This window comes from Zea mays, chromosome 1, assembly GCF_902167145.1.
Source record: "Zea mays cultivar B73 chromosome 1, Zm-B73-REFERENCE-NAM-5.0, whole genome shotgun sequence".
NCBI classification, from domain to species: domain Eukaryota; kingdom Viridiplantae; phylum Streptophyta; class Magnoliopsida; order Poales; family Poaceae; genus Zea; species Zea mays.
The window spans coordinates 285,632,268-285,703,956 of record NC_050096.1 but is presented as its reverse complement, the minus strand read 5'-3'; the positions used below and the strand labels follow the sequence as shown (position 1 = coordinate 285,703,956).

The window sequence follows — 71,689 nt, the reverse complement described above, 5'->3', positions numbered from 1 at the left end:
TCGTGGAAGCGCCGGTGACCTCGGCTGCGCCACGCCTAAGCTTGTTACTACGCGGTTGTAAGCGTGGCACCCTTAGGAGTATTCTCCTTGCGCCGTTACACCAGTGACTGCCACGGTTACAGCCACCGTGTTCTTCCCTATCTCCGGCCGCCAACACATCGCGTTCAAATTGAGAGCTACCGACCTCGGGGTCTATAAATTGAGCGCATCCTCAGCACCGTCAAGTATTCACGCAGCTACCCACCTGCATCCCAAACCCCCCACCCGAGAACTCTAATTTTGAATTCTCCCCAATTCACTTCCGAACTCCACTCGGTTTAGCCTCACCGCGGCCAGCTTATTCCAGGTCAGTCCCAGCGCTTTGATCGTTTGTTCTAGCGTTCTTAGGTCCTCCTCAATCTCTTCGACCCCTCGGATTGAATTAGACCGCCAGGAATTGCTGGGAACGCGTTCATCTGTCCGCAAGGTCCACGGTCACTGCGGCCAGAGCAAACCTAGTAGCCATTCATGAAATTGAATGAGGGGAAACCTCGGGTTAGGTCGGAATTTGGAGTCAGTCGTCGGTGAGCACCAATCCTTGCGTGCTCCGCCCAGTCCAGCTCGTCGGAGCATGGCTTCCGCGCGGTTCGCCGTCGGGGATCAGTCAGTGTAAAGAAATAGAAGTACGAGGGCATTTCTGCAAAGTGTCAGCGACTGGGTTCAATAGTGTTTGGACTTCTTCGGGTTATTCAAAAACCATGGGGGCTCTTCCGCAAGACTGCCAACGCGGGCGCGGGCGCGCCCCGTTTCTCTGAGTGGCTGGGCCGTATGGGATGCTTCTGGCCCAGTACTATTCCCCGGTTTTCCTTTTCTTTTTATTCCAGAGCCAAAACAATTATAGAAAATGGTAGAAAAATCCTAAAATTGTGAAACCAAATTTCCTAGACTTATTATTTTCCCTAGAATTTAATAAAATAGTTTCATGGTTTTTAGGTTAAATAAGGAATTTTAAGGCATTTAAAGTAGCTTAAAACATTAGTTCTGGATTTTTAGAAAATAATTGGTAATCCCAAAATTGCCCAAACTTTTTATGTGAGCTCTACACATTAGTTGGGAGCTATGAGTAGAGTTTGGTTTGATTTGGACCTTGTTTGATAACTAGAACCCAAAACCCCTACCCCTGCCCTTTGAAATCCTTTGCTGACTCCGGAAACTCTAAGTTCTCGGAGTTCCGTGAAGGAAAGTTATATTCAAGATTTAGATAATAAATCTTTATTACCTTTGCACTCTCATAAGCATTACATGGCATTCATTCTTATATATATACCTATATGGTTATATTTAGAAAACGAAGAAGAGAGTGAAGTGACTGAAGAGAAGACACCACCACCTTTGGAATCTCAGGCAGGGACTTGGCTCTACTTCAACATCTGCGGGTCCGAGCCTGACTCACCTACTAACGAAGGCAAGCCCCGGTGCATGCAACCCCTTTCCTTGCGTTTTTAAATAATTTTCGCACACTTTAAGTCTAGTGAAATGTGCATTAGGTTCATAGGAGTTGCTTGGAACCCTTTGATGCATTGCTTTCCTTGATATCCATACCTTTATAGATACTTCTGTGAAGTATCAAAATATGATTTACAAAAATGCTTAGCCTTGCTTAGATCTTGTGGATAGAGGTTGTCCTTAGCCTAGCTCGAGAAAGGATGGCTTCTACCTGCAAGAATATTTTCATTTGGAGCAATGGTGGGATCTTACTGCAAAGTTCCCTGTGATGCTCTTTTCATCCTAAGGAACAGAAACAATCCTAAGGATGGAAGTACGTAAATCGAGACTTGGGTTAGGAACAGGTGATGTTCTACCCAGGTTGATTAAGGATTGATGCGTATGTAGGCTTGATGATCGAGGACCCTTTAACTGGTCACATGCCTCGTCATGGGTAAGCCATGCCTCGGGCAGACTAAGGCCAGAATAAGATAACACGAAATGGGCGTGGAGCGGTGGCGAGAGTAGCGTGTACCCTCCGTAGCAAGAGGCTGGACGGTGGTGTATCTGTGCTCTCGGTTTGTGTGAACCTGATCTGGTCTTAAGAACCCCGGTGGCGGGTTGACATATGTAAGGGTTAAGTGCTACATATGTCGTGTGATTGGAGATCCTCAGCTGAGTATAATCGATTCGGATCGCCGTACCTTCGCGGTTATGAAGACTTGGTCACTGCCCTGCAACCTAAGTTAGGATGTGAACATTATGAATAAAAAGGATGTTGTATTGATGAGATGATGAAATTAGACTAGATGCAAACAGAGTCTATTGATATTTAATCTGGCGTTAAAATATTGAAAGTAAGGACTCACTCTAGTAAGCTATTTCTGCAAAAGTATCTAAGTTGATTCTTGCTAAAGCCTCTCCTTGATTCCTATTTATCCAGCATACCCTTGAGAGTCTTTACCTTAGTCGGGTAAGACTTGCTGAGTAATTCCATACTCAGGGTTTATCCCTCCGTTGTTTTTAGGTGAGGAAGCGACAAATTTTTGTTGCTTTTGCTCCAAGGTGGTGTCAAATGAAGAAAAACAAGAGTGAAGATGCGGGAGGACGTGGTCCTCCATAAGAACCTTTGTTTGATAGTTATCGGGAGGAGTTTTTGCCTCCCTTGGTATGTGTAATAATACTACTCAACACTCGTTTTATAGCTCTGGTCTGTAATAAACAACTTGAGCTTACTTTTTAATAAATGTAAGTTTATGTAATCACTTCCGCATTTCGATATCTCCGATGTTCTGTAATGTCTGCAAGACGGGTGAAACGTTCCTAGAAAGGTAAGAAAGAAGATACCGAACTTGTCAAGTAGTTCAGGGGCACCTACAGAGTTGTCTGAGGTCCGTGGGACAGGGACAACTGTAGGTGGGCCTAATTACTTGGGAGGTTCCGTCACACGAACGAAGTCGAAGAAGGGAGAGAGAGAGAGAGAGGGGAACGTACCTACGGCGCGGGGACGATGGCGGGGATGACGGCGTGGACGACGGCGGCGCACGGCGGAGAAGATCGTCGGGGCGAAATTTCGGCAGCCTGACGGCGAGAGTGTAAAATCTCTGCGCGCCAAAGACTTAGAGAAATTTTCGGCCCCGCGCGCGCTCCTTTATATAGGAGATATTTCTACTGGCGGTTGACAATGACATTTCTACTGGCGGTTGTCATCGAGAACCGCCAGTAGAAATGGCTTCCACAGACTGTGGAGGCCATTTCTACTTGCGGTTTTCGTTGTGAACCGCCTGTAGTAATATTTTTAGTATATTATTTTTTATGATATATACATATATTAAGTATATAAATTTGTATACATATTAAATATATAAATATATATATTTAGTATACATAATATATATATATTTATATATTACTTCTCTCTCTCCCTCCTCTCTCTCCTCTCTCTCCTCTCCTCTCTCTCCTCTCTCTCCTCTCCCTCCTCTCTCTCCCCTCTCCCTCCTCTCTCCCTCCTCTCTCTTCCCTCTCTCTCCCTCCTCTCTCTCCTCTCTCTCTCTCCTCTCTCTCTCTCCTCTCTCCCTCCTCTCTCTTCCCTCTCTCTCCCTCCTCTATCTCTCCCTCTCTCTCCTCTCTCTCCTCTCTCTCCTCTCCCTCCTCTCTCTCCCCTCTCCCTCCTCTCTCCCTCCTCTCTCTTCCCTCTCTCAACCTCCTCTCTCTCCTCTCTCTCTCCTCTCCTCTCTCTCTCCTCTCTCCCTCCTCTCTCTTCCCTCTCTCTCCCTTCTCTATCTCTCTCTCCTCTCTCTCCTCTCTCTCTCTCCTCTCTCTGTCTCCTCTCTCTCCTTTCTCTCTTCTCTCTCTCCTATCTCTCTCCTCTCTAGAAAGTCACTAGAAAGTCGTGTAAAATTACATGCTTCGGTTTGTCGCTAACAATAATCAATTACATGACATGTCCTAACAATAATCAATTACATGACAACTATATAATCTAGGGAGCTATTGTTCTGCCTTGTCCATCGTGGCGTACCCAGGGCATCGAATTGCGTGGGATGCTTCGCTCAACGTTCCTTATCTTGGTTGGATGGTCTATGAAAACAGACATGTCGTTGAACTGGTTAAAATCCTCTAAATCAGATACACCATCAACTCCTATAGCTTGTTGTTTTCCAGGAAAAACTACATGCTTCGGTTTGTCGGTGCTTTTCTTCTCATTGTTAGAAATGATCTGTTCAGCATAGAAGACCTATGCAACACGATTAGCAAGGATCCATGGGTCATCTTTGTAACCTACCTTACTTAGATCAAGAACTCTGACCCCATAGTTGTCTACCGTGACATGTTTGTCTTCAACCCATTGACATCGGAAAATCGAGATCTGAAATGTACCATAGTCTAGTTCCCATATGTCCTCAATAAAGCCAAAATATGTAATAATCTCACCAGTTTCATCATCTATGGCCTCGCATCGAACACCATTGTTTTGTGACATGCTCTTTTTGTCCTTGGACTTGGTACAAAATGTCATAGGTTTGCCATGTTGTGACCTGGCGTGATGGTCCAGATGCCAACCCCTTGATGGTTTGTTCTTCTATTGTTTCTCCAAGTGGAATGTCCTTCACCATTAGCCATGTGTTGAACCGCTGCTTATGTTGCTTCATTACCCAATCAGCAGTATGCCCAGGATTTTGCTCGTGAAGCTCATTGATGTGTTGTTGGATAAATGGCTCTATTATCGCTAGCTGATGTAGGATGCTGTGATGTGCCTCAAGTACTGTATTGTAATCTGGTGGGATGAAAGATTTCCATCCCATCCTCCCGCTTCCATACAATCTACCCTCGTGTCGTGACGGAGGCAAACCTATTGCAACCTGGTCTTTTAGGATACTATTGCAGAATGGACCTCCGGACTCAATGGCCTCTTCGGTACAGTACCCCTCTATCATGGATGCCTCGGGACGAGCACGGGTTGATACATAGCCATTCAGTATTGACATGAAACACTCGTACGTCCACATTTCATGCAAGTACATAGGACCCAATGCCTCTATTTGTGGCACCAAGTGCACCACAAGGTGCACCATAATATCAAAGAACGATGGAGGGAAACACATCTCAAACTGTGATATTGTCTCCACTGCGAATTCCTGAAGAGATGCCAACTCATCACGGTCAATTACCTTTTGTGAAATTCTGTTGAAAAAGTAGCACAACTGTGTGATTGCCATCTTTAAAAATAAAGGATTTATAGCCCTGATGGCAATAGGTAGGAATGTAGTCAGCATGACATGACAATCATGTGAGTTGTAGTTGGTGACTATCAGGTCTTTAATTGACACAATACTCCGTATGCTAGAGCAGAATCCGAATGGGACTTTCAAATTCTTAAGCCAAACACACATCACATGTTTCTCATCTACATTGAGATTGTAGCTTGCTGCTGGGAGATGGTACTTCCCATTTTCTTGAAGAACAGGATGTAGTTCCTTTTTTATGCCTAAATTTACCAAGTCCATGCGTGAATTGAACCCTTCTTTTGTTTTGCCCTTTATGTCTAGCAAGGTGCCAATTATGCTTTCAAACACGTTCTTCTGAACGTGCATACCATCGATCGCATGCCGCACATCTAACTCTTTCCAGTAAGGCAAGTACTCGAAGAAAATAGACTTTTTCTTGAATATAGCCCCCGGAGCTGGTTTGGCATCCTTCCTTGTTTTTCCGTCTTTTGTCTTCTTCCCGAAAACAAACTTGATATTCCTGACTATTTCAAAAACTCTATGACCTCTATTGTTACCCGATGGAGCAGTAGAATGTAGTTCACCATTATTGTCAAAGTACTTATCCATCTTTTGCATGCGGTACCTGTGTCCTTCCAATAAAAAGCGTTTGTGCCTCATGTACACTATCTTCTTAGATGCAGTAAGGGACACGTAAGCAATTTCATCAATGCATACTATGCAGCCAACCTTTCCCTTAAACTGGCCTGATAATGTGAAGAGTGCAGGGTAATCGTTGATCGTAACAAAAATAATTGCTCTCAGCGTGAATGAATCTTTACGATACTCATCCAACATTTGAACACCCGTTACCCACAATATTTTCATATCCTCCATTAAGGGCTCTAAAAATACATCCATATCAACTCCAGGTTGTGTAGGTCCAGAAATAAGGATGGTTAGCAAAATGTACTTCCGTTTCTGCATCAACCATGGAGGAAGGTTGTATATGGTGAGGATAACTGGCCATGTGCTATGCTTGCTGCTCCTTTCAGCAAATGGATTCATTCCATCAGTACTCAGTGCGAACCTAACATTTCTTAGTTCATCGACAAAGTCTCGGTGGTTCTCATTGAAATCTTGCCACTGCTTCCCATCGACTGGATGTCGAAGCTTCCCATCGTTTTTGTGCTCATCAGAAGCATGCCAGCTCATAAGTTTGGCATCCTCAGGGTTAGCGAACAAACACCTCAATCGATCGACGACGGGGAGGTACCACATCACCAAAGCAGGAATCTTTTTGAGAGCATAATAGTCTACTTCTTCTTTTTCTTTGCTCGTGGATTTTGAAGTCTTCTTTTTGGCTTTCTTTCGCTTCTTCCCTTTAGACACAGATGCAACACACTCTTCCTCTCGATAGTCTTTATTCGTCTTGTACCTACTTGCACCACACTTTGGGCAGCTCTCCAAGTCTTTATAATCATCACCTCGATAAAGGACACAATGATTTCTACACGCGTGGATCTTCTCCACGCCCATAGTGAGTGGACTGATTAGTTTCTTTGCATAGTACGTGTTAGCAGGCACTTTGTTCTCCTTTGGAAGCATGTCTGCGACAATACTCAAGAACGCATCGAAGCCAGCATCAAACAGACCATATCTAGCTTTTAACATCAACAGCTTTAACACAGATCGGAGCGTCGTGAACTCTTTGGTACAACCCTTAGACTCGTCGTACAAAGGCTCTTCTGCTGCCTTCTTCAGGGACTCCATACCTTTCATGAAGAACATCGATGGGTCTGTATGACGACGCAACATTGCCTCTAACAACTCTGCATCTTCCTCGTCCATAACATTTGGCAGAACATGGGTTCTTTCACGTTCATTTCCTCCAGCGTAACCATGATCAGTAACATTTGGCACTACATGTTCGCTCTGTGGAAGAGGTTGTTGTGTCTCGTGAACGAACTGAAAGCTGTCGTCGATGTTCGCAGGGTTTCCAGCTATATAAGGCGAAGAGCTACCCTCTCCATGCTTTGTCCAAATTATGTAATCCTTCACAAATCCTTGGCATACCAGATGAGATATGATTTGTTCTGTGTCATCAAATACAACAACATTTTTGCAGTCCATGCATGGACAATATATGTGCTTTGTCTTTGTTCTCCAAGCATGGTTCGTAGCGACAACAATAAACCTATGGACCTCAGATATGTATGATGGATCTAGCCTTGATAAGTTATACATCCAGGATATCCTCTCCATCATCACCTGTAAAAAAAGTAACATAAAACACACAAGAACACAAATTGGCAAGAGAAACATATACCAATATTTCCTAACAACTAAATATATCATGGATAAAGAAAACTGGCAAAAGAAACATGAACAACCTTTCTTAGCGACCTTTTTCCAAAAAATAAAGATCAAAACCTCCCCCTTGTATTTTGTGAAATCTAGCCTTCCAATGAAAGTTGGGCTGCGCGCGAGCTACACAGTTTTTGTCGGGAAGGATGAAGGGGTATTTATACAACAAAGGTCATAGGCGGTTGGATTAGGCAACCTAACTACTTTATCTCTAACACATGGTGAAACCCTAGATCCAAAATGTGGCTAAAATGGAGGAAAAATGAACAAAATTTGGCAAAAGAAACATAAGCCAAACTTTCCTAGCAACTAATAAACAAAAAATCTTAATACCCAAACCTATCTCTAACATGGTGAAAGCCTAGTTTCAAAATGTAGTTAAAATTGAGCAAAAATGAACAATAATTGGCAATTGAAACATAATTAAACCAACCTTTCATAATAATTAATAAAAACAATCTTAATTACCAAACCTATCATCCTCCCTCTCCATACAACACATTCACCATTCATTAAGCAACTAAATATGTGTCATGGATAAACTGATTTGAGAACTAAACATGAAAAAGGAGAGGGAATAGACAAAATCTAACCATCTTAAGCAACCTCATTTGAGGAAATAGAGAAAATAACCTAGCTATACTCTTCTCTCTCACATGTAAAACCCTAGATCCAAAATATGGCTAAAATTGAGCAAGAATGAACAAAAATTAACAAAGAAACATAAACCAACCTTTCTTATCCACCTTCTTCCAAAAAATGAAGACCAAAATCTCCCCCCTTGTATTTTGTGAAATCTGGACCTCCAAAATCGCCTCCAATGGAAGTTGGCTGCGAGCTACAGCTCCTGTCGGGGGAGGAAGAGTGGTATTTATAACACATAGTTCACTGGCGGTTGGCTTGAAAAACCGCCAGTGGAAATAGGACAGAACCGCCAGTGGAAATAGGTTTCCACTGGCGGTTCCCAAGCCGGGCCCACCTGGTTTTTTTTACTGGCGCGCGGTAACTGAAACCACCAGTGATAATTTATGGGTGCCGCAGGCTTTGAACTCTTTTCTACTAGTGTATATGACACCGTTAACTTTTTAAAAAAAACTTTGGCCACTCGTTTTATTCAAAAAATAGTAAGTTATCATATACTTTCTTGTGATTTGTTTTATCAGTTAAGGTAGTTTGTGCATGACTTAAAATTTTATATTTTTGAATAAATATTTTGAATAAGACGAGTGGTTAAAGTTTTTGAAAAAAATCAACGGTGTCATATATTTGTGGACGGAGATAGTATTTTCTTATAATAATATCAATCACTCACAAAAGCTAAATACGTCAAAACATCCAAACATATCCAAGGCTATGGCAATTTCCAGCTAAACCGTTAATTACCTGAGCTAGAGATGAATTATGCCAAGTAGATGTACATAGGACCTGTTTGGTTGAAAGCCTGTCAGGCACACTATCTCAACCCCACGTGATCAAAATCCAATGTCTAGGGGTGTTGCCTGATCAAAATCCAATGTCTAGGGGTGTTGCCTGATCAAAATCCAATGTCTAGGGGTGCTGCCTGGCTCACGCAGCTGTCCCGTGAAGCAAACCAAACTTACTCTATCATGTAAGACGAACTCTGAAATAGATTATGCTGCTCTGTAATAAGGTCTTGTTCGGTTATTCCTATCTCATATGGATTGGATGATATTGGAAAAAATTATGAAAGATTTTGACTTGTTTAATTTAGGATTTAAACGTATCCAATCCCACCTAATCCATATGAATTGAGAGAAAAACACGAACAAGCCCTAAAGTGTAAATTGTTTTTATAAAGTGAAGTACTTCTAAATAGGGCTTGAGCCAATGTCCTCACATGTGTTTTTTTATGGTAAGTTACTGTAGGGCGTGCCTACAATATTTTTATTGCTTTTGGGATAAGTATGTACATATTACAAGAGGGGTGGCGGACCACTATGTTACAGAGTGTTGTATCCAGCTTCTAATCCTAACACCTACCCCTGACTTAATCCTGTGACAGATAACTCTCATTTCACCCTTGAACATCTCCCTGCACGCTTCCACCATGGGCGGGATCTCATTGAATATCCAGTTATTCCTACTCCTCCAAATGCACCAGGACATGATTATGATAATTTCCATTCTCCATGGTACTTTCAGCCTCGCTCTGATTCTCAATAGAGCATGAATTAGATTCGTTGTGCTCAACGGGGTGATACCTATCATAAGCCAACATCTTCTAGCAAAGTTGCATCTAAAGAAGAGATGGAGTATCATCTCTTCATGTTGAAGTATGCAATTTTCACAAGTGTAGGAGTCCAGGTGCATTGATCGATGTCTGAGGAATGAACGAGTGTTTAATCTATTCTTAATCAGTAACCAGAAGAAAACCTTGTGTTTTGGCTGTCATTTTGTTTTCCATATCCAGGAATATATTGGGTGGGTCCACTCATTGCCAGCCATGTGAACATATGCCTTATGAGATGTAAAAAGGCTTGAGGCACCAGTGCAGAGCCATCTATCCCTTTGGTCTTCCTGGGGAAGATTTGCAATCGAGTCTTGTAGGTTATGGAGCTGCTGGAAAGCTTCCACTGATAAAGGAGTGTGAAACATCTCATGTATGCCCACCGTTCGTGCCTAGTGAATAGTGATTTCTTTGTTGGAAGCAAACGACCAAAGTTCTGGGTATCCCTCAGATTTACATATGTCGTCCCAGTTGTCATGCCAAAATAAAATTGTCCTTCCATCCCCTATCTCCACCCGAGCGAGCTCTTTGTAAGTGCTTCGGATTTTTAAAATGTCCCTCCACCAGAAAGAACCTACTGGTCTCTCTAAAGGTATTGTGTCGTTGTGGTAGTGATTGGCCCATATTATGTTGATTCAAGGAGTGTCGGCTCTGTTATAAAATTTGTGTAGGTTTTTCATCAGGAGAGCTTTGTTTTGCATTTCTAGATTAATTACTCCAATTCCACCTTGAGCTTTTGGTTTACAAACTGATTTCCATGCAACTTGTGGAGGTTTCTTTGCATTGATGTCTGCTGCTCTCCAAAGACAATACCTTCTTGTCAATATGTTTAATCACCGATTTCGGGAGTTTGAGAGTGCACATATAATACGTTGGGACGGTGGAAAAACAACATTGACCATTTGCAGTCTGCTAGCCTGAGATAGAAAAATGGAAGTTGTCGCAAGTCGTTTCTCTATCTTCTGAATGAATGGAAGGAAAGCTCCAAGGTTGGGCTTTTTTAGCCCCAAAGGTAGCCCCAAGTAGGTGAAAGGCATTGACCCAATCTTGCAATGAAACATGTTTGCTAGAATTTCCATCTTCTGGTTCGACACATTGATGGAGTAGATGTTGGATTTGTGATAGTTAACATGTAGACTAGTTGATTCAACAAAGGAGTTTAACATCGCCTTTAGGAAGAAAAGCTGTTTGGGACAAGCTTCCATTACCAGAATAGTGTCATCAGCATACTGAATTATAGGGAAGTCTTGTCCACATGTGTTCAGGAGAGGACGCTTGAGAATACCACATTCTGTAGCTTTGTTAATGATCGACTGTAGAAGATCCGCCGCAAGGACAAAAAGAAGGGGCGACAAGGGGTCCCCTTATCTGACTCCACGCTTACAGTGGAAACGTTGTCCTGGGACTCCATTTAGAAGCACCTCAAATGTTCCTGAGCTCATAATCATTGAAACCCAGCGAATCCATTTGTCACCAAACCCTTTGTGCTTTAGTATATCGATAATAGCCTCATGTTCTAGTTTATCGAAAGCTTTTTCAAAATCCAGTTTTAATATGACCATTTCTTTCCCTGATTTGTGACAAAGAGAAAGATATTCGAATGCCCAAGCTAAGCAATCCAGGATAGACCTTGCCTTAATGAAACCATATTGATTCTGGTGAACTAGGTTGGTGATACACGTTGCAGTCGGTTGGCAAGAAGTTTCGTCAGCACTTGTGTTAAGTAGGGAAATTGGCCTATAATCCCCAACTGAGGATGGCGAGCTGTTTTTGGGGATGATGGCCACGAAGGAGTCGTTGATGCTTTGCATGCAAATTGACCCCTCATAAAACTTTCCACAGAGTTCATAGTAGTCTGGTGCAATCACTGGCCAACATTTCTTGACAAAATTCGTGTTGGATCCGTCAGGGCCTCACGATTTATTTGTTGCTAGATTATTGATGATCAAATCAATTTCTTAGTGGGAGAAACGCACCTCTAAATCCGACAGGTTGTCCACCTGCTGGATCAGAGTGGATAAGTTAAAAACCATAACCGTTTGCTGGGTTGAACCTAGTCTTTCTTTGAAGGCTTTGAACAATGCAACTACTTTTTCCTCATGAGTGATGGCTGCATTGCCGTCACTATCTTTTAATATCAAAATGAGGTTATGGCGATGTTTGACAGTGGCATTTGCATGAATTTTTTTGTCCCAGCATCACCCAGGGTGGCCCATTTGATTTGTCCTCTTTGTTTCCACTAGGTTAGTTGTTTGGATAGCAGGTCTTGCAAATGCTGGATAAGGATGTCTTTGAAGTTCCATTCTTGGATCGTCAAATCTCTATGCTCCTCTATGAAGTCCATGAGTTGGATAACCATTTTCACTTTGTCAATCAACTTTGCTAGGTTTGGGAGACTTTTGTGCCAAGCTTGGATAGCTTTCCTTACGCGCTTGAGCTTGGCCATGAATCTTTTTGCTGGGTCTGGCTGAAAAAGAGGTTGAGCCCAAGTGTCTTGGAAGACTGTCTGAAATTCTTCATGCTAAAGCCAAAAATTCTTGAACCTAAAAATGGGTGGTTTTGGAACGTTAGTTTGAACATTGATAATCCATGGGACATGGTCAGAGGTGCTTCTAGCTAGAGAGTGGGCAGTGGTTGCTGGAAATTGAATAGACCAAGCCTGCGAAACAAAACACCAATCAAGCTTTTCCAGTAAAGGATGACGTTGCATATTTGACCATGTGAAAGCCTGCCCTTTAAGAGGAATTTCTTGAACACCCAGTTAACTGATTGCCAAATTGAAATTAAGCATTCTTTGAGTGTCTCCCCCTGGTTTGTTGTGGTTCTGAGGGGCTCTAATAATTTTGAAGTCACCAAGGAATATCCAAAGCTTATCTCCTATTATCTCAAGGTTAGAGAACCAAAGAAGGAAGGCTGCCCTACCATGAGGAGTACAGGGAGCATAAATATTCGTGAGCCACCAAACTTGATTTATCAATTTTGAGTGGAATGAAATCGTGTGGCCAAACTCATTTTGCTATATCATCTCAGCATCAAAATGAGAACTTTTCCAAATTTTTAAAAATCCCCTAGATGCACCAATAGAAGGTCCAAAAGCAAATTTGTCCAAGGATCTATTGCAGAACTTACGAATGTAGGAGTCCTCAAAAGAATCTTTTTTCTTTCCTGGATACACAGGATGCCACAGTTGGTCTCCATAATACTATTCCTCAAAGAATTCCATTTGTTGTCGGAATTAATTCTCCGGATATTATGCGACAGAATTTTCAAATCACGACGCGAGTTCTGATGTGAATTATCCATTAAATGCAATATTCATTATACTGAAGTTCTTGAATATGCATAACATATTCCAATAGATATCCATGAAAGAAGGATTCCATAAACAAGGGAATTCCAAAAGACCATATTAGCTCTTGTAGATGCGTGACATAATTCAACACTATATCCATAAAAGAAGGATTCCATAAAAACCATAATAATATCAAGTAGTATATTATCCAAGCATCACAAGTTTTCATTCCAATAACAAAAGGGTCATAGACTCGCCCGAAGTTCATTAGGACAAACAAAAGTTGCGCAACATGCACACCATCAAGAGCAACTATCTTGTGCTTATACTTAGGTAACATCCAAAAAATCATCGCAAAAGGGGCACAGATAAAACTGTACAGCCCATGGGGAGAGCATATTGCCTTACTCCCTAGCTGGGGTGCTAGGCGCCGCTTCATCATCATTATTAATGTCTTCCGGTTGTTCCGTTGATGACCTAGATTCATCATCTCTGTTACTGGTAGATGCACTTGGCCTCTGGATAATGTTGCTTGTAGTCTTGGAACCATTCAGAGAGCCTAAGTCAAGGGACATTGGAGCCACTTTACAAAACTCTTCGCCAAGCTTCTTAATAATTTTGTGTGAGATTGAAGGTGGGGAGATGCGTGCACAACAAGAGCATTTCCTTGTAGCCCTTGAACAGTTCTTGAAGCCCCTTGCCTTTTCCCGAAGCCTGGCGCTTCTTCTCACTTCTGTTTCTACTACAATTGGCTGCTTCTGCTTGGAGACGGCTTCTGATGCAGGGGTGACTGTTGTGTCCACATGCAGCTCTTGGCTAGGTGGTGGCAGGCACTTTGGGGGAATCAGAAGCGAAATTGTTTCCATGCTGGGCTCCACCAGAGCAGAGATGGCACCTGACGTTAATAATTTTTAGCCCATTCGAAGGAATCCAGCCTCAATAGCAGGCCCATGAAAAATGCAGCCCACACCTTAGGAACAGTGACAAGGTCTGAGTTGCATGGAAGAGTACCAGCCCAGGAGTTGAGACGCTTTCTGAAAGTTGCCTAGAGGGGGGGTGAATAGGTGAAACATGAAATTTATAACTTTAAGCAAGCACTAAGGTCGGGGGTTAGTGTTAGAATTAAATTCAAGTCGGAAAGAGAGGGAAAACAAATCAACCAAGAAATAAGGCGAGTGAACACGGTGATTTGTTTTACCGAGGTTCGGTTCCAAAGAACCTAGTCCCCGTTGAGGAGGTCACAAAGACTGGGTCTATTTCAACCCTTTCCCTCTCTCAAACGATCACTTGGACCGAGTGAGCCTTCTTCCTTAATCTCATGGGTCACTAAGACCCCGCAAGGACAACCACACACTTGGTGTCTCTTGCCTTGCTTACAAAGCACTTGAGAATAAGAGAAAGAAAAGAAAAAGGCCAAGCCAAGCAACAAGAGCAACAAAAAACACAAGAACACCCTCTCTCAAGTCTCTAATGGAATTGAGTTGATTTTGGAGACTAGGAGGGGATTCAATCTATTTGATGTGTCTTGGAGTGGAGTCTTTTGCTCTTGTATTGAATGCAATGTTTGGAATGCTTGGATGGTTATGAATGAGGTGGTTGACGGTATTTATAGCCCCTAACCACTTCCATAGTCGTTGGGGAGGCTGCTGGCGAAGGGCGCACCGGACAGTCCGATGCGCCACCGGACAGATACTGTGCGCTGTCCGGTGCGCCGCCACGTCACCCAACTGTTAGGGTTCAGAGCAAAGTGGACCGTTGGAGCTTTGTCCTCTTGCGGCACCGGACAGTCCGGTGCCACATCGGATAGTCCGGTGCCTTCTGACTTCGCGACATTGACTTCTGCCGCGCACTGTAGCTCACTGTTCCTGCTATTAGAGTCGACCGTTGCGCGCTCGATAGTCGTTGCCCGCTGGCACACCGGACAGTCCGATAAATTACAGCGGAGGGCGCGGTTGAATTCCTGAGTGTGGCTTCTTCGGAGTGTACGGTCCTTGGTGCACCGGACACTGTCCGGTGGCACATCGGATAGTCCGGTGCGCCATTTTCCAGCACACTCGATTCTTTGCTCAGTTTCAAACTGAGTCCCTAACTTGATTCTTTTATTGGTTTGTGTTGAACCTTATGCACCTGTAATACATGAATTCTAGACAAACTAGTTAGTCCATGTGTTTGTGTTGACGATCAACCACCAAAATTAATTATAAGAAATGGTTAACCCAATTTCCCTTTCACTTTCTAGCTAGGAAATCTTCATATTCTGGGTCAGGGTTGGAGTGCTCCAGGTGTTGTATAAGTCCCACATTGATACTTTCTTCAATTTGCATGTTTACATCCCCCTGGTCTTGATTTCCCTCGATTTGCAAGCCATCTGGAGGGAAGGCTGGAATGGCTAGCACTGCTTCAACTGGTTCAGGAGCTTCCACGTGAGGGAAGTGAATCCCTTGGGGGATTATGATGTCGTTGAAGAACCCATTGACTCATCTGAAGAAGGCAAATCTTCAAGGCCAGAGAGCTGATAGCTAAATTGCTCCTCAACATTATTAGCATTCACCACTGGTTCTGGAGGCTGAACCTACCGAACTGGCCAAGCATCCCACCCAGCATCATCATTATTACCAAGGTTTTCTTCATCTTCATCCCCCCATGGGAGGTGGAATATTAAGATCAAACTGAACATTAACAACAGGTTGTCCCATCCCAAAAACTCTGCTGGTAATTGCTGCCCATTATTCGGGTAAGGTGGAACAGGGTCTTCATCTTGAGGGAGAGCTCCAAGCATATATTGCTGCACAATATCACATTGAACAGTCCAAGAAACTCCTTGGAAACCCTCAGCATCTGAAAAAACTATAAATTGGGGAAATTGTTGGAGGGACGTGACTCTAGCACGAACAAGTAGCCTAGTCACATTTTAAGGGTCAGGATCCCACATGAGAACCCTTCCAAAGGAGCCGACAACATTTTGAATATGTTCATGAGTCCAGAAATCCAGAGGAAAACCAAGGAGAAGGAGCCAACATTCATGGTTAAAAGTCAGGGCACGCTGATTCCAAGCTTCATTATGTCTTATAATAGTAAAAGTAAACCCAAGAGCTTGTTGCGGACCCATTGCCACCAAATTATCTCTATCAAACGTAAATCTGAACCGCACTAAAGCTTGGCCCAAATGGGAGTGCTGAATGCTCCTGATTTGAATGTTTCTGAACCCCACTAAATATTCCCGGATGATATCATCAAATATATGAAAGTTAACCTCATGCTCCGGCAGCGGTTGCACTAGGAAGATACCCCAATCTTCATGAGTCGTAGGTTGAGGGTGGGTCACTATACGTACCATGATTTCCCGATGATGAACCTGATGCGCCACGAAGCCTTGTGGAAGAAAAGGCGTAGGATCAACTCTATGGAACGCCATTTCCGCACAAACTTCTTGGCGAGCGACCAGCTTAGTTGATGATTGCTCCGCACGCAAGCGCGGATGAGGGGGCGACATGCTCTTCCTTGGGAGCAAAATGGAAGAGGGTTTTGTGAACAGTGAGAGCTCCATGGAAGGAGAAGAGACACTTCTCGAGGAAACCGCCCGTGCAAGCTCACCAAAACTATTATACCGAGGCGAGGATGAAGGCCCACTAGTAAGAGAGAGAGAGAGAGAGAGAGAGAAGAAGAAGACTTGAACCAAATACGTGGGGAAGAAATCCATTCTACATTCTCAAACTTACTAAGGAAGGAATCAAAAGACCGTCTGCAATTCTCAAACAGAATTAGAAGGTCCCAAACTATTACATAAATCACGCATCCCTGAATTGAGGGGCATTATTTTGGGAGAGCCGGATGCCTGCCCAATACCATCCTGAGAATGTGAATGCAGGCCCAATAATTTCTTGGGCCGCCAAAAGGGCTTCCGGGGGCCCAAGGACGAGAGCGAGAATCTCGTAAGGTGGGCAGGTTAAAGTGACTCTTAATGCGCCTGTTACTGATTCTTGAATAATTTTGAATTTGAAAATAACCGGAAGCCCCCCGGTCACCCCAGCGCGGGTTCTTCGCCGTGTTCTTCGATGAACGAGAAGAATAATTAATCAGAAAACCAGTCCGAACATTGGAGGGTTGCTTCATATACGAAATCTTATTGAAAACCAATGATCTTAACCCAGAGCGGGTTTACGAACAATATCAGTATAGGAAACAAACTTTTTACGGTGCCGGGAAACTACCTTCCAAGACTTTGATTCTTCCTCGGCGAATAGTTGCCACTCTCTGACCCAGTCCGGACCGCCAAAGTTCCACAAGTGCAAATACGTTTTGAACGACGAACATTCATAAGATCTTAGCCGATAAACTACGAATCCCACATCTTTACAGGAAAGCGAGAAACGAAAGACCTGATCCGACAGAAGAGAAACTCTGAAATAATCCGCTGCTCCACCAATAAAGGATTGAAGGAGAAACCCAACTGACTCTGAATTTAGGCACAGGGTGCACCTACCGAAGCAGATAACTAGAAAAAACTCAGAGAGATCAGTGTTATCCGGGAGAAAGTTGATCGGACGATTGAACTTGTTGAAGATCCATTCCTGAAATCTAAGTCATTTGGAGAAATCCAAGGCCGAGGCACCAGACCCACCCGGGAGCCCCATCCTTTTAAATTGTTGTCCTTTTTTATGAGAAACATTACTAGATGTGGATCGCCACTTTGTTTGGCTTCTCTTCTGCGTACGTACTCGACCACTGCACAGCCAGTCACTGTGTGCAAATCTATTCTTCAGTGCCGTTGTGTCTTGCAGGTATGGGCCAGAAGGCTGGCTGAGCTGTGCGGCCCTGACATGTGCTTGAAACACGTGCTTTGAAACTAATCTGAAATACCGTATTTGTCGACAAGTTCAAGCATGTTCTGATAGACGCGGAAAATAAAGGGATTGGAAGGACGCTCAAGCTCGCCTAGATGTTTCAACGTCGCAACGGGCTTCAGCACACCACCGTTGATCCATGAGCACACAACAGTGGAAATGACCAAACATGTGCTGCCGCATAGCATGCATGTTGACACACTACTTGACTTGGAGGTCCATCGACCATAGGTCATGGCCCCGCACTCTCGTGGTTTTGTTTTACTCCCTCAGATAGCTATTGTTTAGTACAGCGACACATTATCTAAAATATAACTTAAGCTAATATTTTTATTAAAATATAAATAAATTCTTAATACATTTATAATTTTATAAAAATACTTGTTTAGACAAATCCGTGCATATAACATTAGATTTCAAAACTAAATAATAAAATAGTTATTTGTAGTCAAAATTTTATAAGTTTGACTCAAGTCTTGTGTTGACGCTTTTTGGAGCGCCAAACACTCAAGAGAACCGTGGCGGTGCCCTCTGCACAGGGGCGGACGGTCCGCGCGCAGGGGCCGGACGGTCCGCGGCCTGGTGCGAGGCGCGGTGGTATTCTCTGCGCAGGGGCGGACTGTCCGCGGCCAGGGGCCGGACGGTCCGCGGCCTGGTGCGCAGCTGAGGCTTCTCTGCCTGATGGCCGGACGGTCCGCACCCTGGGGCCGGACGGTCCGCGCGTACGCAGAGGCGGCGGAAGTCGCCGGCAGCGCCTGGATCTCGCTCCCGGGAGGGACCCCGTCGGGGAGGAGAGATCCTAGGTGGTGTCTAGGCTCGGGCCGGCCGACCTAGACTCCTCTAATCGACGTAGAGCCGAAAAGAGACGAAGAATTTGGGGATTGGGAAGCTAAACCTAAACTAGACTAGAACTACTCCTAGGATAAAATGCGAATAAAAGTTGTATCGATTCGATTGTTGATGATTACAAATCGGCCGTATACCTCTCTATTTATAGAGGAGGGGGGTTGGACCCTTTACAAACTAATTTCCGAGCTTATCCCATGATTTTAGCTAACAACCGTAGCACAAAACTCGGAACCCTAATCTGTTCTGCGCACGCGCGGACCGTCCGGCCCACAGGCGCGGACCGTCCGGACCGCGGACCGTCCGGCCTCAGGGCCGGACCGTCCGCGCTCAATTTTGGTTCGAACATATGCCCCCCTGCCTTTTGGTGGAGCTGAGCGAACCAAAAGCAACTAACTCGATGTTATCACATCGGTTTTCTTAGGCATCTTGCCACTTACTAGGATGGTACGCAGTGGCCTTGGTCTCGATGGTTGATTCAACGGACGTGATCCCTTTAGATTTGATCGAACTGTCAGTCCCAACATCGCCGAGCGTCATACTGGTCCTGACCAATTCGTCACCTTGCCTTCCTAATTCTCTAAGTGTTCTGGCGTAGCTCCGTAGTCGACCAGGTCTTCTCCTTGCAGGTCGTCTTCCTCCATGGGCGTCGGTACGTCGTCGGAGGTGTCTTGGTGTAGTGCGGATGGTTCGGCCTCAGGGGTCGGATGGTCCGCGTCCTGTGCAGATGATCCGGCCTTTATAGCCGGACAGTCTACCATACCTGCAGAGAGATGCACAGTTGTTGTTTTATTTACTATCTTTGTGGCCGTTTGACTTTTCTCAACGGCCTTTGGTCTCCATCTCTTTTGCGGTGGCGGATACTGCGGATGCGTGTCATTGAATATTCTTTCTGCCTCTTTTTCCTGATTCTCCTTTGCTCTGAGGCGCTGTAATTTTCGCTTTTGCGATCGTGTCAATCCCGATGGACACCATCGGGGCATGGAGTATTTTGGATCGGCTATTTTATTGACAGTCGCACTTTCTTTTTTGTTTGTGTTGGCCGATTCACCAAAAATCATCGGCCCTTCGTTATTTTGTTGTACGACGACATCTGTCGCTCCTATTTTAATGACCTCTCCCTTTTTCGTACTGTTGGAGGTTATAGCTGTATGTCCCCCTGCCGGATTAGTCAGCCTTTGGGGCTGAGTTGTTCGGCAATCTTGCTGGGCCTGTGCTCGTGGACCAGATTGAGGGGCTCTCAATCGGTCTTGTACTGGAGGTGTCAACCTATTGAATACAGATGTTTGGGGTGCCCCCCAAGCGGGGTACTGTGGCATCCCAAATGGATATGGTGGCATGCCCCACATTTGATTTGGGACATATGGTGGAGGTATGTATGTGTATGGATATGGCATAGGTGGATATGGTGGTGGAGGTGTCCATGCAGGTACGTTAGGTCTTAATTGAACATTATGACCTTCCGTCCTTTCCGATTGGTGTGGTGGTCCAATCGGCCTAACCTGCCGTCGCACCTGGGTGGGTAAGCGAGGTCCCTTTGGTGGCCGGTCACTGGAGCCAGCCTTCTTTTTCACATATTTAGACAATAATTGATCAAAGGTCGGGCTAGATTTTACCAACCGACCAGTTGCCTTGAATGTGTTAGTTTTCCACGTACCTATTTCTGATCGTCGTGGTTTGAAGGTACGTGGTTGCCGCGGCTCTTTGATGTTGCCGGACCGTCCGTCGGAACGCTTCGGACCGTCCGGTGATGTTACGGACCGTTCGCGCCTAGACACCGGACCGTCCGCGATGCGTAGTATGGGTTCTCGCGCATATCCCCTTGTCTGTGCTTGCCCCCCAGCGCTGGAGTTTGTGATGGTTACCTTCAGTGTCTCCCCTCCATCAGGAGTCTTCTCGGCCATCACTTTCCTGCAAGAAATTTTGTTGTTTCCATCGGCCTCCCGTGCGTTGCCGATGATGACTTCTTTGTCTTTGCCCTTATCGGCTGTGTTGGGCCGAATTAGGACCTTTTTGCCATTAAAGTCGATCACATTCATTGGGAAGGGCTCCGTGTCCTCCTGAAATTTCAATCGTCCCTCATTAATGGCCGATTGAATTTGTCGTCGGAACACATTACAATCATTAGTGGCATGTGAAAATGAGTTGTGTCACTTGCAGTATGCGCGACGCTTTAGTTCGTCGGCAGGTGGAACGATATAATCAATTTTAATGTTACCATTTTTTAGTAATTCATCGAATATCTTATCACATTTGCCGACATTAAATGTAAACTTAACCTCCTCTTGTCGTTCCTTTTGAACTGACTGCAAGGAGTAGCAAGCCGAAGATTTGGCCTGCTCGGGCCAAACTATTTTGGCAGTGTAAACTTTCTTTGGTTCATCGTCCGAACTACTTTGATTGTGTTCTACTATAGGGACATTATGATGAACCGTTCTGACTAGTTCTTTGCTTCGGCTTTCACAAGCCGAAGCTCTCTGATGTAATTGTGCTAGAGTAAAGAACTGGATGCCTTCTAATCTCTCTTTTAAATAATAGCGCAATCCATCAAAGGCTATTCCCGCCAGTTGTTTATCTGTTAGATGAATTTGAAAGCATCGGTTTCTCGTATCCTGGAATCTCCGGATATAATCACTAACCGATTCATCCTTTTCTTGTCGTAGGGTCACTAAGTCTACTAAATCTAGCTCATAATCACCAGAGAAGAAGTGTTCATGCAATTTTTGCTCTAAGTCTCCCCATGACAAAATGGAATTAGGAGGGAGCGTGGCATACCATGTGAATGCAGTCCCTGTTAAGGATAATGAAAATAAACGCACACGGAATGCTTCGGTGTCAGCCAATTCTCCTAATTGTGCTAGGAACTGGCCTATGTGCTCACGCGTGCTCTTTCCTTGGTCACCCGAAAACTTTGCAAACTCGGGTATCCTAGTTCCCTGTGGGTATGGGTGGTGATCAAATCGGCTGTCATAAGGCTTCCGATATGATTTCCCTCCAGGGATCATGCTTACTCCGAGCTTATCTCGGAACGCCCCGGCTATTTCTTCCCTCACTATACCAATGGCAGCCGGTGCAAGACCACCGGCTCTCTGGTCAAACATATGTGGGGGTGGTTGCATGTTAGTATGTTGTCGTTCCCCCCATTGGTTTGAGCTACGTGGTGCATTTCCATTTGCGCTATATGGCTCATATGTTTGATCGTTTCTTTCTGGCCTTCTAGGTGGGGCCGGGAAGCTTTCCTGGGCTCTGGATCCTGAATTAATGGGCTGGTGCATTGCATAATGTGATGGGAAGTGTTGTTGGGACGGGCGAGGATTTAGGTAATAATCCCCCTCAAAAGACTCATGCGCGGACTGTCCGGATACGTACCCGGACCGTCCGTGATTATATGCGGACCGTCCGTCGTTGTATGCGGACCGTCCGACTGGATAGTTTAAATTCGGTGCCCTATGTGGTGGCTCGGGTGTGTGTCTAGGTAACTCATTAAAAATGGGCCCGACTGTGGCTGACCCGGACGGTCCGCGCTCGCGAGCGGACGGTCCGGACATGTGTAGATCGGCTGGTTTACTGCCGATTTGCGTTTGCTCAGGGTACGTGTCCATCGGCATCCTATAAGGGGGTTGTGACTGGTCGTGACAACCTTTAGCCGATGTATTACGTGTATTATCTCCTAATTCAACCTCGTGTGAAGGAAAATTTGCTATACTAGATTTATCAAATGCACGTACTAGTCTCCTACAATCGTTTTGCATAACCCCTATGATATTTTGCATCTGTTCTCGCTGTTCGTCTATGTAAGCTTTAAGAGATTGGAGTTCGTTGGTGCTACTTACATTTGGGGTAATCGTAGTAGGTCGGAGCGAAGCCAGATCTGTCGCCCGTTGCCGAACGACTTTGTTGTTCCTGTCCACTTTGAAGTCAGCCAGGAACTTCGCCTTTGCTTCTTGGATCAGCTGCTCCTGGCGCTCCTCGAACAGAAGTTGTTCTTCAGCCGGCAAAGCTTCCCATGTCGGTGTGATGATATTGCTGGTGGAAACCTCAAAGCTATCTTTTGAACCGGCCATTGAGGGCCGATTTGATAGGTCTATATGTGTTGTCCCCAGCGGAGTCGCCAAAAGTATGTTGACGCTTTTTGGAGCGCCAAACACTCAAGAGAACCGTGGCGGTGCCCTCTGCACAGGGGCGGACGGTCCGCGCGCAGGGGCCGGACGGTCCGCGGCCTGGTGCGAGGCGCGGTGGTATTCTCTGCGCAGGGGCGGACTGTCCGCGGCCAGGGGCCGGACGGTCCGCGGCCTGGTGCGCAGCTGAGGCTTCTCTGCCTGACGGCCGGACGGTCCGCACCCTGGGGCCGGACGGTCCGCGCGTACGCAGAGGCGGCGGAAGTCGCCGGCAGCGCCTGGATCTCGCTCCCGGGAGGGACCCCGTCGGGGAGGAGAGATCCTAGGTGGTGTCTAGGCTCGGGCCGGCCAACCTAGACTCCTCTAATCGACGTAGAGCCGAAAAGAGACGAAGAATTTGGGGATTGGGAAGCTAAACCTAAACTAGACTAGAACTACTCCTAGGATAAAATGCGAATAAAAGTTGTATCGATTCGATTGTTGATGATTACAAATCGGCCGTATACCTCTCTATTTATAGAGGAGAGGGGCTGGACCCTTTACAAACTAATTTCCGAGCTTATCCCATGATTTTAGCTAACAACCGTAGCACAAAACTCGGAACCCTAATCTGTTCTGCGCACGCGCGGACCGTCCGGCCCACAGGCGCGGACCGTCCGGACCGCGGACCGTCCGGCCTCAGGGCCGGACCGTCCGCGCTCAATTTTGGTTCGAACATCTTGTCCAAAACGACAACTAATAGAATACCAGAGGGAGTATACAGAGGGAGTATATGATAGACACTCCAGAAAGAGACAAACCCTCATTAATAGAGGTGTCAATGTTTTGACCCGTGGGTTCTAACCAACAAGTGAGTTTGCGTTGCGTACCGCAGTCCAGATAGGTGATGCAAGAAGACACAAAATTTATCCTGGTTTGGGCAAGAGAAGGACATACTTCCAGCAAGGGGGATGCGACTTATATTATCTTGCACCTAGTGTTCATAGTAGGGGATACAAGCTGGTTGAGAGAGGGAGTGAGTCCCAAGTCTCTGAGAGTGATTGAGGCGAGTGCCAATATCTATACTACTCTATTAAGAACCTAATGTGGGCACCTGATGCTACCACAGCTTCACCTTCCGCGCTGACACTCTAGAACCGCCCCAGGCGCCCCGACTGGTTCTCCCGCCCCTCGCGCTCCGCCTCGGCTTGTGCCCTAGGGGCCCACGCCCAGCGCCTGCACAGCGCTCTCTCAGCTACTGAGTTGTGGACCTGTTGACCCCCAGCGCCCACACAGCCAGCTACTGCGCCTGCCCAGCACCCGAACCCCGCGCAGCTACTACACTGCGCAAAAAATAGTGCAGAGCGAGCACTCAAACACATGCCCCTGCTCCAGAAATTTGGGGCTAACCACCAGACCACACATACCTTAGTGTTTAGAAATAAACAATAATTATATTTGAATAAATATCTCAATACCTATTTATATAATATATAACAACCGTAGCAAAGCACGAGCAACTGGCTAGTCAAGAGTGAAGAGTAAGCAGTCAAGTTCCCCCCCTCGGAGACCCTGGACTCCTCCTTTTTTAGTCGCGAGGGGGATGCCGAAGAGTACAAGGGTTGCTGTGTTGTTGTTGTGGTCAGAGGAGATTAGTCAGAGCCCCTGTGGTAGTATGGTCGGCAGGACGACCCTTGTCCTTGGCGTCGTCTTTGGTCAGGAGAAGGATGTCTGATTCCTGTAACCTGCACTTTGACCAGGTACAGAGCCGAGGCCGGGTTGGGAGGCTCCGACGCATGCCCGAGCCTGTCCTATGCAGGGGTGCGGATGAGACGTTTATAAGTATGTCGAGTCATAGTGGTTGAAATAGCGCTCGGCATGGTGAAAAGTGTGTGGTAATCTAGCCTGTGCGTCATCTGGGATGGTGGAAAGCAGATTGGACACCGGCCTTGTGGTTTCTGTAGCCATCCTGTCTTCAGCGGGGTTCACAGGAGAGCTGGTGGCATCACGTGTTGCCCTGTTTGGAGCAGTTGGCAGAGGCCGGGCTCGGGCGAGGCAAAGATCTCTCCTGAGGCCGAGGCCAGGTCTTGGCATCACATGTAGCCATGCTCTGAGCAGTTGAAATAGTGGTCGGAGTGGGGGAACAATGCCCAGTATTCGTGCCCTGTGCATCGTCGTGTGCGGTGAAAGTAGATAAGACCATAGTTGTGTCGTCCTTTGTTGACTTTGTCGCCCTCAGCGGGGCAGATGAACGTACAAACACATGTTTCAGAACTGGAGTGGTTGGTCGGAGCGGGTAACTTCTGAGCGTTGTCTGAGGCGTCCTCGGGCGAATCGGAAATGTGCATCTTACCCGAGGCTGGCCTCGAGCGAGTCACGGTTATGTTTTCTGCTCGGGGTGGCCTCGGACGAGCCGTGACTTTGTCTCTCGCCCGAGGGTGGCCCCGGGCGAGTTATGACTATGTATCCCGCCCAAGGGTGGCCTCGGGCGAGTTCATGACTAAGGTCTCCTATTTGGGGTTGGTCTCGGGCGTGGCGTGATTTGTATCCCTTGCCTTGGTATGGTCGGGAGCGTGTTTTGCTCATGTTCCATTCTTACTCAAGCGTCTAGAGATTTTAGGGTTATGATCTAGGTACCCCTAATTATGGTACCCAACAAGAGGCTAGAATTTTTGTGCGTCATCTTTAAAATTAGGCCCCGTTTGGTTCCATTAGTCCTATATTGTCGGAGGGAAGAGCAATTGGAGTTAATGCAACACGTGAGTTTTCTAGGCAAGAGCAATTGGAGTAAATGTTGTCCTTTAGTCCCTTTTAGCATCCATGTGAAGGACTAGTGACTAAAGCCAATTAGTCCCTACTTTAGTTCTTCCGTTTAGCAAAATAGGGACTAAACGAGACTAAAAATCAAGAATTAAAGGTTAATCCCTCTAAGAAAATAGGGCCTTAGTGTGACGGACTCTAGGCAAACATTCTTTATTTGTTCACTTTCACTAGGTAAATACCCGTGCGTTGCAACAGGGTAAAAATAGTGCAACTATAACATATGTATGGACATATTTTGTGCAGAAAACAAGCAAATCACTGTGATAAACTCATAATGACTTGTCACCTTGTTCGAAGGGGAAAAGGTGTTTTTTAGTCTTACAACTTTAAGAAGAGAACCATACATGTAGCACCGCATTACTCCAATAATGAAACATGTGTAGGATTATGTTGTCTCTGTATGGGAAAGACATGTGCAAAGATTAAAAACTTTAGTTCATCACTAAGAAAAAGCATAAAAGTGATTAAGAACACTACCATCATAGATCTCTTGATTTTCAGGATCACTGAGGACCTCGTAAGCCTGAGCTAGCTCCTAGAACTAAAACAAACTCATGAGTTCTTAGTTTTCTTCACAATCATAAATCAACAGCCCCAATCGACCATTTATACAGCCTTACAACTAAACATTGACATATTCATGCAAATTAGGCAAAATGACCTATATATACATCAATGTTGGTTCTGTCAAGCAGGGTCAAAAGCACCATGATAAACTGTGGAGGTGGCGGTGCGGGCGAGCTTGGATGTATATATCAGCCTATGAACCAAGTAACAGTAGCAGCAGAGTTTCAATGATTATAATTCCATGCTTGGATCATAGAATTGTTCAGTATCTTTCTCATCGCTCGCTAGTGCCGACTGGGTATAATGTATATGGAAATGGAGATATGAAACAGTGTTAACTGATACTATCTTCAGATCTGGTGAAAGAAAACTTTTTCCCCCTGACTGTAATTAATTGGCAAGAGAAACTAATGCAGCGTCCTATTTTGTTTCACCTTCTTGTAGTTGTAGGGCTTGGCAGGGAACACTTGGGCACCTTGAACAGATCCTCGTCGTCGTCCTTCTCTGCCGGCGGCACAACGATGAAGAAGTCTCTGCTTGCAAGTATTGGGTGACGGGCATGTCGTCCCGCAGGTTCCAGTCGCCGAACGTCGGGATCCGGCGCCACTTGTTGTCATCTTGCGCCTGTTAGAAAAAAACGAAACGAAACAGAGCTTACTCCTCTGGTGAAAGCTTGGAAGCTAGTCTTGGAAGCAAGAAAGACAGTATGTGCATGTATGACACATACATGCTTGTTTCAAAAGAAAATGAACACTATTAAGAGCTTAGTATGTCTCTCAGATTCACAGTAGATAACTACTCCTATATAAGACGATCATATCATTTCCAACTGTCATGGCTTGTTTCTCTGTTAGCAAGGACATGCTCAAGGCCGGACCTAGGCATGTGCGAGCCATGCGCTCGCATAGGAGCTCCAAAAATTGAGGGTCCCAAAACTTAGTAGATCTATTCTAGTTTTATGATTTTTTACAACACATATTAATAAGTAGCACATACTTTTCTCCTTACCATGCTGCTGCGCTGAAGTGGAACTATCGAGCGCTGCACCAAAAAATGAATCTTTATAGGATCTTAACATGTTTGTCCGCGTGAACGAAGTTCTCTAAATTAAAGCTACTAAATTTATATTTGTGTTTTACTATGACACAAAAAATGTATTATTTAGACACAATAAGAGGAATATATCAGTTGCAAAAAAGTAAGGGAGGCTTACCTGCTCATCCCCATGCTCTTGTCCCGCTGTGGCATTCCAGCAGGCTGCATGATAACGATGGTGATGGAGAAGCAGAAGGCCGACGTCTTCCTGGAGTCAGTAATAGCATGTAAGCTTGTTATTTTGCTTCAGAATACGAAGGGACGATTTTTATTGATGTGGATCATTTTACACATGTAAATAAGGGACATCATGAAATGGTAGAATGCATCTTACAGATTTGGTAAATGAATGCAATGTAGAAACACATATAAGATTAGTGCATAATCAAAGAATCATTACCTTCAGACAAGTGAAAGCTTTGACAAAGGAAGTATTCAAGATCTGTGATGAGATGCAGAAGCACTAACTGTTTTGAAATTAGTTGAACAAATAGATTAAACAAGACAGAAAAATAAATATCAATACCCCAAGTCGCTTGTTATCTGCTCAACTCAAGTAAAAATTGTGGCAAGATCGATGACAACTATCTTAATCTTAGAGCTGCTTAATCTTGTCTTGCAAACTCTGGACACATCGAGTTATTGTAAATATTGAACTTTGTTGGCTTTACCTGCAGAGGCAACAATTAGGGTCAAATAATAACTTGTACTATTGTATCATCTGCGTTATCAAGCAAGACGATCAATACTGGAGAAATACAGAGTAGAGTGTGTGTGCAATACTGGAGAGCAGAATATTCCTGCAAATATAGTACGTAGTTGTTATTCGCCTTTTTCTTATGCATGCTTCTGCATTAGTATAATAACTATATATTTACTGCACAGGAAAAAAGAAGAAACACGATAAATGTGCAGGAAAAAAAGAGAGGGACAGTATGGTCTATGCTATTGCAGTAAGCTTGTTGTGTAACTTCTGTTGGTTGTCAGGGGCAAATGTTCATTGTGTAGGGTATCAGTTTCGATGCAAAATAAAATAAAATTTTCTCTAGGATTGTCATAAACCAAAACTAAAAAAATAATATATCTACAAGATCTTTGCAAATCAAAAAAATGTGGGGACAGAAATTCTTGGGCACTTGATCACATTACTCATACAAAAAATCGAATAGGCAAAATATTAAGAGTACTTATACAAATCTATAAACAGAGACGACCATAGTAAAAAAACGCAGAACACACTCACTATCTACATTATATACGCAGTACACCCTGGCCTCACTTACAGATACGCACAACACAAAATGTTAGCTGCAAAATTCAGCGGTTAGTAGACCTCCACATTCCATTGATCTCCCCTTTTCAGCTGCTTCTTGTAGTCGAACCAGTCGATTCTTGACATTTAAGTAAGCAATATATGCAACACAAGTCTCAGCGCCACCATCAATTTCACAGCAAGAGCAGTTGGAACTAAGGGTTCAGAATTAAAGATTATTTGCATACCGTCTTTTTCAGCCAGTGACACCATAATGTCATCGATACCGTTCTCCATGCCTTTCAACCCACACATGTAGACGTAGGTGTTGTCCTTCTTCAAGAGCTCCCACAATTCCTCTTTGTACTCCGCCATCCGGGTCTGGATGTACATCCTCTCCCCCGCCGCGTTCGTCTGCTCCCGGCTGATGGCGTAGTCGACCCGGAAGTTCTCCGGTGCTCTCTCCTTCATCTTCCTGAACTCCTGAATAATGCACAAGAGCACCTTGTAGAGATCGATGTACTGATCTCCTTGTACAGATCGATTTACTGACCTCCTTGTAGAGCAACGAGCTGCTCGTTGGAACACCCAGGAAGAGCCAGCCCAGACCTTTGAACTGCACAAGAGCGACTCACACATTATTTGCCATTCTCTGTCTAGTGTGTGAACTTTACAACACCGCTGCCTGTACCTTGTACTCGTCATGCTTCTCAAAGAACATCTTCCACAGGAACGATCGGAACGGAGCGATACCTGTACCGGTGGCAAGCTGGAAGCAATTGGCAAGCATGACTGTAATTAAAATCTCTGATTGTCGTCAGTGTATACGTAAGGTACTGGACTGGAGTCGGCTCTGAAGCTTACCATTATAATGGTAGCGTTGGGGTCTTTGGGCATCAACATTTCTTTGCCGACCGGTCCTGTTATCTGGACGTTATCACCTGGCTGCAGATCACCTGCATTATGATATGAGCACGCACAGGGGAACAAGCTAGATCAGATATTCGGGTGCCAATCAAGTCAGATCAGGATTTGTAGAAGAAGATTGTGTGCTGACCTACCGCGGCGGCCGCATTCCCGCCCTTATCCTCCTATCTGATGGCACGCGGCTCCCGCCTCTCCTCCGACCCTCCTCCGCCTCCGCATCATCGTCCGAGCCACACCGCCTGGTGTCCTCGGTGGAGCAGAACAGCGCCTTTCGCGCCCCGTCCCTGCCGCCAAAGCGCAGCCACGATGGGGACTGCGAGCCCAGGCGGAGCGCTGGGGAACCACCAAGCCGAAGCGCAAAGGGCATGGCAGCGACGGCGTCAGTGACGGTGAGTGAGAGCCTGGGCATCGACGTCGGCGGCGGCGGAGGTTATCAATGTGGCTGGTCGCTAGGGTTTTTGGGTTGGGGGTTTTGGTCATCCCTTGTGAGCTGTGAGCCAGCGTGGGGAGCGCACACGGTAGCCGGGAGGCTCCTCCATGGCGCGTGCTACGACGGCGGCTGTGCCTAGGCCAGAGGCGGGGGCGAGGTTGCGTCGGGGAGGATGAACTCGGCATAGGGGCGCAAGGAAGGTTGGGCGGCGGCATGGGAAGTTGGAATCGAGAAAAATCTGCGGACGTAGAAGGCTTCCAGCGGAGAGATCAGATCGGACGGTGTAGATCGTCGGAAGGCAGAACAAAGAAGAGGCAGGCTACCCTTAGAGCCTTAATAAGTAGTATAGATATGGAATCGGACAAAAAAAACTAACAAAGTTTTATTGCAAGCAAACAAATGTTACTAGTTTTGTTTAGGGAGTCTACAACAGCTACCTTAAAATAGTGTCCCTAAATTAAAACACTATGTCATTTAAAGTGTTTAGAACACTAAAAACAAATTAAGCTTTAACATAGGGCGGAGCTAGAGGCATTTGTTAATGTCATCGGACATCGATAAATTTTAGAAAACTAATAAATAAACAAAATAATGTACTGCGATTCTATCCACTAATGGTGATGGCACCGACCACATTATTGGTTGGCTAAGCCCCCGCTCCAAGAGTTAAGGTTTAAATAATGTATTTTAGAAAATAAACTACATTATTAAGATATAAAAAGTTTAAGAACGGCGCAGAAAAAAATAAGGGCCACTTTATTGTCTGTCCTATATTTTTATGATAAAAATCTTTAAAATAGGGATATGTTAGAGTTGTTTTTTATAAGTTGAGCTCTAGCTATATTTAAAGATAGGACGTCGATGATTTAAGATATTGTTGGAGATGCTCTTATATACTATAATAAAACGACCGATGTGGAGATAAACAACTTTAAATATTGATGTATCAGAGCATTTTAAGTTAAGTATTTAAGTTATCGTGCACGTGAATGAGCACCTGCGAACTCAATTTTCGGCACTTTCTCTTAGGAGCAAGCCAGTTATTTTGGAAGAAACGTTGTTAACTAAATATTACTCACTACAGTAACGAAGATCATTTTCAGCGCCAGAAATTGCCGAATTAAGGATGATAGTGGTTAGTTCCTTAGTTTAGGATATAATCATGCCCAAATTTGGACCGTCAATGCATTTCTCATAATTAGAAATTTTGAATTCCTAACTGAAATTGTATTTTTCTTTACATTTTAGAGCTTCAAATAAACTATTTAATCTTTGTTTATTTATCAAAGATTTACTCTATAGTAGAATACCTTACTTATACAATATTTTATATATAAGTGAAATTTAAAATGTTTAATATTTTATATATAGGTGAAATTTAATTTTTTGATTGTATATAATATCTTAAAAGACTATTAAGAAATATTTAGAAATTTAAGCTCTGAACAACTTTTACCATTTTTCTATACAAGTTGTGCATGAAATCTTTGTTATTTTTTTAGTAAATCAATTAGAATTCAATGATCAAACGATTGGCTTTTTATCATATGCAAAACATACAATTATTTGATAATGTCTTATGTTTAAGACTTAACCGGTTATTATTTTATATGACTTAACCAGTTATAAATCATATTTTAACAAATGTTAATTAATTTTATATTTTTTGCACTAAAAAACTAAATATAATTTATTTTTTCCCAAAAGTTAAATTGATCTTATTTAAAAGAGTTTGGCATATACATTATCACGACCATATGTGATGCATTTATTTTTAGTTGTGAATGTACTTAACTATATTTTTAGTTAGGCGACCTAGATTTGTAAATGACAAAGGATTGCTTCTTGAGTTAGGTTGACTTGTTTGTTGGAACAACATACCTATATGAGTTGTAAACTTAGTTTTTAACTTAAATAGGTTGAGAGCTTCATCAAGCATATATTGTTTAGTCATGAGCTATAACACATGGTTATCATGCAAGGTCTACGTTCTACATTTTTTCGTTTGTCATTACGGTTAGCTCAGAAAATCTCCTAGTTCTATTGAGTCAACTAAGTTAAGTTGAGAGGTAAGGTTTTCTAATACAACATATATAATTGAGTTAACCTAAGATCATCAAGGTTTTAAGTTCTGAGTTAAAGTCTTAAGTAAGTTCACCAGGCTATATTGTTTAGTTGAACAATTTATTTAGACTGAGAAAGTGTTAAATAAGTTGTCCAACTAAACAATATAGCATGGTTTTATTTATCGTTCCTTAAACACCACTGTTGTTATATCTAAGAGCATCTACAAGAGACTCTTTACTTTTGACTATCTATTTGATTCTGTATTTGTCTCTTCATAAAAATTAAACTCTATATATAACATCTCGTTCCAACAGATTCTCCAACACGCAATTTAGCTTGGCTAGCGAGAGTTGCTAGCCAAATTTGGCTAGTAAGGGAGTCAGTTTAAAGAGCCGGATAATTTGGCAAGTTAAATGACTAGTCTGTTGGAGAGCTATTTTGTTATTAAATAGCTAAAATTTAGCTTGACAAACTATTTAGCTAGTCTCTTGGAGATGCTCTAACCTCTCTATACACTACACGACGGTTGATCTTTAGCGACCCTTATTAGGTACCAACTGTTGGTTGCTAAAGTTTAGGGACCGACGGTCAGTCGCTAAATCCTTTTGTAGCAACGGTCGGTTGGTCGCTAAAAGTCTAGAAATTTAACAGCTTATAGTTGGTCGCTATAGATATCGTCGGGGACTAGCGGTGGGTCGCTATAGAGCAAGGATCACTATCAAATCTTATAGCCTGAACGTACATGTAGATGTTAGTGACTAAAAATTAATTAAAACAAGTAAACATTGATCGCTAAATTGTAGTAAAGAAAAAAGAATTGTAGAAAAGAAAAAAAGAATTATGGAAAAGAAAACTGTAACACCTCAGGTGTTTATATTCCGCTCGACAACGAGTATGGATTTAAGCACGTGATATCAGTAAATAAAACAGACACTAAAGTATAATTATCTTCGTCTATCACGATTTTGATATCGTGTCTGTCTCCATCTGTCTAAATTGTCCTAATTTATTTTTCAAAAAATCAGACTTTAGTAATTTTTGGAACATCGAATCCAGTATCGTTTGGGTTAAGCCATCGACGTCTTGCCCAAACTCTAATCTTTGAAATCAACGGTGGTTCCTGAAAATTCATTTGAAATTCTTTCACGCTTGTGTTGCACGTGTCTCTCTGTGGCATGGCGCGACGCGTGGCAGGTGCTAACCGGTGTCTGGACAGTGCACAACCTCTCGTCCGTGTGAGCGATGCGTGACGTCGCTTTCGAAAGGATCACACTTTCGAAGTCGCATCGATCTCGCGTATTTATTTCGCGATATGTCGAGTCTTGTGTCCGTTTAAAATTTATAGATTAAGAAAATACGAATTTGAAAGCTTGACCCACTCTTACGATTTTATCCCGAACAAATTAATGGGAACTCGACGAAAATGATTTTCAGTCCGAAACAGATCAGACCAGTGTGATTAGAACTGAAAGCGAGTAATTGATAATTGCATTTAACTTTGTGTAAAGAAATGGGAGAGGAAAAATATCCAGCCGATCCTCATCGTCTCGCACAGTAAAAAAAATCTCTGAAAGAAAAATCTTCTCCCGCCGCATGTGCCAGCCTCATCCGCTCGGGCAGCAGGGCAAAAGATCTGGTCGCCGTCTTTATCGTCACCAGCGTGCCCAGCCGAGCGGCTCCCACGCGCTCCTCTCCCTCCCTCATCTCCCTCCTCTGTCGGCGTCTTCTCCCTACCCTCGGCCATGGCGCTTGTCGTCGCGCCCTGCTCTCTGTCCCACGCGCGTCCCTACTTCAGCGCCCTCTCCTCCCTGCCCTGGAGCTCGCCCCATCTCCCATGGCCGCCCCTCCCTGCTGTAGCTTGACGCCCCCCTACAGCAGGCCAGCCATGGCGCCCTCACCTCCAGTCGCCTCTCATTGCTCCACCCCTTCCCATGGCCGCCTGCAGCTTCACCATGGTGAGCTCGCCCTCCCTCAAACCCTAGCCGAGTTTTTCCATGGTGCCCTAGACACCAGCTCCCACTCTTGCTGTCTCCCATGGCTAAGCACCTCCCTGGTGGCTGAGCATGGCCCCTGCACTCGCCCTTCCTCTACTGCAACAGCAACAGCCCGTTCCACGGTGTCGTCGACCTTTGGTGAGTCCCTGTTGTTCTCGCTGTTTGTGTGCCCTAGCTGCTCGATGAAATGTCTAAACTATGTGTTGTCGCTACTCGCAGCTAGTTGTCAACACCACGCCTCGCGCGGATCGTCCGGTGGTAAGGTAGGCCAACTAGGTTTTGCTCCCTATGTGGATGATGTGTGTGATGTTGAGATGATGATTGATTGGTGCGTGTCCTTTGCAGCGATTTAGGAAGATGGTAGTACTATGTTTGAATAAGCAGGTGAGGTCCGTGCGATGTTTGTTAGGTGTTTGATAGAAGGCTTGAACCAGAGATCCTCGCCGTTTCATGGTTTTCAAATCGGATTTAGTCACGGGTGAACTAATTTGCACTCTTGTTGGTTGATTTGATGAATAACTTGGAGGATTATGACCATGCTTATAAGATTGTTATGACATATAAACCTTAGATTTAAAATGATTATGTGGGAGTAGTAGTGGTGCTTCCCATAAACTTGTTTAAGTATGTGTATAGTGCGCTTAAATTGCTTCTTTGATTACATAATGTGAGAGTAGATTCAAAATACTAGGTTATGTAAAGTGGATGGATTCATGGTTATAAAGTAGAACTAATCTATATATGTGATTAGAAAGTGCCAAGCCCATGATAATTATAGGAGTAAATTGAATGTTTGCTGTTTGCACCTAGGCTAAGCACTTCACCCTTATCTTCATTTAAACCTACACGTGTAATTACAGGGAGAGGAGATTCTTCTTCAGTTTCCCCTAAATCAGCCACTGGTTCACTGATACAACACTCATTTCTCCATTGCACCCTCTCAGTTCAGTCCCTTTAATCTCACAATTCCACATGTCAACAGGTCAACCTTGGTTAACAAAACTTGATCCTTAAGCATAGCTCTACCAACTTGGTATAGCAACCCAAGACTGAAATCACAGAACACAAGTGATGGTGCACTAGAGTTTAGTAAAAACACTGAAACACTCCAATTTCAGCTAACTGACATAGCTCCATGCCAACCCTGACATAGAGGGTTGCAGTACCATTATCTCCAAAATTTACACAACAACAAGGCTAACTACTTGTATGAAACTTGTTCCCCTATACTTGGTCTTTGACTTTTCTATAGAATTTCTAGTCCAAATCATCATGCACTGGTCACAAAATAACTCCAAACTGGGATTCACGCACTGATTGAACTACAGACAATACAACCAAATTCAGACCACCCTCAGCCGAACAGGGAAGGTTGGGACCCATTTTACTCCTATTTTTATGTAGCACCAAGTCCATCGCCCTTTAGGAAATTTGTTCCTTTTACTTTGGTCTACCACTTTGTTATATAAATCATGACCCACAACTCCCTAAAATAGTTTCAAGAATCCACCAAAGTTGAGCCAAAAGAACTGAACTCAGACTTGGTTAATCTGAACCTTGTTCAGTGCATCACTGCCTGACAGCACCACTTTGAGCAATCTTTACACCTAGTTCCATGTAGCTCTAGGGTCAAATAGCTTAACCAAGTTTGCACTACTACAATATCTGAAAGGGAATTAGGCTTACACCTAGTTCCTATATAATTTTGGTGGTTGAATTGCCCAACACAAATCCTTGGACTAACTAGTTTGCCCAAGTGTATAGATTATACAGGTGTAAAAGGTTCACACTCAGCCAATAAAAAGACCAAGTTTTGGATTCAATAAAGGAGCAAAGGGGCAACCGAGGGCACCCCTGGTCTGGCGCACCGGACTGTCCGGTGTGCCACCGGACAGTGAACAGTACCTGTCCGGTGCACCAGGGGACTTAGACTCCAACTCTTCACTCTCGGGAATTCTCGGAAGCCGGCGCGCTATAATTCACCGGACTGTCCGGTGTGCACCGGACATGTCCGGTGCTCCAAGGAAAGCTCGGCCTCCTGAACTCACCAGCCTCGGGTTCGCGCGACAGCCGCTCCGCTATAATTCACCGGACTGTCCGGTGTGCACCGGACTGTCCGGTGTGCCAGCGGAGCAACGGCTCTCTGCGGCGCCAACGGCTCTCTGCGCAGCATTAAATGCGCGCGCAGCGCGCGCAGACGTCAGGGCTGCCCATACCGGTGCACCGGACATCAAACAGTGCATGTCCGGTGTGCACCGGACACCCAGGCGGGCCCACAAGTCAGAAGCTCCAACGGCTAGAATCCAACGGCAGTGATGACATGGCAGGGGCACCGGACTGTCCGGTGTGCACCGGACTGTCCGGTGCGCCATCGAGCAGACGCCTCCAGCCAACGGTCACTTTTGGTGGTTGGGGCTATAAATACCCCAACCACCCCACATTCATTGCCATCCAAGTTTTCCACTTCTCAACTACTACAAGAGCTCTAGGCATTCAATTCTAGACACATACAAAGAGATCAAATCCTCTCCAATTCCACTCAAGCCTTTAGTGACTAGCGAGAGAGATTTGCCGTGTTCTTTTGAGCTCTTGCGCTTGGATCGCATTCTTTCTTTCTCTTTTGCTCTTGTGATCAACACTCAATTGTAACCGAGGCAAGAGGCACCGATTGTGTGGTGGCCCTTGCGGGGAAGTTTTGTTCCCGGTTGATTGAGAAGAAGGAAAGCTCACTCGGTCGGAGGGACCGTTTGAGAGAGGGAAGGGTTGAAAGAGACCCGGCCTTTGTGGCCTCCTCAACGGGGAGTAGGTTTGCGAGAACCGAACCTCGGTAAAACAAATCCGCGTGTCACTCTCCTTATTTGCTTGCGATTTGTTTTGCGCCCTCTCTCGCGGACTCGTTGATATTTCTAACGCTAACCCGGCTTGTAGTTGTGTTTATATTTGTAAATTTCAGTTTCGCCCTATTCACCCCCCCTCTAGGCGACTATCAATTGGTATCAGAGCCCGGTGCTTCATTAGAGCCTAACCGCTCGAAGTGATGTCGGGAGATCACGCCAAGAAGGAGATGGAGACCGGCGACAAGCCCACTACAAGCCAAGGGAGCACCTCATCGGAAGAGTCCCGCACCAAGAAAAGGGAGAAGAAGAAGAACTCCTCCAAACGGAAGGAGAAAAGATCTTCCTCTTCTCACCACAAGGAGAAGAAGGAAAAATCTTCTTCTCACAAGCCGCATCGGAGTGGGGACAAGCACAAGAGGATGAGGAAGGTGGTCTACTACGAGACCGACACTTCATCGACATCTACCTCCGGCTCCGACGCGGCGTCCGTCACTTCTAAACGCCAAGAGCGTAAGAAGTATAGTAAGATTCCCCTACGCTATCCTCGTGTTCCTAAACATACACCTCTACTTTCCGTCCCATTAGGTAAACCACCAACTTTTAATGGTGAAGATTATGCTATGTGGAGTAATTTAATGCGATTTCATCTAACCTCTCTCCACAAGAGTATATGGGATGTTGTTGAGTATGGTGTACAGGTACCATCTATAGGGGATGAGGACTATGACACGGACGAAGTGGCCCAAATCGAGCACTTCAACTCCCAAGCCGCAACCATCCTCCTTGCCTCCCTAAGCAAGGAGGAATACAACAAAGTACAAGGATTGAAGAACGCCAAAGAGATTTGGGACCTACTCAAGACGGCGCACGAGGGTGATGAACTCACCAAGATCACCAAGCGGGAAACGATCGAGGGAGAGCTCGGTCGCTTCCGTCTTCGCCAAGGGGAGGAGCCACAAGACATGTACAACCGGCTCAAGACCTTGGTGAACCAAGTGCGCAACCTCGGGAGCACAAAATGGGATGACCACGAAGTGGTTAAGGTTATTCTAAGAGCTCTTATTTTCCTTAACCCCACTCAAGTACAATTAATTCGTGGGAATCCTAGATATCCACTAATGACCCCCGAGGAAGTTATCGGGAATTTTGTGAGTTTTGAATGCATGATTAAGGGCTCCAAAAAGATCAACGAGCTTGACGAGCCTTCCACCTCCGAGGCGCAACCAGTGGCCTTTAAGGCAACGGAGGAGAAGAAGGAGGAGTCTACACCAAGTAGACAACCAATTGACGCCTCCAAGCTCGACAATGAGGAGATGGCCCTAATCATCAAAAGCTTTAGGCAAATCCTCAAGCAACGGAAGGGGAAGGACTACAAACCTCGTTCCAAGAAGGTTTGCTACAAGTGTGGTAAGCCCGGTCACTTCATTGCAAAATGTCCTATGTCTAGTGACAGTGACAGGGGCGACGACAAGAAGGGAAGAAGAAAGGAGAAGAAGAAATACTACAAGAAGAAGGGCGGCGATGCCCATGTTTGTCGGGAGTGGGACTCCGACGAAAGCTCAAGCGACTCCTCCGACGACGAGGACGCCGCCAACATCGCCGTCACCAAGGGCCTTCTCTTCCCCAACGTCGGCCACAAGTGTCTCATGGCCAAGGACGGCAAAAAGAAGGTAAAATCAAGGTCCTCCACTAAATATGAAACATCTAGTGATGAGGATGATGACAAAAATGAGGAGGAAAACTTGCGCATTCTTTTTGCTAACCTTAACGTGGAACAAAAGGAAAAATTAAATGAACTAATTAGTGCCATCCATGAAAAGGATGATCTCTTGGACTCCCAAGAGGACTTCCTAATCAAGGAAAATAAGAAACATGTTAAGGTTAAAAATGCTTATGCTCTAGAAGTAGAAAAATGTAACAAATTATCTAGTGAGCTAAGCATGTGCCATGACACTATTGCCAACCTTAGAAGTGAAAATGCTAAATTAATTGCTAAGGTAGATTCTCATGTTTGCATTGATCCTAGAAATGATAATGTTGATTTACTTGCTAGGATTGATGAGTTAAATGTTTCCATTGCTAGCCTTAGAAATGAGAATGAGAAACTAATTGCTAAGGCTAAGGATTTTGATGCTACTATTTCCGACCTTAGAACTAAAAATGATATGTTGCATGCTAAGGTTGTTGAACTAAAATCTTGCAAACCCTCTACATCTAATGTTGAGCATATTTCCATTTGTACTAGATGTAGAGATATTAATGTTGATGCTATCCATGATCACCTAGCCTTAATTAAAAAACAAAATGATCACATAGCTCAACTAAATGCTAAGATTAGAGAGCATGACTTAGAAAATGAAAAATTTAAATTTGCTCGTAGCATGCTTTATAATGGGAGACGCCCTGGCATCAAGGATGGCATTGGCTTCCAAAGGGGAGACAATGTCAAACTTAATGCCCCACCTAAAAATTTGTCTAACTTTGTTAAGGGCAAGGCTCCCATGCCTCAGGATAACGAGGGTTACATTTTGTACCCTGCCGGTTATCCCGAGAGCAAAATTAGGAGAATTCACTCTAGAAAGTCTCACTCTGGCCCTAACCATGCTTTTATGTATAAGGGTGAGACATCTAGCTCTAGGCAACCAACCCGTGCCAAGTTGCCTAGAAAGAAAACTCCTAATGCATCAAATGATCATGCCATTTCATTTAAAACTTTTGATGCATCTTATGTGCTTACTAGCAAATCCGGCAAGGTAGTTGCCAAATTTGTTGGGGGCAAACACAAGGATTCCAAGACTTGTGTTTGGGTACCCAAAGTTCTTGTATCTAATGCCAAAGGACCCAAAACAGTTTGGGTACCTAAAGTCAAGAACTAAATTTGTTTTGTAGGTTTATGCATCCGGGGGCACAAGTTGGATACTCGACAGCGGGTGCACAAACCACATGACCGGGGAGAAAAGAATGTTCTCCTCATATGAGAAAAACCAAGATCCCCAACGAGCTATCACATTCGGGGATGGAAATCAAGGTTTGGTCAAAGGTCTTGGTAAAATTGTTGTATCTCCTGACCATTCCATTTCCAATGTTTTTCTTGTAGATTCCTTAGATTACAATTTGCTTTCCGTATCCCAATTATGTAAAATGGGCTACAACTGTCTTTTTACTGATACTGGTGTTACTGTCTTTAGAAGAAGTGACGATTCAATAGCTTTTAAGGGAGTGCTAGAGGGTCAGCTATACTTGGTAGATTTTGAAAGAGCTGAACTCGACACTTGCTTAGTTGCTAAGACTAACTTGGGTTGGCTTTAGCACCGCCGACTAGCCCATGTTGGAATGAAGAATCTTCACAAGCTTCTAAAGGGAGAACACATTTTGGGACTAACCAATATTCATTTTGAGAAAGACAGGATTTGTAGCGCATGCCAAGCTGGGAAGCAAGTTGGCATCCATCATCCACACAAAAATGTCATGACTACCGACAGGCCGCTGGAGCTACTACACATGGACTTATTCGGCCCGATCGCTTACATAAGCATCAGCGGTAGTAAGTATTGCCTTGTAATTGTGGATGATTATTCTCGCTTCACTTGGGTATTCTTTTTACAGGAAAAATCTCAAACCCAAGAGACTTTAAAAGGATTCTTGAGACGGGCTCAAAATGAGTTCGGCTTAAGGATCAAGAAAATAAGAAGCGACAATGGGACGGAGTTCAAGAACTCTCAAATTGAAAGCTTCCTTGAGGAGGAGGGCATCAAGCATGAGTTCTCTTCTCCCTACACGCCACAACAAAACGGTGTAGTGGAGAGGAAGAATCGAACTCTATTGGACATGGCAAGAACCATGCTTGATGAGTACAAGACACCGGACCGGTTTTGGGCCGAAGCGGTCAACACCGCCTGCTACGCCATCAACCGGTTATATCTTCACCGAATCCTCAAGAAGACATCATATGAACTCCTAACCGGTAAAAAGCCCAACATTTCATATTTTAGAGTTTTTGGTAGCAAATGCTTCATTCTTATTAAGAGAGGTAGAAAATCTAAATTTGCTCCTAAAACTGTAGAAGGCTTTTTACTTGGTTATGATTCAAACACAAGGGCATATAGGGTCTTTAACAAGTCCACTGGACTAGTTGAAGTCTCTTGTGACGTTGTGTTTGATGAAACTAACGGCTCTCAAGTAGAGCAAGTTGATCTTGATGAGATAGGTGAAGAACAGGCTCCATGCATCGCACTAAGGAACATGTCCATCGGGGATGTGTGTCCTAAGGAATACGAAGAGCCTCCAAGTACACAAGATCAACCATCCTCCACCATGCAAGCATCTCCACCAACTCAAAATGAGGATGAGGCTCAAAATGATGAAGAGCAAAATCAAGAAGACGAGCCACCTCAAGATAATAGCAATAATCAAGGGGGAGATACAAATGATCAAGAAAAGGAGGATGAGGAAGAACCAAGACCGCCACACCCAAGAGTCCACCAAGCAATCCAACGAGATCACCCCGTCGACACCATCCTCGGCGACATTCATAAGGGGGTAACTACTCGATCTCGGGTTGCTCATTTTTGTGAACATTACTCTTTTGTTTCCTCTATTGAGCCACACAGGGTAGAGGAAGCTCTCCAAGATTCGGATTGGGTGGTGGCGATGCAAGAGGAGCTCAACAATTTCACGAGGAATGAGGTCTGGCATTTAGTTCCACGTCCTAACCAAAATGTTGTAGGAACCAAATGGGTCTTCCGCAACAAGCAAGATGAGCATGGTGTGGTGACAAGGAACAAAGCTCGACTCGTGGCCAAAGGGTATTCACAAGTCGAAGGTTTGGATTTTGGTGAAACCTATGCACCCGTAGCTAGGCTTGAGTCAATTCGCATATTATTGGCCTATGCTACTTACCATGGCTTTAAGCTCTATCAAATGGACGTGAAAAGTGCCTTCCTCAATGGACCGATCAAGGAAGAGGTCTATGTTGAGCAACCTCCCGGCTTTGAAGACAGTGAGTATCCTAATCATGTCTATAGGCTCTCTAAGGCGCTTTATGGGCTCAAGCAAGCCCCAAGAGCATGGTATGAATGCCTTAGAGATTTCCTTATTGCTAATGGCTTCAAAGTCGGCAAGGCAGATCCTACACTCTTTACTAAAACTCTTGAAAATGACTTGTTTGTATGCCAAATTTACGTTGATGATATTATATTTGGGTCTACTAACGAGTCTACATGTGAAGAGTTTAGTAGGATCATGACACAGAAATTCGAGATGTCGATGATGGGGGAGTTGAAGTATTTTCTAGGATTCCAAGTCAAGCAACTCCAAGAGGGCACCTTCATTAGCCAAACGAAGTACACTCAAGACATTCTTGCTAAGTTTGGGATGAAGGATGCCAAACCCATCAAGACACCCATGGGAACTAATGGGCATCTCGACCTCGACACGGGAGGTAAGTCCGTGGATCAAAAGGTATACCGGTCGATGATTGGTTCATTGCTTTATTTATGTGCATCTCGACCGGACATTATGCTTTCCGTTTGCATGTGTGCAAGATTTCAAGCCGACCCTAAGGAATCACACCTTACGGCCGTAAAACGAATCTTGAGATATTTGGCTTATACACCTAAGTTTGGGCTTTGGTACCCTCGGGGATCCACATTTGATTTACTTGGTTATTCGGATGCCGATTGGGCGGGGTGCAAAATCAATAGGAAGAGCACATCGGGGACTTGCCAGTTCTTGGGAAGATCCTTGGTGTCTTGGGCTTCAAAGAAGCAAAATTCGGTCGCTCTTTCCACCGCCGAAGCCGAGTACATTGCCGCAGGACATTGTTGCGCGCAATTGCTTTGGATGAGGCAAACCCTGCGGGACTACGGTTACACATTAACCAAAGTCCCTTTGCTATGTGATAATGAGAGTGCAATTAAGATGGCCGACAATCCCGTCGAGCATAGCCGCACTAAGCACATAGCCATTCGGTATCATTTTCTTAGGGATCACCAACAAAAGGGGGATATCGAGATTTCTTACATTAATACTAAAGATCAATTAGCCGATATCTTTACCAAGCCACTTGATGAACAATCTTTTACCAGACTTAGGCATGAGCTCAATATTCTTGATTCTAGAAATTTCTTTTGCTAGCTTGCACACATAGCTCATTTGAATACCTTTGATCATATCTCTTCTATATGCTATGACTAATGTGTTTTCAAGTCTATTTCAAACCAAGTCATAGGTATACTGAAAGGGAATTGGAGTCTTCGGCGAAGAAAAAGGCTTCCACTCCGTAACTCATACTTCGCCACCACTCCGAGCAACTCTCTCTTCTTTGGGGGAGAAATGAGCATCAAGGAAAAGGACTTCATCCTTGGGGGAGAGAGTAAAAGCTCAAAAGCAAAAGGAGCGGACCTCGTCTTTGGCATAATCTTAACTCATTCATTTATGACCAAAGAGGAGGAACTTACTTCGAGGGCTCTAATGATTCCGTTTTTGGCGATTCATGCCAAAAAGGGGGAGAAATGAGCCCAAAGCAAAAGGACCGCACCACCACCACCAAATTCAAAAACTTAGTGCTTTCCAAAAGTCTTTATCATTTGGTATCCTATTGTGTTCAAAAGGGGGAGAAAGTAGTATTTCAAAAATGGTATATCAAAACCCTCTTGAACACTAAGAGGTGGATCTCTTTTAGGGGGAGTTTTGTTTAGTCAAAGGAAAAGCATTTGAAACAGGGGGAGGAAATTTCAAATCTTGAAAATGCTTTTGCAAACTCTTATTTATTTACCTTTGACTATTTGCAAAAGATCTATGAAATGGATTTACAAAAAGGTTTTGCAAAAACAAAACATGTGGTGCAAACGTGGTCCAAAATGTTAAATAAGAAAGAAACATTCCATGCATATCTTGTAAGTAGTTTTATTGGCTCAATTCCAAGCAACCTTTACACTTACATTATGCAAACTAGTTCAATTATGCACTTCTATATTTGCTTTGGTTTGTGTTGGCATCAATCACCAAAAAGGGGGAGATTGAAAGGGAATTAGGCTTACACCTAGTTCCTATATAATTTTGGTGGTTGAATTGCCCAACACAAATCCTTGGACTAACTAGTTTGCCCAAGTGTATAGATTATACAGGTGTAAAAGGTTCACACTCAGCCAATAAAAAGACCAAGTTTTGGATTCAATAAAGGAGCAAAGGGGCAACCGAGGGCACCCCTGGTCTGGCGCACCGGACTGTCCGGTGTGCCACCGGACAGTGAACAGTACCTGTCCGGTGCACCAGGGGACTTAGACTCCAACTCTTCACTCTCGGGAATTCTCGGAAGCCGGCGCGCTATAATTCACCGGACTGTCCGGTGTGCACCGGACATGTCCGGTGCTCCAAGGAAAGCTCGGCCTCCTGAACTCACCAGCCTCGGGTTCGCGCGACAGCCGCTCCGCTATAATTCACCGGACTGTCCGGTGTGCACCGGACTGTCCGGTGTGCCAGCGGAGCAACGGCTCTCTGCGGCGCCAACGGCTCTCTGCGCAGCATTAAATGCGCGCGCAGCGCGCGCAGACGTCAGGGCTGCCCATACCGGTGCACCGGACATCAAACAGTGCATGTCCGGTGTGCACCGGACACCCAGGCGGGCCCACAAGTCAGAAGCTCCAACGGCTAGAATCCAACGGCAGTGATGACATGGCAGGGGCACCGGACTGTCCGGTGTGCACCGGACTGTCCGGTGCGCCATCGAGCAGACGCCTCCAGCCAACGGTCACTTTTGGTGGTTGGGGCTATAAATACCCCAACCACCCCACATTCATTGCCATCCAAGTTTTCCACTTCTCAACTACTACAAGAGCTCTAGGCATTCAATTCTAGACACATACAAAGAGATCAAATCCTCTCCAATTCCACTCAAGCCTTTAGTGACTAGCGAGAGAGATTTGCCGTGTTCTTTTGAGCTCTTGCGCTTGGATCGCATTCTTTCTTTCTCTTTTGCTCTTGTGATCAACACTCAATTGTAACCGAGGCAAGAGGCACCGATTGTGTGGTGGCCCTTGCGGGGAAGTTTTGTTCCCGGTTGATTGAGAAGAAGGAAAGCTCACTCGGTCGGAGGGACCGTTTGAGAGAGGGAAGGGTTGAAAGAGACCCGGCCTTTGTGGCCTCCTCAACGGGGAGTAGGTTTGCGAGAACCGAACCTCGGTAAAACAAATCCGCGTGTCACTCTCCTTATTTGCTTGCGATTTGTTTTGCGCCCTCTCTCGCGGACTCGTTGATATTTCTAACGCTAACCCGGCTTGTAGTTGTGTTTATATTTGTAAATTTCAGTTTCGCCCTATTCACCCCCCCTCTAGGCGACTATCAATATCCCTACAATGTTTCTACAATGACAAATAACTAAAGACTCATGGTTTAAAAGTTACAGTATTTCAAAGTTGAACCAACTTCACAAAAATTCAGTTTCAGCTTCTGAACTAAACTCAGTCACCAACATCTGACAGTCCAACTTTGAGCAACCTTTTCTCCAATTTTTGTGCAGGATCAAACCCTCCAATATTAAATACTTTTTCTCACCAACCTATGGTCTTTAACTTCTATATATACTCCACAGCCCAACACCCTATGTATTAGGCACAAATGAGTTCCAAAATCAGCCAAAACACAAATGAGTTCCAAAATCAGCCAAAACACTGCAATTTCAGACTTAGTGTACTGTTCTGAATCTGAAAAATGCAAAGATTTGTTAACCCCTCTTTGGACTACCTTTTCTACTAGTAGCATATAGTTTTAGGGCTATCACACTTAATAAGGATTGTTCTCCAACAGTTACTCTAAAAGTTTTATATAGTGACCCATAGCCAAATACTCCTGGATTCCAAACTACAAGAACCCAAAGTTTGCACAAAACACAGAAGTTCAGACTCTAAATTTATTAAGTCTAAAATCCACAATTTCTGACAGCTTTATTTTGGACCAGTTTTACTCCAAGTTCCAAATAGCTTTAGGGCTATAACCATTAACCAAATTTATACATCAACATGTGGTCTTTCACTTTGGTACAAAAGCTTTAACCAATCATTGTATATATCAGCCACCAACAGGCTCCAAGTTTTCTTCGGAATACAAAAACTGCAGTGCTGAATTGTGCACTAAATCTGAAATTCAGATTCTAATATTCCCAATTTGGACCAGTTTTACACCTGGTTCCATATGGCTTTAAGGTTAAGTAACTTAAACAAGTTTGTTCACCTAGGATAGCTCTACAACTTAGCTACCGCGACCATCTCCAAACTGCTTATAAATCAAAACTTGATATACTTAGCTACAGCGACCATCTCCAAACTGCTTATAAACAAGTTGCTTATAAGGCTGCAACACCGTCTAGTGGAGGTAGATAAGGCATCAAAACTGTATTTTTATTTGCAAATGTAGCAACAATATACTAATTTGATATACTTTTTTCTAGGGTGTTCTGGACAAAGAAAGCTTGTACCTTAAAACATGAGGATACAAGAAGCTGGAGTGGTTGTCTGAAGGCTTTTGAACTGCTTGAAGCATTAGTGTAGCTTTGGTGCTTTTGTGACTGATCAGCTCTAGAGCAGCTAGAGTGATGTAGTTGTGGGCTTTTGAACAATAGCTGGAGTGATATGCAACATTAATGATGTAGTTGTGGGCTTTTGAACTGCTTCAAGCTGGAGTGATGTCGCTGTGGTGCTTTTGTGACTGATCATCTCTGGAGCTTTTGTGAATGATCTAGCTAGCTATCTGTAAATGGTCTAATTGTGAATGATATTATAATTGTGATGCTTTTGTGAATATATAATTGTGGTGCTTTTGTGTTTACGTGATGGATCTATGACTGTGGTATACTGATTAACTGTGTATGTTTTTATGATTTGTGTATAAAAATCTATGATTTGTGGTGCTTAATTAAATGTATATTATTATTAATAACAACTGTAAAAAGGGTGACTTTCTGTTGGTTGCGAAATGTATAGTATGACGACTTACGGTTGGTTGCTAAATCAATAGTACAGCAACCCACGGTTGGTCGCTAAATATACAATATTAGCAACGGACGGTCGGTCGCTAAAAAGATGTCGGTCGCTAAAGCCTTTAGCGACGGCACTTACAGCGACCATCCTTATGGGTCGCTAAAAGTTTTTAGCGACCAACCGTAGGTCGCTGAAGGCCGTTTTAGCAATCAATCATAGGTCGCTGTAAGTGAACCGTCGTGTAGTGATAACACCGTTAATTTGCAGAAGAAAAGTATGTTTCGCACCTTTTTTCCGTGTGCATCATATTGTCCAAAGAATTGTGCTGCAATAGTTCATAAATGATCTGTGCATAAAAACGGTACTGCAAAAAAATGTTCAATGTAATTGTTTTTAAATTTCAAAATAGGTTCAATATCAAAAAATGGCACTGTTAAAAATTCTGTTAAGAAAATCGCTTCAACGTAGGGCTAATGCATGTTACACATAAAAAAGTAGGGGCGAAAGCATCTTTTTGTCCACTAAGGGCCCCTTTGGTAGGGCTTATTTTTCAGCTTCGGCTATGGCTCATGCAAAAGTTGTGCCAAATACCTCTTTTTCAAATGGCTTCACCAGTGAAGTGCTTTTCCAAAATGAACTAGAGGGCATGAGCCAAAAAAAGTGGCTCACCCGGCTTCAGCTCACGTCATTTTTGCACAATAGCCCTCCCACCAGTCCAAATTATTATTTTTTGGTCCTGCCCTCAATCCCTAGCCACGTACAGGAGAGATCGACCAGTACAGGGTCTTTCTGAAAAACAACCTATAAGCCGTTTTGCCAAATGATTTTTCAGAATGGCTTTGGCTCATCTAAAGAAGTTGCTTCACCTCGTGAGTCAGAGCCAAAGCCGTTTTTGGAGAAGCCAGAGCCCTGCCAAAGGGGCCCTAAGTTAACAGTAAGTTAACGATATTGTTTTTATTAGAGAATTAGGTATTATCAGTTTTAGTTTAATTTAGAAAATTAGTGTGATGTATGTGACGATATATATATGCGTGTATATGACAACTCGTATAAGCAGTAAACAACATTAAAACATTCAACACAATCCACGATTGATCGCCATTCATGTGACCCGCTGACCTGCATGGCTGCATGGCGCCGTGCCCTCAGACGCCAATATGTCACCATCGGAGCCCGCGGCCGCTGAGACTGGATGTATCGTTAAAGGCTTAAAGCCCCTGGGCCACGCATATGTGTGTTGCAGGCTGATAGGGTCAAAGTTAGGTGACCTCCGTGAAGGGAGGACCGAAAAAAATTTAGGTATGGCTTGGCGGACGGACCTGCTCGGCGGACAGCGGAAGCTCGACGGTTGATGCGTCGCGCTCGCAGACGGATCTGCTCGGTGGACGCCGAAGCCGGAAGGCACAACAGCTCGGCGGACGGAGGGACAGGCGGACAGCGGCTCGGCCGGCGAACGGAGGCAAGGGGCAACGGCGCGTGCTTGGGCCGAGCGGACGGCGGGTTGAGGCGCGGAGCTGCTCCTGCTCGCCTTCTCGGGTCGTCGGGCGCTCGGCGGACAGTCGAACGGGCGAACGGCGGACGGCGCGCCGGAGTCGTGGAGCGGCTCGGTCCGAGGCTCCGAGCCTGAGTGGACGGCGGACGGTGGGCGGAGCGCCTGAGCAGTGAGCAGCGGAGGAGCGGAGTCGGCGGAGAGGCTCGGTCCGAGCCCGAGCGAACGACGGGCGGAGGCCGGAGGCGCGGAGCTGCTCGCCTGCTCCACTGCTCGGGCCCTCGGGCGCTCGCCGGACGGGCGGACCGCGGACGGCGGTCGGAGAACCGTAGCCGCGGCGCGCCGGCGCGGCTCGGGGCCTCGGGTCGAGCGGACGGCGGACAATCGCCAGAGCCCAGAGGCGCGGACGGTGCTGGGACTGTTGGCTGCTCGTGCGGTCGTGCCCTCGGGCCTCGGCGCTCGGCGGCGGACGCGCCGCGTGCGGAACGGCGGCCGGCTGACTGATTAGGGTTTAAAAGCTGGGCCGGACCTGTTTTTTTTATAGCTTGGGCCATAATGGGCCCTCCGCCCCTGGGTGACGTTATTACATAACATACTATAAACTAATACTGATATATTCGAACTTGTTAGTTGTTACCACTAGTACTCAAATATAAATCATTACTGTTGTTATTTATAATATTATATTGTACTTGTACTCATAAAATATATGAATAATAAGTAATTTTTATCTTATATACACATCCATTACGTAATACTACTCCGTCTTCTTTCTCACCCTGTTTTTTTTTCTTCGACGTTATTGCTCTAACTTCGCCACTGGGCCGACCACCGGCAAGTCGCCGAGAAGTCGAGTTGCGTGTCAACGTGCAGCGTGAACGGCCACAGTTTTCCACCAGATCATGACGATATAATAATTTTGGTCCTTGCTTCCGTGCCGCGCGTGTCGCGTGAATCGTGATGCCCCAAGTCACGCTTGCATTGGAAAATTATATGCATGTGATATATTCGGTCATCATATCCTGACAAATTAAAGGAAAGCGGCACTTACATGGATGCATGCATGCATCTTATATAACTGGAAAAGGTATCTTATTTGATTATTACTAGCTGTGATATTCAGGTACGGTGTTTCTAGAAGCGACGGAAGGAGCACAAATACATATAGCCCTACGAATTAATAACGATAGCAAGGCAACAACTTTTGATGATGATACTCATCAACTTTCTTCAGTAGTGCGCTCAGAGTACGTACGTAGATTGTGTCACAGCTTCTGGAGGACATCAAGCATGACTTGGCGCGGTTTGCACATGGCCTCCAGCGGAACGGCCCGCGGGAGAGTGAGCCCGCCGCCTTGGGTCATGTCAACTTTGGGAGCGCCTCCGCCTCCGACCGCGCCCCAGTCGAAGCACTGGATCATGGTCCCCAGGGCCAGCCCCATGATCTGCAGCGCCATGGTCTCTCCGGGGCACTTGCGCCGCCCCATCCCGAACGGTATCAGGAGCCTCCCTTCGGCGCTGCCGCCGCCGTCCTCGAACCGCTCGGGCCGGAAGACGTCAGGGTCCGGCCACGTCGCCGGGTCCCTGTGGATGGCGTACACGTTGACGAGCAGCATCGTGCCGCTCGGCACGCGGTAGCCGCCGACCGTGCAGTCCGCCGTGGACTCGTGCGGGATCAGCGTCGGCCCCACCGGGTACAGCCGGAGCGTCTCGTTGAGGACGCAGTGGAGGTAGCCGAGGCTCGGCACGTCGTCCGCTCCCAGCAGCCGGGAGCTGCCCACGTGCGCGTCGATTTCCTCCCGCGCTTTCTTCAAGACCTCGGGGTGGTTCAGCAGCAGCGACATGGCCCATTCCATCGCCGTCGCCGTGGAGTCCGTTCCGGCAATGAACATGGACTGTGCAAAAACCAGAGACGCAGCGCAGAGGATCGGTCGATCGTCTTCTAGATTTTTGTTTTATCGAACGATAAGATACACAGTTTTGCAACTTACGAAGCATAGAGCCATGATCTTCTCGTCCGTGTAATTCTCCGGTTCCGACTTCTGCAGAGCGAGCAGGACGGCCAGCATGCTCTTCTTCTGGCCCTCCACGCCGTCGTCCAGCCTGCGCCGCTCCGCGTCAATGAGCCGCTGGAAGAACGCGTCCCTTCTGCCCGCCGCCGCCGCGATCTTCTTCTTCAGTCCCAAAACGTCGAACGTCTGTAGCACCGGCAGGAATTCCAACACGTTGGTCAGCCCGAGAAGCGAGATGATAGCGTCCAACAGCTGCTTGAACTCCTGGGTCTCCGGCGACATGTCCGTGTCCGCGTCGTCCGCGGGACGGTACGTCTTGGTCTGCGCGATGGTCTCCATCAGGGTGCTGAGGGAGAGCTCGAGCAGCCTCCCCTTGAGCTCGATCCTCGCGGCACCGCCCGCGGCGGCGCGGTACATCCTCCGCGCCATGGCGCGCACCTCCGCGGTGATGGTGGGGACCATGGAGGACAGCACGCGTTGCGGGGACAGGAGGTGCAACGATACGACGCGGCGGACGTGGCGCCAGTGCGCGCCGTAGGCGCTGTGGCCGATCGTGGCGCCGCCGTAGGTCATCAGGTGCAGCGTGGGGTAGGTCGGCCGGTTCGCGAACGTCGCGTCGTGCTCTGCGAGGCACTCCCTGGCGCAGTCCGCGGTGGACACGACCACGGCGGCGCGCGAGCCCAGCTGGAGGGAGAACACAGGCCCGTAGCGCGCGGCGAGGCGCATAAACGCCAGGTGGTACGGCTTCTCGAGGAGGTGTAAGTGGCCGAGAACCGGGATGGCGCGAGGGCCCGGTGGCAGCGGCTGCTTGCTCATATTCTTGCTTTCGCCGCGGTTGAGAAGGCGGTGGATAGCAACGATGAAGAAGAACGACAGAACGACAACGTAGGCCGTCTCCATGTTGCTAGGAGGTGGGGCTTAAGCTTGCTCGCTTGCTTGAGTGGCACAGTCTGTTCTAGCTCAGTCTCGGCCACCGTATAAATAGGCTTGCTCCGCGTCAGAGAAGGGCGGCCCGCCTGCCTTGCTTAGGGTCCATGCTCCACGCTTGGGCAAAGAAATAGATGGCATTCAAACATGTGCATTGAAGTTTGATAGTTTTCTAGACGAGAAGAAAGAGATGGAATGAATGTCCATTGCACTCTTAAAGATTGTTGAAGGCGAACGCACCTCTTTGTCCAGTTGCTTTCCCTTCACATCGGGTAAGGGTTGGGATGGCAACTGATACAAACCCGTCAGATTTTGCCATACCAAAATTTATGTAATGAACAACGAGTTAATTATTTGATTTAAAAATTATTAGTGAACATAATGAAATACAAATAATAAGTTGTATAATCAAGTGACTTTGCACTAAGTTATCCATCCACCATATATAACGCTAGTAAAAACTATAATAGCAAGCAAGCAACACTCTCACCAACTAATTATACATTCACCATTTGATAAAAATTAGAAAGTAAATGGGGAGATATAACAAGTTTGATTTTCGTTTATAAAATAAAATGATAATATGCACTAGGTTTTGTCGGGTTTAAAAAACCCACGAGTTCACGGGTTGGATACTGTAGGAACAAACTTGTACCCATGAATCCGTCAGGTTAAATTTATGCCCATTAATAAATCCATGGATATAAAAATTGACCCAAACCCGTATCCTAATGGGGTAAAAAGCCCGTCGGGTTTCGGGTACCCGTACTTGGAATAATAAGAACATCCTTAGCGAAGTTTATATAGAAGTCATCGGCATATGGAATACAGAAGAATAATCCTCTATTTATGTAAGTGCAATCAACCTTGTGAGGGTTTTAGTGATTAATGGACAAAACAAATAAAGTGTTCTAATCCGACGTAGGCTAGAATTCCCCAGAGCAGCGAGTTGGTCGGACCGGGCACCGGACTGTCCGGTGGCTGGCATCGGTCCGTCCGGTGCTACGCAGTCACCTTTTCTCGGTTTCTTCCTTTGTCTTCTTTTGCTCCTTTTGTACTTGACTTTGTTGAGTCCATGGCACTTAGACCAACATTATTAGCACACAAAACAATTTACTAAGTGTCCAAAGCATACATTTTTGCTTGATCCATATAGATTTTCAATATGTCCTCTTTGGAGTTCAATTTGCTTCATACACTTTTGTACATACATCATGTTATTTAAAAATGATGTGTTGTGCATCGAATCACCAAAACAATATAGAAATAGACCAAAGGCATATTTCCCTTTCAATCATCCAGTGGATCAGATTCTAGGTGATATCAGCAAGGGTGTAACTACTCGTTCACGATTAGCTAATTTTTGTGAGCATTACTTGTTTGTTTCTTCTATTGAGCCTTTCAGGGTAGAAGAAGCCTTGCAAGATCCGGACTAGGTGTTGGCCATGCAAGAAGAACTCAACAACTTCAAAAGAAATAAAGTGTGGAGCATGGTGCCACGTCCGAAGCAAAATGTTGTCGGAACCAAGTGGGTGTTCCGCAACAAGCCAGATGAGCACGGGGCGGTGACAAGAAATAAGGCTCGACTTGTGGCAAAAGGTTATGCCCAAGTCGCAGGTTTGGATTTTGATGAGACTTTTGCTCTTGTAGCTAGGCTCGAGTCAATTCACATATTATTGGCGTATGCTGCTCACCACTCTTTTAAGTTGTTTCAAATGGACGTGAAGAGTGCCTTCCCCAATAGACTAATCAAGGAGGAGGTGTACATGGAGAAACCCCTGGCTTCGAGGATGACAGGTATCCCAACCATATTTATAAGCTCTCTAAGGCGCTCTATGGACTTAAGCAAGCTCCAAGATCATGGTATGAATGCCTTAGAGATTTTCTCATTTCTAATGCTTTCAAGGTCAGGAAAGCGAATCATACTCTTTTTACTAAGACTTGTAATGGTGATTTGTGTGTATTCCAAATATATGTCGATGACATAATATTTGGTTTTACTAATCAAAAGTCTTGTGAAGGGTTTAGCAGGGTAATAACGCAGAAATCTGAGATGTCGATGATGGGCGACCTGAACTACTTCCTTGGATTTCAAGTGAAGCAACTCAAGAAAGGAACGTTCATATCTCCAAAAAAAGTACACTCAATACTTGCTAAAAAGGTTTGGGATGAAGGACGCAAAGCTCGCCAAGATGCCAATGAGAACAAACAGGCACTTGGTCCTCGACAAGGGAGGTAAGTCCGTTGATCAAAAGGTATACCTGTCTATGATAGGTTCATTCCTTTCTTTGTGCTAGTAGACCGGATATAATGCTTAGCGTATGATAGGTTCATTACTTTATTTGATAGGTTCATTACATTCTTTGAAGCGAATTCTTAGATATTTAATTCATACGCCTTGCTTCGGGATCTGGTATCCAAAGGGGTCTACCTTTGACTTAATCGGATATTCAGATTCCAACTATGTCAGATGCAAGGTTGATAGGAAGAGCACATCAGGGACTTGTTAGTTTCTGGAAAGGTCCCTAGTGTCTTGGAGATCTAAGAAACAAACATATGTTGCCCTATCCACTGTTGAGGCCGAGTATGTTGTCGCAGGCCAGTGTTGCGTGTAACTACTTTGGATGATGCAAACCCTCCGGGACTTTGGCTACAATCTGAGCAAAGTCCCGCTTCTATGTGATAATGAGAGTGCAATCCACTTAGCGGATAATACTATTGAACATAGCTACACTAAGCACATAGACATCTGACATCACTTTTCACCAGCAAAGGGGAAATATCGATGTTTGCCATATTAGCACCGAGAACCAGCTATCCGATATCTTCACCAAGCCTTTAGATGAGAAAATGTTTTGAAGGTTGCATAGTGAGCTAAATATCTTAGATTTGCGGAACTTGGATTGATCAATAGCATATATGTGTTTTATGCCCTTGATCATGTTCTTTTAAGCATCATAGTCTTTACTTGCTTATTTTGGTGCTCAAGTTGTACAAGTCATCCCCAGACCTCACAAGTCCTTGTGGAAAAGATGCATATGTTTAGGGGGAGGATGTGCTACAACTTGACCCTTTGAGACTGATGTTTTTGCTTGAGTACTTATGATGTAGTCTCAAAGATATACTGAAAGGGAAAAAGGTGAACTTGGACAAAGAAGAGGATTCCATTGCATTTCAGTATCAATGACATTTGCTCCAAGTCCCTATTGTGTTCTCTCGTTGCCCTTGGTTTTTAGTTGCAATTTTTGTAAGGCAATGGGGTTAAAAGGCCAATTAGGTCTTCTCTTTTGGTGCTTAATGCCAAAGGGGAGAAATTAAGACCAAAGCAGCAATTGGATCAGCTACCACTTGTGAAATTTTTCAAAATTTTAGTGTAAGTATACTTTGTTTTTTTATCAAAACCCTTTTATTGCAAAAACTGCCCCTTGTGGGGAGAAATTGAATTATGGGAAAACGGGGAGTTTTCTGTCTCTTGATCAAAACTAGTCTTGAAAGTTATTTTGATTTTTCAAAGCAAAGTGTTTTTGACATAGAGATAGGAAAATGAATTTGTTTTGCGAAAACAAACCAAGTGGTGGCAAAAATGATCCAAATATACCAAATCCTATGATAATCTTATCGGTCTTCAATTTGACATCAATTTGCACCTTTAGCTCACATTTGGATATGTTAGTGCATTTTGAGTTGCTTTTGATATGTTGGCATGAATCAATAAAAATGGTGAGATTGAAAGGGAAATTTATCATTGGGCTATTTCTATATTGTTTTGGTAATTAAATGCGCAACACATTATGTTTAGAGTAACATGATAAATGAGCAAAGGTACATGAAGCAAATTGAGCTTGGAAGAGGATATAATGTAAATCTATATGTACCAAGTAAAAAGGTAAGCTTTGGACACTTAGTCAATTATTTTGTGTGCTCATCATATTTGTCTAAGTGCCAGGGACTTTATGAAGTTATTAAGTCAAAAGGAGGAAAAGAGAACAAGAAAGAAGAAGGAAAAAGTGTGCTGGACTGAAGAGCACTGGACAGTCTGGTGCATGGTCCGACCAACTACCTGCTCTCGGGAATTCTAGCCTGCGTCGGCTATAATTCACTAGGTCATTTGCGTGGAGCGCCGGACAGTCCAGTGTGGCAGTCGCCAATGGCTAGCTGCCACGCCGGTCGAGGGCAAACGACCAACTGGAGCAGCGGACAGTCCGGTGCCCCCCACTGAACGGTCTAATGCCCACCCCCAGAACAAGAAACCAGCCAATTATGCGATTCTCTGCATGCACACTGTTCACAGTCTGATGTGCACCAGACAGTCCGGTGCACCCGCGGACAGAAGGCAACCAAAGCCTACCAAATGGAGCCCCAACGGCTCCTAGGTTCCTTGGGGCTATAAAAGAGACCCGTAGGCGCATGGAGCACTACACTAAGCATCTTTTGATCATTCTAAGACACCGAGACACTGCGACCACACTATTGCTTTGATAGGTTGAGATTCGAGCACTTGTTTTGAGTTCTAACTCTGTTGCGTTGTTTCTTGTGCTCTTATCTCAACTTGTGTGCGTGCGTTGCTGTAACTTTGTCTCTTATGTGTGTTTCTACTCCTCTTACTCTTGTGTTCACTCAAGATCAATTGTGTAAGGCGTGAGAGACTCTAAATTGTGAAGATTCCTCACAACGGGATATTATTGAGATAAAGGGAGAACCGTGGTATTTAATTTGATCTTTGGATCACTTGAAAGGGGTTGAGTGCAACCCTCATCCATTGGGACGCCACAACGTGGAGTAAGCAATTATATTATACTTGACCGAACCACGAGATAAAAATCACCGTGTCACTTGTCTCTATATTATTGCGATTCCTCTCTCTCACTTCACTTGTACAACAATTAAGTGAAGAAGTCTTCTCCTTGCACTCCTTTCATTCGGACTTGGTTCTTGATATATCTAATCCAATATTAGACCAAGTTTGTTTTTTTGAGCCAATTTTTCCCAGGATCACCTATTCACCCCCCTCTAGGTGCTCTCAAGGAGCGGTGAATGACGAGTGTTGAGTCTTGACCAAGGGACTAGACAAGCTAGGAGACTAGACATGGTAGCTGACACTTGGTGACATAGATAGGCGCAAGGACATGGCAAGCAGATCATGTCGCTGACATGGTTGCGAACCAAAGGGGCATGTGTCCAGGATGTGGGGGACACGTATAGAGTACACTACCCATGGGGGTTTCAGTGTTTGAGCTCGATCAGAGTTTGTTTGGATCAACTTTGCATTCTAGAACTAAAATTCAAGATGCTAAAAAAAGTGTGAGTTAATGACACAATTTTGGCTCGATTTAGACTTTTTGAGGTCCATTTTGCGAGCATTTATTTCGTTGGACTTGTATTTGTCCTAGGTTATTTCCACGTTTCTTATATGTTATTTGAACTTTTGGAGGTTAGAACGTAACATTGAGAACAAGAGTTATATGTGCTTTTGCAGAAAGTAGTAGTCAATGATGTATTAGAGATAGCTCATATCCAGTGACATATATAATTTGACTCCAAAGTATATTATAACAGACAATACAAGCGATATGTTGTCCTACAACGCACGAGCACATTTATTGGTAGAGATAGATAGATCCTCTGTTATTGAAAGTGGGATTAACATAGCCCTACGTATAACGATAGCAAGGGAACAGCATGGAAACATTTGATGATGATGCTCATCAACTTTCTTCAGTGGGCAGAGTATGTAGATTATTAGGGCGCTCACAGCTTCTGAAGGACATCAAGCATGGCTTGGCGCGGTTTGCACATGGCCTCCAGCGGAACAGCCCTCGGGAGAGTGAGCCCGGACGCTTCGGTCATGTCAACTTTGGGGACCCCTCCAACAGTGGCCCAGTCGAAGCACTGGATCAGAGTCCCCAGCACCAGCCCTAGAGTCCGCAGCGCCATGGTCTCTCCGGGACACTTGCGCCGCCCCATCCCGAACGGTATCAGGAGCTTCCCTTCGGCGCTGCCGTCCTCGAATCGTTCAGGCCTGAAGGCGTCCGGTTCCGTCCACGCCGCAGGGTCTCTGTGGATGGCGTATGCGTTGGTGAGCAGCATCGTGCCGCTTGGCACGTGGTGGCCGCCGACCTTGCAGTCTGCGGTGGACTCGTGCGCGATCAGCATCGGGAAAACCGGGTACAGCCGGAGCGTCTCGGTGAGGACGCACTGGAGGTAGGGGAGGTGCGGCATGTCGTCGGCGCCTAGCAGGCGGGAATTCCCCACGTGCGCGTCGATTTCCCCCTGCGCCTTCTTCAGGACCTCGGGGTTGTTCAGGAGCAGCGACATCGCCCATTCCGCCGTGGTCGCAGTGGTTTCCGTTCCCGCAGAGAACATGGACTGCAATATATATCAAAGATGCAGAAGATCTTCTTAGCGAGCGATGTCGTGGTCATCACGTACGACTGCGGCGTCGACATGTTCAGCAACGAGCGAAAAAAAAATTGTCTATGCTTGACGCCTTGACGTGTGAGAGAGAGAATCGTCGTCCTAATAGTACGTAGAAACTAAGGGACAAGGACAACTTACGAAGCACAGAGACATGATCATGTCATCACTGTAATTCTCCGGTTCTGACTTCTGCAGAGTGAGCAGCACAGCCATCATACTTTTGTTCTCGCTCTCGACGCCGTCGTCCAGCCTCCGCCGCTCCTCGTCAATGAGCCGCCGGAAGAACGCGTCCCTGCCGCTCACAGCGGCCGCCATCTTGTTCTTCACGCCGAACACGTCGAACCTCTGTAGCACGGGCAGGAAGTCCCACATGTTGGCCGTGCCGAGGAGCGGAACCATAACGTCCATGGACTCCTTGAACTCTTGGGCCTCCGGTGACATGCCCGTGTCCGCGGCACCGCCCATGGAAGAGCGGGATGTCTTGCTCTGCGCGACGGTTTCCATGAGGGCGCTGAGCGCGACCTCGAACAGCCTCCCCCTCAGCTCCACCTTCGCGGCGCCGGTGCCGCATGGAGCGGCCGCGGCCGCACGGTACATGCTCCGCGCCATGGCGCGCACCTCTGCTTCGATGGCGGGGACCATGGACCTCACCCGGAGAGCGGACAGGAGGTGCACCGTGATGACGCGGCGGATGTGGCGCCAGTACGGGCCGTAGGCGCAGGTGCCGACCGTGGTGCCCCCGTAGGTCATGAGATGCAGCGTGGGGAAGGTCGGGCGGTTCGCGAAGGTCACGTCGTGCTCCGTGAAGCACTCCCTGGCGCAGTCGACAGAGGACACGATCACGGCGTTACGTGAGCCGAGGCGGAGGTAGAGCACGGGCCCGTAGCGCGCGGCGAGGCGCGTGAACATGTGGTGAATATTCTTCTCGAGGAGGAGGTATAGGTGGCCGAGGACCGGTATGGCTAGAGGGCCCGGTGGCAGCGGCTTCATCTTCGTGCTCCTGCTATGGAGGCGGTTGAAGAGGCGGTGGATTGCAAAGATGAAGAACGAGAGGATGACAACGTTGGCCGTCTCCATGTTGCTGGAGGGCGGGGGAGCTGCTCACTTGCTTGAGTGCAAATGTGGCATAGGCTGCTTGAGCTAGTGCAACCTCCACTAGCTGTAGTAAATATAAATAGGCTTAAGCCGGCGAAAATGCAAGTTGACTTAAAATGCACATGCTGTTGAGAAGAGGGTGATGCTTATTGGTGTCCGAACATGTGTGTTGAAGTACGAATAGCATTTTCAAGAAGACGTAGATGAAACGAATGACCTCTAAGGGCATGTACAACCCAGATACGGCTGCACGGTACTCCAAATATAAGACACAGCTAAAACACAACATAATACAGTGGTCGTGTCTAAAACGTGTGTCTTACCATATTCATTGTACCAATCAGAACATTCAATAAATTAAAGTGACCAATCAGCTAGCCTCTTGTCTCGAACATAGAGCTAAGACACTGTGTCTTCGTCAAGATACATGTCTTGAGTTTTTTTACATTCACCCCCCTAGACACACTCTAAGACACAACTTAAGACACTCATTGTACATGCCCTAAAAGCTGGTCGACTTGTCGCGAACGCCTGGGACTGGGTACAGTTGATTTAACCCCACCCCATCCAATTAACTGCTTTCCCGTGAAACGCTAAATCTCTACTACTTATTAAGGCTACAAAAGTAGTTTGTTCTTCCTCCCTGCACAGCTCATTCTCATATTTTGCCACTATTCTATATTCTGTCATTGTCATTCCTTGTTCTATCTTTCCTATTCCCCTCTCCGTAAAGCTCATTCTCATTCCCCCTGTACAACCCACGTATAGCTAAAATTAAAAAAAACACAAATGACCCTAAGGGATTCAAACTCGCGACCTCTCAAACAAATGCAAGCAGTAGCTACCGCTACACCATATATATGTTTATGTCTACATCTATAACAGGAAACACATCTACTATATCTCTCCCCAAGCCCACCTTCTCCCCTTGCAAATGCGTAGTAGTAGATAAGTATCACCGAGATTCTTGAATTATATTTTTGGATGGAGGGAGTAATATTTAAAGAAGAGCCTTGCATGCAATTTCTTTTGTTTAAATAATGTTTTCAACTTAAATTCCTTTTTTGCATGCGTGACATTTATTCTTGATAATATTTTTCCATAGATCTGACTTGTGAGTCATTTTTATAAACCAATGCCAAACATGAATCCATATTTCTTACTTAAAAACCCAGAACAAACACCATTAGCAGGAGCCACTCGCGTTGGCATCGCTCATCGACAACGAGAAAAAGCTTGGCGACTGCCAGTTCAACCTCTAGAAGCAGTCCTACGTGATCGCATGTGCCGCTGTGTACGACAAGCTCCGGCGCAGCCGCCACTTGGACGCAGTGCAGAGCGGCTGCCCCGCGTTGTCCATCGTTAAGTAGGGGGACCTCATGGTCATCGCCAACATCGACGACTCTCGGGTGTTCTGAGCACCGCATCTGACGACGACGCCATCACGCTATCCAGCTCATCGTGCACCTAAAGCCCAACCTGCCACGTAAGTCGCTACTGACCGGCCATGAATTCTTGTGCGCTGTGACGACCGTCGTTGCTAACGTTGTGTGAGTGTCCTTAAACATGATGTATGTAGACGAGTAACGCATCCGGTGGTGCAACGAACAGGGGTACTACCTCGCTGATGAGCCCGGGGTGCACTTCGTTTGCCAGCCCACCCAAGAGTCATCGGTACTCGGCATGTCGCGCATGTTCGACGTCTACAATATGGAGGATTGTTGCGTCATCTTGGCGCTGGAGGTGACGCAGAGGAGGACCGACAACAATGACCAGTTTGTCATCCTCGCCACCGTTGGGGTAGCTTTTGTGTCGACCCGCCTTTAATTCTCTTCGCAAACACACACTTGCCTTTTTGTTTAAGCAAAAGCATATGGTGGTGCGTGTCTAATGACTAACGATGTACGAGGGAATTTCTTCCGGCATGCGTGGAACGTGCTGTCCAATGATGAGACCATGCAAATCGTGGCATATATCGAAGTCTGTATTATACTGATGGTTGAAATATAGTGGTAAAATAGATAGATTAAAAAAACAAAATTTATGTATGGCCAGAATCACAAAATAATTCTGAAACATTTTCTCATAACGGTATAACACGTATTTTGTATATAAGTTATCGTAGTATACTGGTATTATATATTCTCGTTACAATGCACGGGCACTCAGCTAGTCAATCAGATGGCCTGAATTCTGATCTTAAAAAAGAAAAGAAAAACTCTGAATTATGTATCTGACTATTTGGGGTTTTTCGAACCATGTAAAGTTTCCCAGGGCGCCATGACCTGAAACAAGATATTCCTCCTCCGCCTTAAAATAGTTGACGTTCTGACTTTTTAAAGGATTAGTCATGTTTACTTTAACTAAAAGAATTACAATTATAGTCCATAATTGGTAACATAAGATAGATCTTTAAATCTTTTCTTTTATAATAAACTTATTTTAAGATATAAGTGTTGCTTATGTTTCTTTTTTTACAAATTTACTAGTTAAACTAAATGTTGGAGGCCTTCGTAACCGAAGGTCTTTGAAACATTATGCTAACAGTTAAACATGCTCCTGATATTGTCAACAAGTAGCAAACTCGACCTTTGTCCGCGCTAACAAATAAGTGAGGAGCTAAAAACTTCAATGTTGGTAGATTGACTGATGATCAGGGACGAAGGTGAGAAGAAGCTTCGTCTCCGAAGCGCCAACACACTAAACAGAAGGGGACATGAATGTTCTAGAAGATTGGTTGACGCGGTATAAGAGAGAAAAAGTCGACATTAGCCTCACAAGGTTTGTAGCTCATATGTATAGAATTTATGGATATATTTATAAATTCATACGAATTTGTATCTCACCACTATAAATAGGAGCATAGTGCCATGCATAAGGGCGCTTTTGGAGGCTCGAGAGAGAAACTAATCGCTCAGACTCCAAAGCTATTCTGTTTCTACCTTCATATCTTGTTCTGTAAGATCCAAGGTACAAATGTAATTGATTCTTATAATATGAAATTCAAAACAGCATAAAATGTTTTGGATTTGTCTAATTGTCATTATCCTTTTAGATCTTCTCCCATTTGTTAAACTTTTAAAGTTAACAAATGGGTGAAAGGAGAATCTTTTTATTTGTGTTGTCTTGTTTTTTATGTCTTTCCGGAATTAAAAATAAGTGACCAACACTAAATATTGCTAATATTTTCTTAAAAAAACTAGCTAAATTTATTTTTTATAATATTAAAGAAATAACTATTTTTAGATAGAGATTGCTAACTATTTTTAGATAGAGAGGGTACGTGGTAAATCATCTAGAAGTTTGGGTAGACTGACTGGAGTGTGGAAGAGTAAACTAGAAAATAATGTATATAATCTAGTTCTGTTTTTCTACATGCAGTGCAAAAAAAATTGTACAGGTTTGACTATTAGTAGAATTCAGCTTTATTTTTATACGTAGTGCAAGATCAATGGGTACAGACAATATTACCATTACAAATATATTGGTTTAAATATAGAATCTTGAGTTTCAATTAAGGACATCAGTTTTGGTGGTGTGCTCACTTATACCCTTAGTCGTGTTTTTTTGTTCACTTTTGTCCTTTTGTTCTATAACACTGGAAGGACAAAACTAAGCAAAAAACACAAGTAATGATATAAGTGAGCACACCACCAAAACTGAGGGCACCAGCTTAAAAAACCCTTCAATTAACGGCGTGGACGCTGGGTATGGAACGGAGAGAGCATGAGGGAGACGATGTCGACAAGGAAAAAAATTTGCTGCAGCCCGGCTTGTTGCAGGCCGACTGCAAACCAGAATGTTTGCAGCCCCTCACAAAAAAGAGGACAGATCTCACCCGCAGCAGCAATAACACAACTAAAATGTTACTTGGTCGACCTACAGGTGGGGTCTATCCTTCTTTTTGTGACGGGCTGCAAACATTCTGGTTTGCAGTCGGCCTGCAACAAAAAATTTCCGTCGACAACGGCTTCGTCGAATCGCCGTGCAAGAATTTTCTTATTATTTCAACGACAAGAGGTGCATGGCGGTATTACAAGCTATTAGTATAGATGACGCTTTAATCCAATCCCTTTTGACCAAAAAAATTACTAAACCTAAAATCAAAATTTTGGGTGTTACATGTGCACATGCTGCAGCGGACGGGAGAGAGAGGGCTTCGGGCGCTCGCCATGGGAGCCGGCTATGGCCGCTCCCTGCTGCCTAGTAGCCGCGCATAGGGGCCGGGGAGGGGTGGCTGCCGTGGGACGGGGGTGGGTGAGGGGCTTCTCTAACACGGGATGAGGCAGGGCAGGGGCGAATACGAGTTCAATCGACAACAACAAAGAACAAACATTGACAATAATGGGGGTGGAGTTCGCCGGAGCTAAAAAAATCATCAATTGACGCTAAATCGGAAGTCCGATTGATGAATCGAAAGCACCAAGATGGTAATTGCTCATCGGAATTATTGCGAGAGTTGCAACCGCCCTATACTTGGCGCCACAGATCTCAACTCGCGAAATGGATATAATATTTGGAACAGGCTCGTCGAGGAGAAAACGAGCATATATATCACGGGGGTTAAATGATTTTTTACAATAAACCAAATTTAGCGATTAAAATAATTCATGAAATGCTAAAAATCATATTTAATACCCGAAACATATCTTGAATGGTCCAAAACTTCTCGAAAAATTCCTAGACATGCTTTAACATCCAATGAACTTAGATAAAATATATGGATCTTATAAAAATTTTGTTAAGTGCCTTTAATAAATATTTTTTGCTTTTCGGAAAAAAGAAAAATACTCGAGAAAATATGAAAAATTACCGAAAACTTCTATGATGTATATTAACATGTTTCAAACGTGTTTTGCGCATAGAAACACTATGCAACGACATGAATAAAATAATCAAATCTTCTCTAAGATTTATTTTACTAAGCTTAAGCTTGACACCTATATATATAATAATTCTTCACTATTTAGAAAAAAAGAAAAGAAAAGTAAGAAAAAGACAGGGTAACACTTGAATTTTGATTATAGAGCTAAAAAATTTTACATCCTAAAATTCAGGGTGTTAAAGGCCAAGATCCACTCATGACCTATAGGTTATAAACCTGAGTCCTCCAGCGGTCTACGAGCCCACATGACAACAAGGGGAGACCAGCAGCCATGCTACCAATATAGAAGGTCGACATAGGAAGAAGCGGACAAGAACGAGTAATGACGACGCCTAGACTTTCGTCGCTAGAATAGATCGCACGCTCCCTTGACAAATCTCACGCAGGAAAGGATATAGACGCACAACAAGGTTTTACCAAGGGTGAACCATTCCTTTTTATCCTAATGTTACACTCCCTTCTAGGAGAACCTATTTGTAATCACCTCCCCTTGATCTATAAATGGGGGGAAGGTCGGCCTCAGAGGTAGAGACTCCTGATAGAGAAGAACACGAGAAGACATAGAATCGTTAGGGAGATCAGGTCGCGATGGTTTTGACTAAATGTGTTGATATATGTACTAAAAAAGTTAAGCAACCCAATGACGTCGAAATACCTAACGCTAGGCAACTCATTGCATCGTTCATAGAATCACTAGATATAGTATTGTAGACTCTCGTTTAGTTGTTGCTTGCAACACTTTAGGTCCTAGGGGTTGTCAGGATGTTTGCATGTCCCCTAGAAGTTTCCAACAAAATCTTCTTTAGGTTCTATGCGGGCCCGGGCCGGTCCGGCACGAATAAGTGGGTCAGGCTCGGACAAGAAACTAGGCACGGTGGGCTAATCCGGCATGTCCCGTTTACCTCTAAGCACGTTGAGCCCGCTTTTTTTGCACTAAAACATGCTTTTCGACCTGCTTAGCCCGCTTTCGGCCCGCTTTTTTCGTGCTAAACGGGTCGGCTGTAGCATCCCAAAAATTCAAATCTTGGAATTTTCTAAAACTCGCTCTAAATTCAAAATGAATTTCAAATTTCATTTCAAAATGTTTGTTTGTGAGTTGATATCAGCAAATAAAATATAGTGGTCTATATTCTCTCCAAATCCTCCTCAAATATCCTACAAATGTTTCTCCAGTGACCCCCCTCAAATTCTTTCCAGAAATATTGCCCAGATATTTCCCGAGTAATCCCCTTCAAGTTCTTTCCAGAAATATTGCCCAAATATTCCACGAATATATCTCCAAGTATTTTCCTCTTGAGAAATACCTTCAGAATCATTTTTCAAGTCCCTATAAATATTTTCTTCATAACTTTCCTCATGCTCATACGTATACGTATGCCTCCAGTGTCATACGGTGAGCTCTACAAGCTAATCTCACTTATACAAGACAAATACATGCTAATCTCCCACTAATCCTCTCATCCTCCCACTAATCCTCTCATCCCTCCCCCTAATCCCCCACCATGGCTATAAATAGAGGGGCAAGGGCCTCCTCTCATCCCACCCCAAGCCATTTCATGGCAACTCTCTTCCCCCCCAGACACACCCACTCCATGTTCCACACAAGCACACACTACCACAAGGAACGTTCGATCGTTCTTCGATCGTTCGTCCCCTGTTCTTAGTTTGTTCGTTCATTCGTCCGATCGTTCGATCGTTCGTCCGATCGTTCATGGTTCGTTCGTCCGTTCGTCCGATCATTCGATCGTTCGTCCGTTCGTTCGTCCAAATAATCTTTTTCCTACCGTTATGCTGCCGAAATTCCGATCGTTCGTTCGTTCATAGTTCCTATTCATCGTTCGTTCATGGTCCCTATTCATCGTTCTTCCAGATAATCTTTATCCTGCCGTTATGCTGCCGAAATTCCGATCGTTCGATCGATCATTCGATCGTTCATTCATAGTTCCTATTCATCGTTCATCGTTCGTTCATCATCACTATTCATCGTTCATCGTTCGTTCATACGAACTATTCACCGTTACTATTCATCAACACTATTTACCATTACTATTCACCATCGTTACTATTCATCGATCACCCCAAATTTCAACTACTCATCCATCATGCTGTCCAGTCCACCTAAAGACCAGCCAGACCCATATTCCAGTCATACGAACTCCAGTGACTGTGATTTTCCTTCCAGTGGGAACTTCCCATCTGGTCACCCATCCCAGGTTTCTCCAAGTTGAGCACGCTTAACTTTGAGATTCCTTCGAACCAGGCTTCCAAACTCCGATTCCAATAATTCTTGTTTCTAAATTCTTATCGAATTATTCCCTATCCAACCATGTCATCTCTTAAGCATGGTCCATATTCCAGAAAACTCCCAAAATACTCTTGTCCCATATTCTGCCTATAACTCTCCTGTTCATACTAAGTCAGACGATTCATTCGTCACTATTCTCACCAACAGTGAACTTCACTGTGCTACACCACATACACTCAGCTATAAATACACCCAGCTACCCTCTCCCTCTCCACACACACTCAACACCCTCAGCCAAGGCAAACACCCCACCCACTCAGTTACTCCGCTCTGTCGGCTACACGCATAGTGTCGCTTCACCTCCAGTCCACCCTACTGGTAAGCACCTCCGCTCCACCACTAGTAGTATCTCAACACCACATGAAACAAATTCTACTCAAGACTCTACCCATCCATATATCGTTGTTCTGACCACTATACTAAATATTTGTTGCTATACTTGTTGGTTTGTATGTTTGTTTGTTTATGTTGCATAGTTATCGAGCGTTCGTGCCATCTCGTGGAGGCCAGACTGCAAGTCTACGCTAGGCAGTGGAGCCAGAAGCCAGTTCCGCGAGCTCTTCCCCCTTCGCCGGATAAGCACGACAAGCTCACTGGATCCCTTTGATGCATAAATTACCTATGATTTTTCAACCACAACCCTCAGCCTGTTATTTTATGCATGATATGATTTTGAGACAAGTTATTATGGCCACCCAGCCGCTTGCCGCAATCAATCCTTGATATATTTGTTATAAATGATTTGAGAAAATGTGAGTTTTCAAAAGAAAATGCTTTTCAAAATGAGTATGACGAAGGGTTTTCACCCTTATCACCTTTGAGTAGGGATGATCAGGGACTCCCTGGTTTAGGGGAGGGCCTAAGGTGATGGCTCAGCTGGTTTAGGCGTGAGCAGAAGGATTGTCCCCTCTTATAAGGACCGGTTTGTCATCTTTCACTACCTGTACTCATGATAAGTACAACCACTTGAGACTGTGTAGGAAGTCACTCAATCTGAACTCGTACGGTCCAACCCCAGGGTTATGAAGGCTGGGGAGCACCGAGAGGATAAGGAGGGGGAATGTTTTGTCTGGTTTGGACATGGTGGTGGCCTGACTCCTTCCGGTATAACCGTTAAGGTTAGGACGTGCGGGGAAAGAAAGAGATTCGGATTCGGATCTCATTGATCATGAGATCGCAGAGCCGGACTAGTGGGTAAAGTGTACCCCTCTGCACAGAGTTCAAACCTATTCGAATAGTCTGTGTCCACAAGAATGGACGAGTCTGGTGTGGTATGGCAATTAGTGTTTTGGTTTCAAAAAAGAGGTGCTTTTGAGAAAAGTGGTTTTTAAAAGGTCCGGCGGTTGAGCCGTGAGCTATGGTGGACAGGAAGTCCAGTAGTTGTTTTTGAAAAGGAAAACCAGTGGGAAACTGCTGAGATACCTGGATGGTTTAGTCCAGGGGGTTTTGTCTAATATTGAAAAACTTCCTGCTCCTTTTGGAGAGGATGCGCTTTGCAAAATACAAAATGTTTTTCAAAAACAACCCTACATAAAATATTGTTGTTTCTGCAAATATCCTGAGCTCCACATATTCCATGCATTATATCTGATTTCCCCATTCCGCGGGTGAAGGTGGGTTGCTGAGTACGTTTGTACTCACCCTTGCTTATTTGTTGTTTTTTCAGAAAAAGGAGATCGGGTAAGAGTTACGATTGTTCCCAACCTTGTCTGTGGTTGTTGGACCGCTGATTTGCTTCGCTGCGTATATCGGGCTACTTCAGCCCCACTCTGATGATATGTCCCGAGTTGTGGACCAACTCTTAAAGTTGATCGCCACCTCTATAGGTTTGTCTCGTTTAAGCAGATCTGAAATCATCTAATGTATAAATGTGTTTACTAGCCTCCTGGGACTAGTAATTGTATCACATTTGAGTCCCAGAGGATCGGGACGCTTCACCGGCCCGGCCCGTTTAGGTCTGCTGCGGGCCAGGCTCGGACAGGTAATTGAGCCCGCGGGCTTAGAAGGCCCGGCCCGGTTTCCTAACCGTGCCTAGCGGGCCGGGCCCAAAACGGGCCGTGCTTCACCGAGCCGGGCTGGGCGGCCCGTTTGGCCATCTCTAGATGCATCCTTCCAGCATGCACTCAATCCAAGCTCAAGCTGACTGCGTAAGGTAGATGGGGAGATACTAGATGATCATCATGTCGTCGCTTGCCCCTACTATGCGACAAGCAAGTGTCTTCAAGAAAAATGGATGAGTTGGTGGTCCCATCGTATTTAGCAATGTTGCCAGGAGTCTGGAATAGTTAGGGGACTCAACGACGTGAATGGCATGGCCAAATGCCTAATAAGGCTGAGCGCAGCGGTAGCCGCGCGGCCTCCCCCCCCCTTGCATGCGGGCTACAGACACGCCCCTACGCGCGCAGCGCTCTCCCCTAGAAGCCCCTCTACGCAGCGGAAGGGAACAGGAGCACGCTGCAGATAGCGTGAGTCCCTGACTCCCCCTTCCACTGTTTGTTTGTTGTGTTGTTTTTAATAGGTGAAAAAATTGGTAATAAATGATGAGTAGATTTGGATAGTGATATTTTATTGTTGTAGTGGGGTATAGGGGAGAATATAGAGGGAACCGCTGCAGGAGATGAAAAAGTAGGGGATGAAATGTTGATGTGACACAAAAAAGTGATATAGAGGGAAAAATGTAGGGGTAACCGTTGCAGACAGTCTAAGGCACCAAGTGATCCTTCCCACTATCATGGTTATCGCCTCCATCAGGGCTTGTTCCTCAAGCTAGCTCAACCTGCTCTTTGGCAAAGTGACGTGTGTTAAGGATTATGTACATGTCATAGACTCTACCTAAGTGTTGTGTTGATGCACCCGGGTGCATGATAACTGGCATTGTTGGGTCACATGCTTAATCAACCCCTCAAGCTCGAGGTATGTGGCCCTAGCTTGGGGGCCCTTTGGCTCCAAGATCACCTATAACATCACTGTTGCGGTAGTGACATTTTGGCTAGCGTGTGGAAAATGTTGTGGCTTGCTGCTCTCCCAGACTCCCCATATGTCAATGTCATTGTAGGAGGGATGACGGTGATCACCTGTCTTGTTGGTGTGGCACTATTGATGGTGTTCGACATCCTATTGGAGGTAAAGAGGCAGGCTGCATCAGCGGGATTAGCCCCTTCATGGCCTCCTCACGACGCTTAAGGAGCTAATCGATGTGAGCCCATAGGTATTCCACCTCCTGATAGGGAGAGTGTTATTACCCCATGAGGCATGCCCGTACTGGGGTCGATGTGCCATGTCCGTCGGCCATGAAGTGGCATAGAGAGATGGCACACTAGAGGTGTTCTCAAGTTCCAAAGAGGAATAGTCGCTACAAGATGTCTCTATGAGATCGTGGAAGGACAAGGGGTGGTGACTCATCATGGCGATCAGCTAGGACTCACGCGTCTAATGCACCTTTTAGAGGTGCAAGGCTGATGATGGCTTCCCCAGTAATTGTGAATGTGGACCTGCATCATCCCATTGGCCCCTAGTAGTCTTGACATGGTTTAAGGTTGCCCGAGGCCCTATAATAATGTTGCCCTCATGGTTCTTGTTGCCTTGGCATGGCTTTTGGGGGAGATGATAGATATTTATTGCCTTAGATGACCTCGTGGGTTGGCCTATTGGGCAATCTTAGGCCATGGCTCTAGGCTCTTGTTGGTGGAACTACTTAGAGCTTGACTATCGAGGGTGCCTTCAGGGATGCTTTGGCTTGCTAACGCTTGAGAGGTAGTCACGGTGATGAGCTGCAAGTTGCCATCCTCCATGGCGATGAAGTGCAAGATCTTGAAGGTGATTTAGGTCCCGAAGAGAATGCTACTGCACAAAGCAATCAGAGTCATCAAAAACCAAATTGTAACACATAATGCCCCTACTCTGTCACATCTGGTTTTGGAAGATATTAAACCGAATGCAAACCATGTACGTGTCAGGATCAGAAACTCACGTACACAACGATTACATAGTTGGACATCATCACACATTGCTCAAAATAAAATCAGAAATAGTACTTTTTTACATCAAGATGTCCAAAACATCCACAGAGTCATTAACTTAATATAGTCATTAACATGATCAAAGTGTGGAATACGAAACGTAGAAGATAAGGCCTACACAGGCAGCTGACTAGGGGTTTGCCACTAAACACAACTAGAACTCATCGTAGTCCTGAAACTCCTCAAAGTCATCCATGTTGCCTGTATCTCCTCCTGAGCACTGATTGCAGTGGGAACAACATGGGGTTGGAGGGTTTATAGCAAGGGTGAGTACACATCAACGTACTCAGCAAATGTCCCATTTGGCTATAGTGGACTATGAAAGGATCACGATGCCCAAGAGGGGGGGGGGTGAATTGGGCTTTTCTAAAAATCAACAATAATTAAACCCTAAGAAAGACCCCAACTTCACCCCAACAACTACAATAAGAGAATACTACTAGAAATACAACAATACTAGGACAATGCTTCAACTACTTGCTAAATAAATGCACAAGGTAAAATGCTTGAATTAAATGCAAAATGTAAAGCGAAGTTTAGAAGACTCCTCCAATTTTTTCCAAGGTATCGAAGAGTCGACACTCATGCCTAGTCCTCGTTGGAGCACCCGCGCAAGGGTATCGCTCCCCCTTAGTCCTCGCAAGAACCAAGTGCTCACTATGAGGTGATCCTTTGCCACTCCGGCGCGGTGGATCCCTCACGACCGCTTACAATCTTGAACCGGGTCACCAACAAGTCCTCCAAGGTGATCACCGTGCTCCCAACGCCACCAAGCTGTCTAGGTGATGTCGGTCACCAAGAGTAACAAGCCATAGACTTTCACTTGACCAAGAGAAGCCTAATGCATGCGGTGTGTGCTCTAGGTGGCTCTCACTTGCACTAATGAGGTCCTAATGCGGGATTAAGATTTTCTAATCACCTCACTATGCTTTATGGTGCTTGCAATGCTCTACCAATGTATGGGAGTAAATGTGGGAAGCAAGACATTCAATATGGTGGGTGGAGGGGGTATAAATAGCCCTCACCCACCAACTAGCCGTTACCAACTCTGGTTGAGCATGGGCGCACCGGACAGTCCCGTGCGCCAACAGTGCGCCACCGATGCGCCAACGGTCACTTCCAACGGCTAGTTCTGGATGCCCTCGTTCCGGTCTACCACGACCAGCACCCAACATAAGACTTCCCTAGTTATTTAGCCAAGACCAGAGCCATGATTGTTCTCATGGTAGCACTGTTTTCCCAGGTGGTCACTCCATGTTCCAATTAATATGCAATAATCTTGTTTAACCATCGGGTTAACAACAATAATGAAAAAACTTACCATTTTGGAACATTAATGTCATAAGCGGGAGTGACTGCATAAAGTTAAGTTGTAGCAATAGCATAGCTACTTGATTAGATCATAATCCCAGGTTAAACAAGGATTAAGGTTGGAAAGGTTATCTAAATAGGTAACCCGTCAAATTATGCATATATTCATCGAAGAAGAAACTTTATTAAATGTATTGTTTAGGATCAAACAGAGTATGCAGAGGGAGAAGTCCACTTGCCTTGCTTATTGAAAACTTGAGATTTTTCCACGGAATAGCACTTGATTCTCAACTATTAGATCAATCACTGAATATCACACAAACAAACAAGAAGAAACAAATACCACTCAATAACATACAACATTCACCATACGCAAAGCTAAAAGAAAACCTAACGAG

General features: G+C 45.0%; 3 protein-coding genes across 3 annotated transcripts; all 3 read right to left on the bottom strand.

The window, feature by feature from the left end:
• Nucleotides 1-28,576: 28,576 nt before the first annotated feature.
• LOC103644035 (ferredoxin--NADP reductase, leaf isozyme 1, chloroplastic) lies at nucleotides 28,577-29,938 on the bottom strand. Its single transcript, XM_020544306.1, has 6 exons — nucleotides 29,731-29,938; nucleotides 29,467-29,558; nucleotides 29,294-29,371; nucleotides 29,156-29,218; nucleotides 28,851-29,085; nucleotides 28,577-28,742 (listed from the first exon to the last, which is right to left on the bottom strand). Exons 1-6 carry the CDS (start codon nucleotides 29,936-29,938, stop codon nucleotides 28,675-28,677), a joined length of 744 nt encoding a protein of 247 aa, XP_020399895.1. The 3' UTR covers nucleotides 28,577-28,674.
• A 19,093-nt stretch (nucleotides 29,939-49,031) lies between these two features.
• Nucleotides 49,032-51,273, bottom strand: LOC100191791 (uncharacterized). Its single transcript, NM_001137216.1, has 2 exons — nucleotides 50,312-51,273; nucleotides 49,032-50,215 (listed from the first exon to the last, which is right to left on the bottom strand). Exons 1-2 carry the CDS (start codon nucleotides 51,230-51,232, stop codon nucleotides 49,586-49,588), a joined length of 1,551 nt encoding a protein of 516 aa, NP_001130688.1. The 5' UTR covers nucleotides 51,233-51,273; the 3' UTR covers nucleotides 49,032-49,585.
• A 5,481-nt stretch (nucleotides 51,274-56,754) lies between these two features.
• On the bottom strand, nucleotides 56,755-58,824 carry LOC103644033 (cytochrome P450 81Q32). The gene is made up of 2 exons (XM_008667224.4): nucleotides 57,815-58,824; nucleotides 56,755-57,625 (listed from the first exon to the last, which is right to left on the bottom strand). The coding sequence occupies exons 1-2, from the start codon at nucleotides 58,751-58,753 to the stop codon at nucleotides 57,008-57,010; spliced, it is 1,557 nt and encodes a 518-aa protein (XP_008665446.1). The 5' UTR covers nucleotides 58,754-58,824; the 3' UTR covers nucleotides 56,755-57,007.
• Between the last annotated feature and the right edge of the window lie 12,865 nt (nucleotides 58,825-71,689).

What these genes read in the sequence shown, in the direction of transcription:
- LOC100191791 (NM_001137216.1), bottom strand. Translation starts at nt 51,232, where the DNA reads ATGGAGACGGCCTACGTTGTCGTTCTGTCGTTCTTCTTCATCGTTGCT. An exon ending in AGATCATGGCTCTATGCTTC is followed by an intron (nt 50,216 to 50,311) that starts GTAAGTTGCAAA and finishes GTTTTTGCACAG; the next exon opens with TCCATGTTCATTGCCGGAAC.
- LOC103644035 (XM_020544306.1), bottom strand. Translation starts at nt 29,938, where the DNA reads ATGCCCAGGCTCTCACTCACCGTCACTGACGCCGTCGCTGCCATGCCC. An exon ending in GCTCGTTGCTCTACAAGGAG is followed by an intron (nt 29,086 to 29,155) that starts GTCAGTAAATCG and finishes TGCATTATTCAG; the next exon opens with GAGTTCAGGAAGATGAAGGA. An exon ending in GTCACTGGCTGAAAAAGACG is followed by an intron (nt 28,743 to 28,850) that starts GTATGCAAATAA and finishes CTTAAATGTCAA; the next exon opens with GAATCGACTGGTTCGACTAC.
- LOC103644033 (XM_008667224.4), bottom strand. Translation starts at nt 58,753, where the DNA reads ATGGAGACGGCCAACGTTGTCATCCTCTCGTTCTTCATCTTTGCAATC. An exon ending in TGATCATGTCTCTGTGCTTC is followed by an intron (nt 57,626 to 57,814) that starts GTAAGTTGTCCT and finishes TATATATTGCAG; the next exon opens with TCCATGTTCTCTGCGGGAAC.